Source organism: Camelus bactrianus, chromosome 6 (genome assembly GCF_048773025.1).
Source record: "Camelus bactrianus isolate YW-2024 breed Bactrian camel chromosome 6, ASM4877302v1, whole genome shotgun sequence".
Classification (NCBI taxonomy): domain Eukaryota; kingdom Metazoa; phylum Chordata; class Mammalia; order Artiodactyla; family Camelidae; genus Camelus; species Camelus bactrianus.
The window spans coordinates 40,813,699-40,885,787 of record NC_133544.1 but is presented as its reverse complement, the minus strand read 5'-3'; the positions used below and the strand labels follow the sequence as shown (position 1 = coordinate 40,885,787).

Below are 72,089 nucleotides of genomic sequence, written 5' to 3'. Positions count from 1 at the left end.
AACTTTCCCCAAACCACAATGATGAGGGCTGGCTAGGTGTTCTAAGTTGGAAGGCAAGGGATGAACAACTGAGCAGGAATCACGAGTTCAGCCTGGCAGTGGGCAGAGAAAGTACCAAGTGATAACAAAGGGCACCGTGTTGGGATCAAGGAGGTACACAGGTTAGAAGACACAGTCAGTGAGCCGGACTGTTACTGACAACCCGTGAAGGAAGCTCCGGCCCCAGGGTTGGTAAGCAGTGTAATTTGATAGGTGGGAGGGACTGAAGCGATAGGAAAATGCATTCTAAGGTGGTTGTATCTCTTTGTCTGGAACCAAGTTTGTGACATTACCTAGAGTTAATTCACGAGAGAAGAAATAGTGCGCAGGAGGAGGGGAGATCTGTGGGATGAAGATGGAAAATTAGAAGCCCCCTGTGATTTGCTTAGAAGCCAGTAACGTGGTTCACCTCTCTTGAGGTAAACAGTACCTACAGTTTGACCTTTAGGTACTTGGCTGATCATTTGAAATCACCAATATTCGACTATATTTAGCTCCACAAATTGTAGTAGTTCAATCAATTTATTTGTCGACTGTTTTCCCCTCACTAGAATGTAAATATCATTTTCCTCAACACTGCATCATGGTACCCAGGACAGTGTCTAGCACAGAGCAGGTTCTCAGTACAAGTTTTGGAAAATTAAGAAGCAAATTACTTAGCTCCAAATATTTTTTTGGCCATCATTTACTGTATTCCTTAGGACTCCTTTAATAATAAATTCCAGAATCCTAATTTATATTATTTAAACAAAGAAGGGAATTTATTGGCTCACACAGTTGGAAATTCAAAGGATTTCAGGCATTGGTTTCAGGAACAGCTAGATCCAGGGGCTTGAATAATGTCATAAAAATTTGGTCTCTTGCCTTTGCTCAAGTCTGATTTTCCTCTGTGTTGGCTTTATTCTCAGGCAGGATCCCTTAACTGATGATTCCTAGTAGCCATGGGTTTACAGTCATTAGCTTAGCAAACTCCAGTGAAAATAAAAGTACCTCTTTCCCAATAGCTCAAATCAAAACTCCTAACCTTGAATTTCACAGAATCTCCTTGGGCAGGGCAATATCTGAGGAGGTAGTGAAGGGGATCTCAGGTCCATGTCAGTCATATGGACTGAGAATGGGAGAGATGGTGGTTTCCTGAAGGAGAATCATGGCACGATTACCAAAATAATAATTAAAATAATAGCTAACACGTATTGAGTACTTATCTTCCTTCAACAGCCCTCTAAGGGAAGCACTATTGTTACCTCTACTTTATACCTGAGTGAACTGAAGTATAGAAAGTTTAGGTCACTTGCTCAAAATCACACAGCTGGGAAGATAGGGCCAGGGTTGGAAACATGAACAGTTCAGTTCCCAGCCCATTCCCTTTACCACTACATTCTGCTCCTGAAAAGGACTTTAGGGATAAGGGAAAACATGGATGTCTACGCTACTTTGCTTATTAAGTTACAGAGCCAGTGGTTGGGTAGCATCTAATTTACAATGGCAAATGGAGCATTACTGGATGTTCACTTGTCAGAACGTTGCCAGGGTGACAGTTTTCACTAAGGCGGTCCTAGAAATTGTTCTTGAGCTGCTAAGAAAGTGATTCCCGACCATCACAAAAGCTCTCTTTTTTGATTTCCTCCATATCATTTCCTCCAGCTTGCTGACTTCCACCAACGCAATTTGATTCTGTTTGAAACATATTTAGAGTATCTTCAATGTACTCAAGCAAGAAGGCTCTGTGATTGTTAAAAATATTATCAAATTATATATCTGAGTTACATTATGCTTAGACCCTTTGTAGCTTTGACTTCCAGTACCATCAGGAGATGTCATCATCCACACTCTAGTTGACCCTTTGGGTGCAGGAATTGACTCCCCAGTAAATGTCCCAATGTCCTGTGTCCCTCCATTCCCTACCCATCTCCTTGAGAGTAATTATCGAAGCTTATTTCTAATGAGTAAAGAGTGGCAGAGGCACAGAATGTTCTGTTTTCCCTTAAAAATGGCACATGGTGCTTGGCTGAAACGAGCTCTGGAGAACTGGAGGAAACAGAGGAATGTAAGTGTGTCCACTTAACCCGGGGTGGTGCTTGTCTTTGAGGCAGAATGTCTGATCAACTTTATTTCCTATACAGTGGGAGGGGAGTCAGGAGAAGAATTTAGGTCCAGGTTCTTCCCAGTAAGGCTTCGGCTTGGCTGATGCGTGTACTCATAGCTGTTGGACTGGTGGTTGTAATCTCTCTTCCTCTTTACAGATCAGGATCTTCTACAATTTCTTAATTTCTGTGTTCTCCTGACATTAGCTCTGTCTGGCCCTGGTGCCACCTCTGGGACTCACCATGTCTCAGTAATTCCATTTCAGTTAGTTCAAAGTCATAAGACTTACTCATTCATCCAAAATTATTGATAAGGTCAGTGTTAGATCAATGAATTTCCCTCATCCTACAAACTGTGGCCAGAGGGCTCCTGGATTCTGTGATACTGATGTGGACCTCAGACCAATCCCGCACTAGGGGTGATGGGGAGAGTGCAGTTCAAGGCTGAGTATATGTGTGCAGGAGTTGGGGTGGGATAAAGAAGCACATTAATTATGTCCTCTACATTATCCCAAATTGTTCCTCATTATAAGACAAAGTGATTTCTTAACTGATAAAGCCCCAGGAAAAATACAATGAGAGCTAGTTTTCATGACAACAACCGGTAGATCACACTTAATCCTGAGGCGACATCTGAATTCTCAAAGATAAACTATGGTCATGGAGGGGTTTTCACAACTACAGGTAGTTCATTTTTCACTTCTTTGAAAATGGTAATCCGATGATGCCATACAGACAGCTCTCTGCTATTCAGGACATTGCATCATTCCCAACACCAACCCAAACTGCACAAGAGACTTTCCTGCATTAGGTCATTCAATATAATTTCACAAAATAGAAAAATATAACACAAAAATAATGATTTAAACTGCCAAATCAAAAGCCCTGTTAGTAATGAGGAGGGAGCCATGATTGACAACAATGAAAAAGTCACAGCAAACCAAGTGCTAGTGACTGGCTGTGAGCATTCTCCTGTATCACAGGTGGGCATATGGACCAGTGCCAGCGTTCCGGAGAGCAGTACATGCATATGTGGTGAATATAAGCGTGCGTCTCCCCCGTGGCTCTGTTGTCTATCTCAGATAGAGTCCCCAAGAGAAATTCTCTGCTGTCTAAAAGGGACATATGAGAATATTCAGTGCAACATTACTTATGGTAGCTGGGACTGGTGGCAACCCAGATATCCATTACTAGAAGCAATGGATAAGTAAAAGGTTATGATGCATTCACCTTCATAATATGCAGCAGTTTGCAGTAATAAGCTAGATTTATAGACATTGATAGATCTTAATAAGAGAAGAGAAGAAAAGGTAACAAATTGAAGGAGAGTTGAGTGCAGTATTACTTATGTAAATTAAAACCAGGTACCGCACAAAGGAACACTAAATTCTTCAAGGACACATGGATATCCAAGGACATATAGTAAACAGAGGGGCTGTTAGAGGGGCTGCCTAGGGGAGGGAGAACAGTGGGAAGCAGGACGAGGACAAAGAGGGAAAATAATCAAATTTTAAAGGGGAGGGGTTTGCATGGCCAGATGGTGATCACCACCAACTGAGGAACAAGATAATTCCCCATACTGTACACCTGAGGTCCAAAGAAGAAATTAAGAAACGCAGAAGGGGGAACCCTTAGCTAGGTTAGTAAGGAAACCCACTTCTAACTGGGGGGAGAGCTAGAAGCCAGTGGTCTCCGGCTCTAAGTTCCCCTTTCTCCTGCCCGCAGCACTGACTCTGGGGCTGAGGCTCTCTGGCCCTTGTTCCCCCACCTTTTAGCTGTCTGACACAGAGCGGAGGGAAAGTGGAGGCCACCGACCAGGTTGAGCGACACCTGGCACGGTGATCATGAGACTTGGGGGAAAGGCGAGGAAGTCCTGAGCTGCAACCAGCACTGCATGCAGACAAAGCCCAGCAGGAAGGGGCTCCAATTCTGCCACCTGTGACTATTTCAGACCTTGGTTTCCTCTCTGGAAAAATGAAATGGTCTAATCTCAGCTCTCCCTTCCAGCCCTGGTAGTCCAAGAGTCTCCCTCTCACAAGCTCATCGGTGATGAAAGTGTCGTGCGGAGAGGTGATGCTCAGAACGTGTGCCCCTCTCTTCACTCGGAGCCTAAGGAAGCAGCTCGCTGCCCTCCATGACCCAGTGGCCAAGCGCACACGGGAGCTCGTCCCAGCCGCCTTCCTGTTAGATAGGAGTCGGGCAAACACGTTTGCTCTGATTCTTTAAAATTTTTTCCTTGGAATTCCTCTAAGGAAATGTGATATGCAGAGATAATAGATAAAATTGGCACATTTAAAGATGTCATTCTGAGGGCTGTTTTGTCATTCCTTTGGGTAATTAACTGTGCAGGATCATCTGAAGAATAGGAAATAAGGTACAATTACATTTTGTATAGAAACCATGTAAAAGTAAGCTCCTGTTTTAAAAGGCTCATACTACAAAAAGCAGGAATGTTCTAAAATAAAGTCCTCAATGACTTTTTTATTAGGAAAAAAAGGAACTTCTTTCCCTTTTATTCCTTTCGAATATTTCCATTTTCTCCCCAGGACTTTCACACCTCTGGACTAAGCAGACATGGGCATTTATTATAGAAGCCAAAGCTATTAGGCTGATTAAAATCAGTATTAATATGCATCACCTCCTTTTCTGATGGCCTCAGCTCTAAGCTGCTCCCCTAAAAGGTCAGTGTCCACCTTCACCATTCACAGTGATGGGTTTCACGAGAGGAAGACTGTGGAGGGCTTATACTCAATACACAGTGTGACTGTTGCCCCAGTAGGGAACAAAAATGCATTTCAAACCCCGATGCTGAATTGTATATTTGCATTCTGCCTCATGAAGAAAGACCCACATTCATTTTTCTGAAGGTCTGGGAGCATTTCTTGCAGAATGACAGCACTGTCCACCCCCATGGAATCAGCATTCTATGGTGTGTTGCAGGCTTGCGGTGGTCAGATGGCCTGCTCTTACCCCGAGGAGGATCCACCTCTCTATTGGTGATTACTGCAAAGGACCAGATGTTTTCCTTTAACCTCCTATTGGTTCTAATCTCTCTCAATCTTTGATCCCAGCCCCACTTGAAAGTAACCCCTCATTTAGCTCTTCTTGGGTGGTCCTCAGTGGAGATTTAGTTAATTCTAACTTCTTGTACAGTCCCCTCCTCATGTGCTGCATAGTAAAATTCTACCTTTCTAATTGCTAAGAGGAAAATTGTTAATCCTTTTGATTCAGGGAGCAGTGTAATAGCCTTAAAATGGGCAACTTAATTGAAAAACTCAGAAATTGCTGACTCCTTGTGGTTGTTCTTTAATAGCATCTCCTTCCCCATTCTTCATTTTTTTTTCAAAATAAAACAAAAATCAAATTTGTTATTTAAAATGTGCTGACAGAAGACGTTCTTCTTGTTATCTCTCTATTCCAAGGTTCTGTCTGGATTTCCTGCATGGTCTCAGGTATTTTATTGGTTGTTACAGATCACCTTAATGGGTTATTATAGAAAATGCTCACCAGAACACAGAAGGGACATGTGACACTGGCTAATGGGAAATAGAAATTCTTCCCATGCCTCCTTTCCCATTATGTAAGAATAAACAACTTAAATTGCTACTCTTAGATTCCAAGGGTTGTCTAGGCTACATATGTCAAGTATCAGTGTGAGTTTTGGAGATTAGGTTATTCTGCACTGCGACTGGTATATGTTAGTATTTTCTTGACTCCATTATCAAAAGCTAACCAAGCAAGTTAATTTTTTGAAAGAGATTTCCAATTTTGCTTTAGGTTCATAAAAGCAAATTCCTTTGAAAAATTCTGGGACTAGAAAGGTTTCTGGGTTCTTGGCATACATCATTGATCTTACTTATGAATAGCGAAAAGGTCAAGGATTTTGCTTATTTGTTTTCCATAGGCACTCTAAATTTTAAAAGATTTGGAGACTTTTAAGGGACTTTTAAGAGACACTTAATTTGTTACAGATGCATTAACATATTGAATTTATGTGAAAGAGTGAAGGCCGGGCAAAGGATACTGGGTTCATTATTTATTAGTGGAGCTAGTCATAACTTCCCTGTTTTAACCAAGTAGTGGTTTGGCCCCTATTCAAGAAGCCATCTCTTAATATTGCTGTCCCCAGCAATTACTGTACGCTGGGAGGGTGGGTGTGCTTTTACTGTACTCAGCTCTGCTGGACTCTAGACTGCGCAGGTCTCATCGTACCTCTGTCTGGGCTGGACGTGATGCCCCTGGCTAATTATCGCAAAGGATGCACTACTCTTGCTTTCTACTCGAAATGAAATCCTAAGTGAAGCCTCCAAATAGTGCGGAGTCTGAGCTCCTTTCCCCATCACATCTCATTTTCCATCATCTCCCCCATGCTTTCTCCATTCCTGGCACGCTGGCCCTTTCTCAGTGCCTCTTGCCATGTTCCCATCCTGCATGGAAAACTATTCCCTCATGGTCACGTGGTTTGCTTGTGTCCTGCTCGGTTTCTGTCTCTCATGACAGACTTCCCTTCCCAACTGTGCCATATACGGTTATAATAGGCTCTCATATTACTATGTTCTTTGTATCACAGTATTAATGTTATATTTATGTCTAATTTGATTGTCTTTCTGCTCCACTATTTTGAGAGCCCCATGAGGGCAGAGATGGGGTTGAGTGTTGTTCTCTCTTATTTCTCCAGTGCTTAGGAACTTGCCTGATAGTAAATGTTCAGTAAGGATCTGTAGAATGAATGAGAGAATGAGTGAATGAATGAATGGCATTAAAGATCATTGACCTGCACCTGACAATTTCACATAGGTCAATGTTTCCATTCTGAAGCTCATACTTTTGGGTGTCTCTGCATCTCCTCTAATGTACTGTTGAAATTCTAGAGGGTGAAGACTGGCTTTCCTTCTCTGTGACAACTTTCTCTTGCTCAGTCCAATCCCAGACAGTGGTGGGGTTGGAGGAAACAGGACCACCCCTACGGGACTGTAGAACAGAGAACCCAATAACACATGCCCTTCTTCCTGTACAGAGAGATGTATTTAAATTAAACAAGTGGAGAAGAAACAGAAAAGGTGAAGGCAGCCTGAGAGATATGTGGGGGGCTATGTGAGTATGTGCACCTTGGTTCACAACTCATCGGAATCTCAAGGCTAAGTTAGTCCATAAAAAGCCTTGGTTTTTTCTGAGCACCAGCCTGCAGTGGACACCTTCCTGCTTTATCCCCAGAGGGAAGAGCATATGCCCTGCCTTCACTGGAATCTTAACATAACTGTCAGAATCATATGGCATTAGCCATGCAAACCATAAGTGCTTTATCTGGGAATGATATAACCCACAATGGAAAAACTCAACTTGACCATGCCATGTTTCAGTTGCCTGTCCTTCCTTTTATCCTCAGACTTGGTCTCAGGGAGCTTCTGCCGCTTTATAGCTTTTTTGAATTACGTCCCAATTCTGAGGCCCTCTTTGTGGTCCTTGGGGGCCCGGACCACATTGGCTGCACCCAAAGGACAGGTGCTGCTAAGCCACTTGCATTTAAATAATTTTTCATCATGCTGGGATTTCCTATCAGATTATCTCTAGCAGAATCCAAAGTCTGTCTTTCAAATTAGTCTTTACTCTAGGAAAAGAAGCTAGAATTCAGCATTAAAACTAGTTTTATAAAGTTTTCCTACTTATTTTTCTCTTATTTTGTGTGTTCAAATTTTTTCTTTAAAATTGTGTTCCTGAGTGATTTAAAGCAAGAATCCAGTTTTACTATGTCTTCTACTCACAGTTGTCTGCACAGAATTTATGCTGCTGCACTGAATAAGACAAACTTTGCCATTTTTAATGAGAAAAGTTCATCTTTCTGCTGGTGACTATCAAGGGCAATGTAATTTTATCAAGTTATTTCTTCTCTATCCGTTGCTTGTCAAATTTAGAAACAAAAATTGGAAAATCACACACTTTCCAAATGAGTCCCTTTGGTAAATAGAACCTTAGCTCTGTTTTACCACACTGCATATGACAGAGCTTTTAGAAAGCATTTAAACATAGGTATTAATGTATCTCAAAGACTGGAACTATTGATTTATAAAGTTAGGTGTGAATAAAATTTAAAGATAAATAGTGTATCATTAAACAGTGAAATAATATTATTTTGATTCATACTTGACAATTTTTGAAAGAATGTTAAGCTCTTGTATAAATATATGGCCTCCCCAGCTGTTCAAATAGTATGATTAATTAAATGGATTCTGTCTGAAAACCAACACTGGCTCTTGTTCTCAAGTTGCAAATATATCCAATGTAAAAGGAAATGGAAACGTATTTCTCTGGTATCTACTGCATTTGAGGTAAAGAATTAATATTGTTGAAATTCCAAAGTATTCCTTAGCATGTATGTATGTATGTGTTTGTGGTGTGTGCATGTGGGTGTGTATTGTATGTTTTTTTAATGGCAGGAAACTTCACCTATAAGGAACTCGGCTATTTGACAATCTCATCAATCCAGAATAAAGCCAAGAATCTGTTAAAAGCCAACCAAAGAGACTTCTTAGAAGCCCAGACAGAGGTGATCAAAGTCCATTCACTACCTGTCATGCAAAAGTCATAGACGTTTAGTTAGAATATTACCATTTAGAATTTTAGCACAAGTTAAATAACTAGCCTGGAGGGTACAAAGCCGGAAGGAGTTGCTGAAGCAGACTGCAGAGGTGGACTGGGACAGGAGAGTGGAAGGACTTAATTCAGTACACATTGGGTAGCCAACGAGAGTTAATGAGTAGGAAGGAGACATTAGCAGACATGTTCTGTAGGAAAAATAATCTAAGTGTGCAGAGTATATTTCAGAGGCTGGAAATCAAAGGCAGTTATACTATTTCATTAGTCCAGAGACCAAAGCATTAAGCCCAGATGAGCCAGGGTATGGAGAGAAAAGTAAAGTCTTAAGAAATATTACAAAGTAGAGTAAAGAGGACTTGGGAATAGTTTTGGTTGAGAGAAAAATCAAAAAAGGTGACTTGAACAACTTGAGTCTATGATAGTAAAACGGTGCTACTGGCAGCATGAAGAAACACAGGAGGAAGAACAGGTTTGGGTGGCAGTGAAGGAAGGTGGTAAATTCAAGTCTGTAACTTGAAGTATAAGCAGAATAGCCAAGAGGAGATGTCTCACAGGAGCTGCAAATGCAGAGCTGGACTGTCTCTAAGACAAGGCACAAAAGCAAAAACTGTAATAGCTAATGGTTACTGAGCACTTATGTAGGCATAAGACACTCTCCTACACAATTTCATGTGTTTAATATTCACAACTCTCCCCTGAGGTCAATACTATTTTTAATTCATTTAAAAATGTACTTTTTATAAATTACAAATATAAAAGTAATAATATAATAGTTGTAAAAAAATTCAAACCAGAAATAGACAAGAAAAGTCAAAAGAAAGACTAAAAGACTACAAGTTTTTAAGTTTTTTTTCTCTAAATAATGTTGATAGCAAATTAGAAACAATTTTTAAAAAGTCACATACTTTAACAGGAAATTAATGGCTGCATCGAAAAGGAAAAACAAGAAGTAGAAAAAGAACCAAAACAAATAAACATGACACTACCAACAACAACGACAAAACGCAGAAAACTTACACCAATCTTGGGCATTTTAGGAGAGAAACAGTCTTTCTCCCTTTACTAAGTTCTTGGGTTCCAACTCTGTAATAGCCCAGTAGATAACTGATTTTAACATGATACCAAGAAAAAAGTTAAAAGATAGTTCAGGTAATCATTTAGGAAGGCAGAAAAAATTAGCTCCTATTATAGTTAAAATAATAAAAGATCTTTTGCACAACAGATTGAATTGTAATATAATCAATAAAGCCAGCAAGACCACATGAATCATTCGATGATGGTTCCATGCTGTTGAGTTCCATTTATGTTTGCAACAAGCTAGGTGGCAAATCTTCCTTCCCAGGCAAGCAGGGACTGGACCCAGGTTGAAATTTTGCTAGCAGGGACTGGTATTGCAGTGGGTGTGGTTTTTCTGCACTTTGAGGGCTCTAATTAAAGGGGAATTAGAATCAAAGTTGAGGTGAGGGCTGAAGTGAGCCCAGGAAGTATGAGAAGTTCCAAAACATCTGGTCCAACGGTAATGGATGAAGACACTAAAAACATACTTAAAGCCATGGATCATATCAGAGAGCTGCAGACAAGATGGACTAATGAGGTTTGAGAGCAAGGACTAGAAAGATTCCCAGAAGCAATGGGATGTGAAGGTGCAAGACTTTTTGGGGGTAACTAGGGTCAAGCATAAGGGTAAAGAAGGAACAATGGGGGGCTCAACTCTTTAAGCAACTCAATGAAAGTCCTGTAAGAAAATGAAAGAATCCAAGGAGCTTACAAAGAATGTGGAGAAACATCTGGAAGGCAAGAAAAGTAGGATGATAACTATCTATCTATTTCACATATATATCTCATGTGTAATATACTATAAACATATATGTTATAAATGTACAGATATGTATATACATGTGTACGTCTGTGTATATATACAAAATAGAAGATGAAGGCTAGCCACTGTTCAGTGTTTACTTCCACTAGTGATAAACAGAAAGGAAAAAGGAGCTTAATTTTTAATGAGAGAAATTTTGTTAGCTTTTGAACTGTTCAACCATATGCAGTCTGCCCTTTGCACGTGAAGATACCTCTCTAGAATTATAAGCTATAGTTTTGCACATTCATTCATTTATTCTTTTTAAAACTTAATTCCTTCACTCATTCAGCAACACTTTTTGAGTGCATATTATGTGCCAAGCCCTGTGCTAAACATTCACTTTACACCGGCTAATAATTCAAGGACACAAACAAATAAACTAATTATAAGTTGACCAAAGTTTGTGAAGGAAAGCATGTGGGATAATCAGATTAATAGGTAAGATCTAGTTCAGATTCAACAATTAGAGAAAGTTTCTCTGAGGAACTAACACTTAAACTGGAAACTGAAGGGCAAATAGGATCAAGATGAGTGAAGAATGAGAAGAATTGTTGTTATCTATTATTGCCTAATAGACGACTCCCAGATTTAGTGGCTTAAAACTATAACCAGGCCCCTGTTATGGCACTACCATAGCGTACAATAAAAAATCATGGACAAAATACGTAGAACAATGATCAGGAGACCATGAAAGCAAGCAGCACTCAAGAAACAACCCAGCAATGAGTTTTTCTATTTTTTGTTTTGGTTTTTCCTCCTATACATGCAGGCTGAATGTTGCAAGAGGGAAAAAAATAACTTCAAGAAAACAGAACAGGAAGCAGTTACTTCTCAATGCAGTTTATGAGCCCATCACTACCTCGATACCAAATCTTGACAAAACTAGTACAAGAAAGAAAACTACAGTAAGATATCTTTTATGAATAAAAATACAAAAGTTCTCAAAATATTAGCAAATTGAATCCAGCAATTTATAAGAATTAATTATGTACCATTACAAAGAAGGATTTATCCCAGAAATTTAGACTGGTTCAATATTCAAAAAAATCAATCAATAAACAGCATGGTATTGGTACAAAAACAGACATATGGACCAACAGAACAGAATAGAGAGCCCAGAAATGAACCCATTAACTTTTGGTCAACTAATCTTTGACAAAGGAGGAAAGAATATACAATAGAATAAAGACAGTTTCTTCAGCAAATGGTGTTGGGAAAACTGGACAGCAGCAGGTAAATTAATGAAGCTAGAACACTCCCTTACACCATACACAAAAATAAACTCAAATGGATCAAAGACTTAAACATAAGACAAGATACAATAAACCTCCCAGAAGAAAATAGCGGCAAAACATTATCTGACATACATCTCAAAAATGTTCTCCTAGAACAGTCTACCCAAGCAATAGAAATAAAAGCAAGAATAAACAAATGGGACCTAATGAAACTTACAAGCTTCTGCACAACAAAGGAACCCACAAGTAAAACAAAACGACAGCCTACGGAATGGGAGAAAATTTTTGCAAATGAAACCGACAAAGGCTTGATCTCCAGAATATATAAGCAGCTCATGTGACTTAATAAGAAAAAAACAAACAACCCAACCTAAAAATGGGCAGAAGACCTAAACAAGCAATTCTCCAAGGAAGAAGTGCAAATGATCAATAGGCACATGAAAAAATGCTCAATATCACTAATTATCAGAGAAATGCAAATCAAAACTACAATGAGGTATCACCTCAAACCAGTCAGAATAGCCATCATTCAAAAGTCCACAAATGACGAATGCTGGAGAGGCTGTGGAGAAAAGGGAATCCTCCTACACTGCTGGTGGGAATGCAGTTTGGTGCAGCCACTGTGGAAAACAGTATGGGATTCCTCAAAAGACTAGGAATAGACTTACCATATGACCCAGGAATCCTGCTCCTGGGCATATATCCAGAAGGAACCCTACTTCAGAAAGACACCAGCACCCCAATGTTCATAGCAGCACTATTTCAATAGTTAAGACGTGGAAACAGCCTAAATGTCCATCAACAGATGACTGGATAAAGAAGCTGTGGTATATTTATACAATGGAATACTATTCAGCCATAAAAACCAACAACATAACGCCATTTGCAGCAACATGGATGTTCCTGGAGAATGTCATTCTAAGTGAAGTAAGCCAGAAAAAGAAAGGAAAATACCATATGAGATCGCTTATATGTGGAATCTAAAAAACAAAAACAAAAACAAAAATCATAAATACAAAACAGAAACAGACTCAGACATAGAATACAAACTTGTGGTTGCCAAGGGGGTGGGGGGTGGGAAGGTACAGACTGCAATTTCAAAATTGCAGAATAGATAAACAAGATTATACTGTATAGCACAGGGAAATATATACAAGATCTTGTGGTAGCTCACAGTGAAAAAAAATGTGACAATGAATATATGTATGTTCATGTATAACTGAAAAATTGTGCTCTACACTGGAATTTGATGCAACATTGTAAAATGATTATAACTCAATAAAAAATGTTAAGAAAAAGAAGACAGAAAAAAATCAATCAATGTAATTCACTAGATTAACGGGAAAAAAAGCAAGGAAAAAACATGTGGTTCTATCAATAGATGAAGAAAAAATATTTGGCAAAACTCAATAACTATTCATAATTAAAAACTCAGTAAGCTAAAAATAGAAGGGTGCTAACAAAGCCCCACGCTAATATGATGCCTAATAGGAGAAGTTCAGATGCTTTCTCCTTAAGATCATGAAGATGATTAGATGGCAAGATGATTACTGTCACCACTCCTCTTCAATATCATATTAGAACTCCTAGAAAATGTAGTAAGTCAAGAAAAATAAATAAAAGGTATTCAGATAAGAAAGGAAGAAGAAAAACTATGCTTATTCATAGATGACATTATTGTACATAAAAAATCCTAAGGAATATACAAAAAAGCTCCTAGAACTAATGAGTTTAAGCAAGGTCACAGGTTACAAGGTCAATATCTAAAAATCAATTGCCTTTCTATTCCAACAAAGAACAATTAGAAGCTGAGATTTTTTAAAAAGGTAACATTTATAATAGCTTAAAAGATTGAAACATTTAGGTATAAATGGAATAAAATATATTCAGGACCTCAACACATACCTCACACTTTATGCAAAAATTCACTCAAAAAAGATCTAAATATACAATGTAGAACTATAAAATATTTGGGAAAAAATTAAAAGAGAAAAATCTCCTTGACCTTGGATTAGGCAAAGAATTCTTAGTTACTATACCAAAAGCACAATCTAAGAACAAAAAGATAAATTGCACATCATCAAAACTTAAATTTTGCTCTTCAAAGGATATCACCAAGAAAATGAAAAGAAAAGCAGCAAATTGGGAAAGAATATTTGCAAATCACATATTTGACAAAAGATTTGTATCCAAAAAATGTAAAGTTACAAAACTCTACAATAAGAAAACAAATAACTCAATAAAAGCATCGACAAATGACCTAAGCTAACATTTTGCCAAAAAGGATATGCAGACAACAAATAAGTAAATGAAAAGATGGACAACATTAATAGTGATTAGGAAAATGCAAACTAAAACCACAATGAATTACCATTACATACCTATTAGAATGACTAAAATAAAAATCCTGAAAATAGCAAATGCTGACAAGGATATTGTACAACAAAAATTCTTGCATATTGTTAGTGTGAAAGCAACATCCAGCAGTTTCTTATAAGTTAAACATACACTCAGCATATGACCCAGCATCACACTATAGTTATTTACCCCAAAGAAAAAAACAGTTATTTTCAAATAGAAACCTGTACATGAATGCTTTTTAACAGCATTGTTCAAAATCACCAAAACTGGAAACAACCCCAAAATACTTCAGTGGATAGTAAATCCATACAGTGAAATACTACTCAGCAACAATACAAAAAAAACTACTAATACATAACGTGAAAGAATCTCAAATGTATTATGCTACTTGAAAGAAACCAGTCTCAAAATGTTGAATGCTGTATGATTCCCATGTATGTGACACTGACAAAAGTGGAACTATAGGTTCAGAGAACAGATCAATGATTGCTAGTGTTTGACAGGCATGGAGTTACAACTACTGAGGAGCAGTACAAGAAAATATTTTTGGATGTTAGAATTTTCTGAGTTCATTTGTGGTGCTGGCTTCAAGAATCTATGCATGAGTTGAAAGAAGATACATTTAAAGTGGCAATAACCATTTTATTGCTTACAACTTTGTGGGTCAGGAATTTGGCAGGGTTCAGCTAGGATGGCTCTTCTGCTCTATATGGTGTCAACTCAAATGGAGCTGGAAAATCCAAGATGGCCTCATTTATGTTTCTGGGTCTTGATGTTGGCTATTAGCAAAAACATCTTGGTTCTTTTTCAGACGGCATCGCTTTCTATGTGGTCTATTATTGTTCAGAATCAATCTCTGCATGCCCTCTCTCTTCGGCAGGATAGTTTGAATATTTTTACTTAGCAGTTGAGTTCTCGGAACAAAAGTGGAAGATAAAGGCCACTTAAGACCAGGTTTCAAAAGTTCCAGAATGTTAACTTCCATTGCACTCTATTAGTTAGAAGTCCAGTCCAGATTAAGAAGAGAGGGAAAGAGGCCTTTATCACTTGATGGGAGAAGCAGCAAAGTCTCATTGCAAAGAGGTGCGGATGCAAAGAGACATGATTTATTGTGTGCGGGAGTAAGTAAGGAGGAGCACAATGAATATTCCCAGCATGTGTAAAGGCTTTGAAAAAGCTGAAATAAGAGGAAACTCAAAGAAGGTCTTTGTGGCTGACGATGAATGAAAAGAAGTTTCACAAGGGATAAGGTAGAAGGAGAAATTAGAGCAAGATCATGTGGGACCTGAAAGCTACTGTTGTGAGTTTGATTTTATTCTGAGTGCAGTGGGGAGCCACTGAAAGATTTCAAGCAGAGAAGATCTGATGTGATTTTGCTATTTACAACATGACTGCTTGCTAAAGGTAGATAAAATTCAACTAGAAGTTAAGTAAAGAAGAAAATCAATCGGTGTCTCTTCTCCCCTACAAATATCATCAGCACCTTCAGGGTGAAAAATACAGACATTTTCTTATTTTTTGTGCCTCTTGTCTCACACTTTCCAGCTTTCTCTTGTAACCACAATAGGGTTTGTGATGAAGTATGTTTCAAATATATTTTGAATTTTTTTCAATGACTTTGATGTTCTCTTGGTTATCCTATTGTGTATATTTGTACCTGCTTCTACTACAGCTACTATGGTCCTGGTGCTAGATTTAGGTTTGCAAATGTCTTTTCCATACCTGTGAATAAAGGCAAGGAGATGTAATTCACCTACTAAAAAATACTTAATTATATTAACTGTGTTCTTGGATCAGTATAAGGAAGCGGGCAAATTTAATGAATATAAGACAGATATGACCCTTGCCCTTATAGATCTTACAGTCTAATGAGGAAGACAAAGTACAAGTAATTATGACTATGATGAGTGTAACAAAAACAAAGTGCTAAGGCATGTTCAACAGAAGGAGCTGACCTAGAACTGATCATGACCTGAGGACAATGAGAAGACCAGTCATACTGCAGTGGAGGCCCATCGTATAGTAAGAATTTGGCTAGACTTTGGACTCTAGCAAGTAACTTCTAAATCCTTGGGATTTCCTGAGTGATGAGTGTATTTGTTATTCAGGGTAGAACCCAGAACTATGCCAGAGTTTATGCTAAAGAGGTGACTCAGGATAAGGCTAGCTACTCTAGAAGGACCAACCATGTGATTAGAGCACTAGCACTTGACCCATGTGCTATCAGCCTGATCTGCAGGGAGGGGAAGGTTGCTGGAGATTCAGTTCAATCCTGTGGCCAATGATTCAATCAACTGTACCTAAGCAATGAAACCCCAATAAAAACTATGGACACCTGTGGCTCAGGTGAGCTTCCTGGTTAGTGATACACACTGGTGTGCTGGGAGGGTGATGGGTCCTGAGGACAGCAGAAGCTCTGCATTGGAACCCTCCCAGATCGGGCCATATGTGTCTCTTCATTTGACTGGTCCTGATTTATAGCTTTTATATATAACTGTAACCATAAATACAGTTCTTCTTGAGTTTTCTGGGTCCTTCTAGTAAATTATGGAAGCTGAGGTGGTAGTGGGAACCTCTGAATTTATAGTCATTTGGTCAGAAGTGCAAGTGGCCTGAAAACTCCAGAGCTTGTGGCTGGAGTCTGAAGTTTGAGGAGTCCTGTGGAGGACTGCACCTTTGACTTGTGAATTCTGACCTAACTCTGGGTAGCTAGTGTCAGAATTGCCTTGCAAGGCCAATAATGGGAAATACAGTTGGACTGACAAAATTGTGCCAGATTATGGAAGATTTAGACATCAGGCATTAGGCTTGGAAAGAGAGCATGGTACAGAATAATAAAATAACAGAAGCTTAAATTTAGTAAGTGCTTACAATGTGTCAAAGACACTTTCAGGTATTTTCAGGTTTCTTAGGTATCTTCTCCTTATATTTTATCTTCTTCTATTGTAGGAAGCATTAGTAATTATTTTACAGATGAGCACTAAAAAAACAAAGCCAAACCAAAATAATAACAACAGACACTGGACCCTTCACTAGTCTGAGATTTGCCAATCATGTGCTGCTTATCTTGGAAAGACTGTAACTTTTATGACCTCATCAGCCCTTCCATCCCTAAGAGTCTATGATTTTACATGGTGAAAATCATGGGGCACTCTAAAAAGTCAGTTTATTAAAGTAGTCTCTAAGAGCACATTTAACTTTGGACATCCATTTGTATTTTCAACAAATATTTATTGAACATCCACCATGTGCTATACACCAGGCTACGCTTTGCAGACACAGAGGTAAGCAGGATTGGCATGGTTCCTTCCCTCTCAGACCTAATAGTCATTCCCCAATACCTGTATTATTGGGTAAATTCCCTGTTTATTTCAAATGAGATTCCATTTAAATGAGCAACCCAGAAAGTGGGTAGATTACAAAAAGGCAGCAGACTGCATGGGGGTGGAGAAGGCTGGGGACGAGTTTTGCCTTGCTATTAGGACAATGGAAGATTGAATGGAGGTGAAATACTGAGACCAGACTGTGGGCATGTGAGAGTCAGGTGGTTTCCAGCATTAGGTAGTGATCTTGTAGAGCAAACTGCAACAGTAGTAGGTGTGTGGATTTTGTATATGAGTAACAGGGAGGCAGGGCAATAATCCCTCTACATATTTGCTCTCACCTGACTATACAAGGAACACCACACACGTTTCACAGTCTAGAAAAAGAAGACATCTTCAGATCTGCAGTTTAGAATTCAAGTGGAGGAATAAATGAGATTGGCTGGCCAGGGTGACATTAAACATGCACAAAGACTTGAGCAATGTTTCAAAGCTTGGTAGATATCCAGAACCATTCGGGGAGTACTTCATGAACATAGAGATTCCACACTACACTGTTAAAATCAGACTTTCTAGAAGAAGGGATTTAAGTAGGGCTTCCAAGATGATTCTGATGCTCTGCTGGGTTTGAGAACCACTGGTTTACCCGATTGGCACCAAAGGATGGTGCAAAAAAACTCAAAGAGAGCTGTCATCAAGAATGGCCACTTTGCTTTACTCTCAAGACATTCATCCTCCCAATGGGTCAGTTTAGTTACTAAAGCTGTTGGCATCTGAAAACTTGGGAGTTAACGAGTGATGTTTTGCATTTATCTGGGGATAGAGGGATCATTTCTGCCTTGTACAGTGGACATAGATTGGGTGCTTTTGGTGAAAATCTCAAGGATGAGGTGGAAAATAGATTTTAACCATCAAAATCATTTGAACTAACCAAATCAACAATAAATCACAAACTCCAGATTTTTGTTTAAAGGGGAGGAGACCAAGGCACTGGATGTGCAAATTAGCCAGGCCATGACTTGCTGGCTCTGGTTCATTTTGTAAACAAAAGCAGGCCTGAATTCAATCAAACATTACTTGTTAAAGTAAACTAGCAAAAAGCTGGTGAAAATTAAAGTAGAACAGAAGATGTTTTCAATAATTTCATTCTCCAGCTTTTAGCTTAAAAAAAAATCTACCCACCATTCCATTCTGTGGGCCATGTCCTTCTTCTCAAGATATTTTCATGGAAATTAAGGAGCATTTTAGTCATGCACATATTGAAAAATGCCACCTGTAGTATTGGGTAAATTACCTTGAGAATAAAATTCTGAATACTATCATTTGAAGCTTTGACAATATTTTTGTAGGCTTTTAGAGACTTTTTAAGTGAGAGAAATGGGACCCAAAGGTTGGCTGGCTGAGAGACTAAATTGTTTGATAAATACCATGTGTCTGGTATGCTCTACTTGCTTGAAGTGACACTGAGAGATTAGTTGTTTCTAGACATTTTTTCGTTCAGTATTTAATCTATACAGAGCTGTTGAGTTTCCTTTCAAAACTGAACAAAGCCTGAGAGGTTCTGCTCTATGGGGCTAGACGCAAGTGGAACACTGCTTTTGCCTGAGGTGAAGTTTTCCTCTGAGGTGACAGGTCTGAACTTTCTCAAAGGTGGATGGCAGGAATACCATCAGAACCCCTGGATGAAGGGAAGTGCTAATTATTAAGCCTCGCTTCAAAGTTCCAGTTGGAATTTTCTCCTCCACATAAGAACTGTCACTTTGGGGGCTGTGTGGGGGCAGAGATCCAGACGGTCATGTCTAAGAGTTTTGGGACTAGGTGTAGCTGCCCAGCTGTCCACCTAGGCCAAAAGCAAGCCTGAGTCATTGCCTGAAATTGCCTCCACCTGTGAGCTTGCATTACGTTCCAGCAACTGAAAGAGGTGTTGATTCATTTCAGGCCTAGTTTGTCTATGATGAAGTTCAACCCACCACAGAGGGACTCAGGGGAATGCACTGTGGGCTCTAGGTCTGTGATTTATGTTTTGCCTGTGCTTTTCTCTGCATTGTCGATAGTGAGGTAGACATCAGATGTGTTTAGCTCAAGAGAGGACGCACAGCACCTCACAGCAGTGCAGAACGAGGGTAGGCAAGAAGATGCTGCAGGTACAAACCGACCACTGAGGATAAAACCACCAGCAAAGTAAAACTACTACTACTACTGCTATTACAACTACACTCCTCTTCTGTGAAGTCAGATCCAGGAGGCAGACATCTGCAGTGGCCGCTCACCAGCATCTAAGCATGGTGCAGAAGAACTTGGGCTTCTTCCTATTCAGGTACATCAGCTGACTGTCGAACACTCAGCTTGGAGTGGATGCAGATAAGCACCCTCCCTGCCCTACTCATCAGAGCTCTTATGGCGAGGATTCATTTCATGCTAAATGATGATTTGGATATATAATAAGGACCAATCAATCTTCTTTAAATGCTTTTATTGTAGGTCCTCTTAGAGATAATGCACGGATTGAAATGACCTCTTGTAATCCTATCTTATCCTATGGTCTCATGATGATTTGTTTCAATGACATCACAGGGTGGAAACCATCTTCCCCTGACACTTTAAATATCAGCTATGGGAGGAGCTTTCTGTATTTCAGGGTTGTGGCTTTGCTCTGGGAGTTGATGGTTCTATTTTGAGAGATACTAAATTATTATCTTCCATCTGGGTACCCATCTATGGCACTGACCCGACAACCAGTTACAAAAGTAATTGGGCTTGCAAAAGGTCCTTGGGGGAAAATGTCCTGGCTTATATTCTAATGGTCCAAGGAAACCAGAACTGCTTCCCGCACCCCAATCTTGATGCCTGCCCTCCTGGGGTGATCAGGAATGATGTTTGCACCGTCTTCGAACTCCACTTTTATTCCTTTGTGTTTATTCCATTGCTGAAAGACTCTGAACATCACTTTCCTAGCACACATTGTTTGTCTGAAAATACACCTGGAGAGCTGCCCAATTTGGAAATGACTTAAATTACAAAAAAAGCACAGCTGTCTTTAACAGTTCTAGGAGTTCATGCAATGAGCCTACAATTTATTGAGTCGGATTAGATGCTTATTGCCTATGACACTTTAAATACCATTACATTGAAGTTTATACAAGAAAGTCCAAGTTTAAAACTGGAATCTTAGCAATAACAGCTGGGCCATTTGTTTATGTGATAGGCAGGAAAGAATGACTTCTGTAATCTTCGTATTTGGCTTCAAGATTCTGCTTAGAGGGAAAAAAAGATGAGGAGGGGGGAGAAAGAAGCTAATTTCAGATTGTCAAACTGAGCTGAACACTGCTGGCTAATTTGTCCCTCATGTTGAGACCTCTGCCAAGGTTCCTCTTGTATCCTCTTGCTCTCTCACACCTGACAAACCAGTGCCTGAAATACTGTAGCCCACCTCTCTGACAGCAAGGGGTACGTCGCTCCCAGCTCCCAGCTCTCTCCCCTAGGCGGTTCAAATTCCGCATTTTGTTTCTAGCATGAAAGACTTTGTTTTAAATCATAATAGCAACCAGGCTGTAATCACATTAGAGCGCACATGGAGAACTTGCAAAAAGTCATGTGTTTTGGATTTGACATTCTGATTTATGGTTGTGTGCTCCAGTGACACAGCTGCAATCTCATTTTCCGACAAAGATGTTTTCTATTTTTCTATTACTTTGCTTCACCCTGTCTTTATGTTGGGGAAAATGAAAGCCACCAGGTGAAGTCATAACATAAGTACAAATGTTTTCGTGTTTGGGTTGGAGAGTGGAATAAATGGGGTATACCGGCATTTCAAACACAGCTTGTTATTTTTGAAGAAAAGTGTAAAGGGAATTGCTTTACTTAAGGTAATCGCAAATGAAAGGGGTACATGGAAATTTGTTTGTAAAACCCAGGATTGTCCTACAAACCTTCTATCTCCATCATCTGATATCAATTTCCTATGAGGGAAATGGATGGCAATGTTCCATTTCAGATATTTAGGTAAATGGAGCCCCCGACTTAGTATGTTCATTTCACAAAATTCTAATAAGTCCAGCATTGGAAACTCATAAAGATAATCTCTGCCAACCTGGACACAGTGCCCATAAGGAAGGTGAAACCCAGAACTGTAAAGTGACTTGCTCAAGGTCAAACAGCTGGTTAGTAACAGAGCTTCGACTAGAACTCAAATTTCTTTCTCCCCACTCCAATGCTCCATTTAAAAGCATGTTAAACAGCCTTTTTTTTTTTAATGATAAACTGACCATCATCACAAACAATATTCCAAATAAGTCTTCTGTTGACATATGAAAAATAAAATTCTTACTTTTTGGGTTTTTTTTCTTCAAGCTAAACATTTTGTTGTTGTTGTTAAGTGTGATGAAACTTCAGACCCATACCTGGTTCACCAGTACACAAGGGCACAATATTCTATTCTCAGTCTCAGATTTGGGGTACATTATTGGCAACAAATGTAATAATCTTTAACTCAGACATGTTAAGATTTAACACATTTCAATCCTTCACAGCGTTTGAACAATTCCAAAGATAGCTGTTTTTGGCAATTCAATAAAGTCTTGATTAAATTATAGAAAGTATTTGTATAAGAAAAATTAAAAAATACATAGGATAGAGGTATGCCTGGGTACAGTCTGACTGACATAGAAATCTCTATAAAGAATGGAAAGACCGTCAACTCTCCAACCTTTGGATCATCATTTTGGTGCCCATTTTCCTCTCACACAGATTCAGTCTTTGCCTTACGGGAGGATTTTGGGTTCTGGTCCTTAGGTTACCATAGTTCTCTTATAGAGAAGAAAACCCATATACATAGTAACTAAATATAATATTTCTTATTAGGATTTTCTAAATTGCACATAAATATTCAATTATTTCCCTCTTATTTAGGAAGTGGAGAGGGAGTGAGGGGCCAACAGTTTTATTTGCTATTTTTAGCTGAATGTACATGAACAGATTGCTATATCAAAGATTTAGATTCTCTCACCTAGACAGGAATAATACTTAGCAGGTGTAGTAGGCACATGTTTAGTGTTGATACCGCTCTCCCCCGGCCTCTGTTCTTCTCTTTTCCTGCCAAGTGCACCAAGATTTTCCTTTTGATGAAGTTACTCCTGCCTTGTTCTCATCTGTGAGATGAGCATCATATCATCTTACCCTGAGTTCAAAGGGTGAGCTGATCCCTTAAGCCAAGCTTCCCAACATTGTGTAAGCCCCAGGTCTCACAAAAACACAGGATATCTAAACTTGATGTTTCTTTCCAGAGGTAGGAGGAAAGGGGGAGCAGAGTCCATTTTACTTGAACCCCCAATCATGGTGACTTTTCCAGGAAAAGGGAGTTTAAAATTCTCTCTCTGGGGAGCAGAGGACATAGTGCCTAGAAGCAGCACCTAATTTAGCTCATGTTAGTGAGCATGAGCTGCAGTGCTGTGTAGCCACTCCCGGTAAATATGCAAAGCTGTGGGCTCCTCTGTGTGGTGAATTTTGTGTGTCCGCTTGACTAGGGTAAAGGATACCCGCAGAGCTGATAAAACATTGTTTCTCCGTGTGTCTGTGAGGGTGTTTCTGGATGAGATTCACACCTGAATCTGTAGCCTGGGTTAAAGGAGAGCACCCTAGCCAATGCAAGTGGGTATCATCCAATCCACAGAGGGCCTGAATGGAACCAAAAGGTGCAACATGGGAGAATTTGCTCTCTGCTTGAGTGAGGACAACCATCTTCTTCTGCCCACAGACATGGATGCTTCTGGTTCCCGGGCCTTCAGACTCAGCCCAGGACTTCCACCATTGGCTCCCCTGGTTCTCAGGCCTTTGCGTTTGGACTGAAACTACACCGGCCTTCCTGGGCCTCCAGCTTGCTGACGGCAAGTGTTGGGGCTTCTCAGCTTTCCTAACGATGTGAGCCAACTCCTCCTACTAAATCTCTTTCTGTATGTCTGTATATAGGCTCTTGGTTTGTTTCTCTGGAGGACTCGGACGAGTCCATAAGCAGCTGTAGAGAGTAAGGGCTTCTGTGATTTGTCATCAGTCCAGGGAGAGGAGAATGATAACACAGGGCAAGTGTCGCATGCAGGCATGAGGACACTGAGAAGAGGACCCATGGAAACAGGAAGAGAGTGAGTGTAACCAGACAAAACAGAGATTTCTGTTTTCAACAGGCTACTTAAGTGTCGGTGTCAGCCTTTTGTGGAAGGAAATTGGCAATTAGCATCAGAATCTCTGCACATCCTATGGAAACTGCAGCTTTAAGCTAACTACATAGCATCTATATAGTAAGATAATCATATAACAGAGTATCCTACTGTACCAAATATGTGCTAGAATGTATTTGTCATTTTCTAGCACAAGTCACGTACGTAAAACATTTCCATAATGCTAGTCATATATGGATACAAGCTCATTCAAAATACACTCAGACAATACAAATAAAGAAGAGTCCACTCTTGGCTGTCCCCTCCCCCAACATCCACTGTGCTCATTCCACTCATCTCCTTAGGAGGGGTAACTCATGTCATCAGTTTAGGTTATATTTTTCTACATCTTTTAATGCATAAGTTTACCTCTGAACTGCAGTTCAATGTAAATATTATCTTATTGAACTTTCAGTATCAACTTAAAGAAGTATAGAGTATTGTACAATATAGGTGCTACAACTTTTGTTTTAAACTCAACAAAAGTTTTCCGTATCAGTATATGTAGATGTCTCTTTTAATTAACTGCTGCATAATATCCAAGAGCGTGACCACATGTATTTATTTGCATATCCCTTTATAGATAGATCTTTTACAGTCAATGCTGCAATGAATATTTTTGTGTATTCATGTGTGAATTTCTCCAGGGATGTTTACAAAACAATAGAATTACTAGGTCAGTGAGTCCCTACATTTTGTCTCTTAATAGAAGCTATCAGATTGTTCTCCAGAACTGCTGTTCTAGCTTACACACCCACCGTATATGACGGTGTTCAGCTCCCCCACCCATCTCCTTAGTAATATATGATGTTATCAATCCTTTTAGTAGTTTGCTCATTTGATAAGTCCAAAGGGTTTTATTACTATTGGATTATTTAATTTCCAAGTAAACATTCTGGCATCCTTATAAGTTCCTCATTAAAGAACAATCCTAACCAGTCTTTAATATTTAGATACTTGTATTTATAGCCTATTACGGGAGAAATTCCGGAGCCCAGAGTTGCCCAAACAGGGTAAACGGCCCTTTCAAAATGCAGAATAGCAATATATATTTTTGGCTAGCTGGGCTGTGTATTATTATATCTACATCAGAGATGGTCTCTACCTCAATATTCTAAAGAAAGACAGGAGAGATACTTAACTAACTTTAACTATATCTAATAGAAATAATTAAAGTAAGTTTCATTTTACAAACATTTATTCAGCAATGATTATGTTCACAGCTATGTTCTCTTCTGGGACTAAGAAGATAAATTAGGTATGATACCCCCAAGTATTTCACAGTTTACTAATGAACACTGATTGGCTGAAAAATCAATGTAATGCAAGAAACATTCCAGTAAGGGTTAAATGATGTATAAACTGCTTCTTCAGAAACTTCAAGGGAAGAATTCTAAGTGGGATATCAGGACAGGCTTTAGAACTGGTGTCTGGGCAAGACCTTGAAAACATCCAGATTCCCTGTGGCAGGGGGAACGGAGAGGGACAGTCGAGGCTGAGAGGACAGGGAGGAGAGCCCACACGCGGGAACTGTATCATCCTCTGTGGCCCATTGTGTGGGTGTGTGCGTGCATGTGCGTGAGCGTGCACGCACACATTTAGGCTGGGACTTGGTAGTTACTGTGGGGAATAATCCTGGAAAGTTAGTTGGGTTCTGGATAGACATTATACTGTAGCACAGGGTTTCTCAAAAGGCAGATCACCAACATCTGTAAACCAGTTAGGTTGCTTATTTAAAATACACATCCCTGGCCTCACCCCACTGGATTAAAATATCTGGGACATGAGACCTAGGGATCTTCATTTTTAAGAATATCCCCCAAAGGTTTGGGTTTTGTTTGTTTGTTGTTTTAAGGTGTATTAAATTTGAAAATCCTTCAGACAAGGGTGAGCCTTTGAAAACTTTGATCTTTTGTGGGGAGGAGTCTAAGGAAATCATTTAGGGAACATCCTGCAGGTAGTTGAGGGAAAAGGAAAGGAAGTGATCCTGAAAAAAAACCCCTACCATCCAGGTGCCCTTGGGACACACTGTCCTTAGGATTGCTCTAATATCAGGATGTATGATGGTCAGAGCAGCCCAGGTCAAAAGCAGAGATGCATTTAGGACCATTTAGAACCAATATTAGCCTTAATGCTCTTTGAAAGAGGCATAATTAGGAATGTAAAAGTCAGGTTACCTCTGATTAGCGAGGAACAGAGTGAAGGGTGAATCCATTAGAAGCTACTTGTAAGAAATTCACACTTCAAGAACATTGCTTTGATGGCTCTGAAGGGGCTGGAGTGAGGGAGAAAGGCAGCAGAACCTGTTCCTACTTCAAAGACCTATTATAGTGTTTACCTTTCTAGGGCAATACTCTTAAGTGTTTTGAAGAGTAAAAGAGTAAAAGGTTCTTTTAATTTGAATATGACTGATATGGCCATTTAAAGGTATAAATTTGCATTAACCAGAAGAGTAACTCCATACTTTAAACCAACTAACATTTTTGAAATTGTTTGAATTTGCCTGTATGTTTTTATATTTTTATTTGCATAATTTGTATCTTTTATGCATTTTCAAATATGTTAAAGATTCTAGCCCTTGCTATCAAAAGATAATTAGGCTAGGTATCTTAATTCCCTATTTGGAAATGAGACAAAAGTTAAGTGGTTTCCTTCACTGAATTATAGAACCTAGTTTTTCCAATTCCTAGTTCAGGATTCTTCACTCTAAACTCCTTGAAGACAATTAAAATATGGTGGGGATGCACTATGGTGGATAAGGAAATTGGTCTCTGTTCTCTGCAGATACAAGCACTTAGAGAAATACTGCAATTTGAGAAATGGAGGAGAACCACACACAAAGGATTTTTTTTTTTTTTTTGAGACTTAGTTGTGAGGAAGTGGATATGGTTAAACAGGAAGATGCGAACTGCTGGACAACCTTAGGATTCTCCCTGCAGATAGATGTTTGAGTTGGATTTTTGGCTGCTGTAGCTGAAACAGAAGATGCTTCACCAAAATATCCTTCCATAGGGGAATCATCTTGGGGAAAAGATGCTACAGGAATTATAGAAAGGAACAACTGAATGAAAGTGGGGAATGAGCTTAGGGAGGTTTTAGGAGAGGAATTCTTACATTAGGCTGTGGTGCAGTGAAATGAACCAAGAGTTTAACGACATACACGGTGTGCCTACCAAGTACTGGGCACTCTGTTATTTACATACTTGGGAACTGGAAGAACAGATAGGATCCAACAGATGTAAACTTACAAAAGCTGTCTCATTGAAGGTGCTGCCAGAGTTTCCATTAGCAAACAGCTTTAAACAGCTTTCTAAAATAAGATAGGGATATTAGATGTAGGAGCATGGGACAGACAGTTACTAGAAATGGCGAACGTGGCCAGAGCAATATATAAGGTTCATGATGGTGTTGATTTCAGCACTCCAGCCCTAGAAGCCTATTTTTCTTTATTGCCTTGATATATTAAAAATATTCATGGCTCTTCCTTTAATCCCTTCTCTGAATATTCATATAGACATCACTTAGGACTGTGAGTTCATAAATGAAATAGGGTCCATGCCTTGATGAAACTGCCTGGGAGGCATCCAAGAAAAATCTGCTGTAGGAAATCATTTGGTGATTCAACATGCTGGCACTCTTTCTTCTGAACCAGGCCTGTGCCAGCCTTGGTGTCAGGGGCCACTGCTGGAAGGGCTGGCTGTCTACTGAAATACAACATGGAGTTTTTATCTTCCCTGGTCAGTAGAGATCCAGCAGCTTTTTCTACCCATTTAGGCAGCTTAACTTCAGTAATTTGGCCAAAATCCAACTTGAGCAATCTACCAACCCAGAATTCTCCAGCAATTTCACCTGGATAAGACACTGCATTTTTTGTTCTCTTTGCCCCCCCAAACTTGCATCATGTTACATGCTGTTAAACATGTTTCACGACCAAGCTGGCTGAGGTAGCAGGTGTCACGATAATTGTGCTTTGCACTTACCAACTCCCTTCAGAAGACAAGCTTATAAACCACCTGCCTCTTTGGCAAGAATGCAAAAGGAGGATCTTTCGTTCCATCCTTCCTCATTTCCTACCTTTGAATTGCATTCGTCCTAAAGATATCCACGGATAATAAATGGGTTTACACGGAAGATACTTTATAACATCTTGATTTTTCCAGTTAAAATTTTTAAAAAATTTGTGTTTTTGTTGCTGGATCAGGGGAATTGAGGCTGCATATTTAGATCAGCTATTGTTTGCTTCTTAGATGTATCTGTCTAGGAAACATGTCTTGAAAATCAGTAATATTACTCTCTAAACTACTCTTCCTGGAGTAAACATTTTTGACTTGTTTGCTTTCTTTTTAACACAATTAAATCCATATTTATGGTTAGCATTTTAGTCCCCAGCACCATCCTGGGCTTTGTTGATGACAGTCTGAAGAAGTCCATGGTCCTGTTCTTGCCCCTAAAGGAACCACGCTCTCACTAGGGAGACTAAACACACATAAAATGGTGACACAGTACATGGAACATGCTAGAACGCTGTAGAGAGATGTGGTGTAGAAATCCCAATGACTGGATTTGAGTCCTTATTTTACCACTTATTAGTTGTGTGATTCTGGGCAAGCTACTTAACTGCTCGATGCCTCCTTTTCCCATCTATAAAATGGGAATCATAATGATTAATTAACACATCTAATGTTCTTAGGATAGTAGGGCAATAATTATTTGCTCTTAAAAAAAAGATGCATGTAAACGAAGTGTGAATTTTTGAAGAGAGATTTCTTTGAGTTAGAATACTTAGGGGTGTTTTCCATGGAAGCTTAATAGATCAGGTTGAATTTGACCTTTGAAGTTCAGAACAACTAGAAATATTACTGATTTTGCTCTACTGACTCCCTTCTGAAGCCAAGCTGATATCCCAAGGACCTATCTGACAAGAATGTATCAGTAGTACGTCTTTTATTTCATAATCAGAACTTTAAAAAATTATAAAATAATTTTTATTATGAACATTTAGAAAATATACAAGTACAAGGAAGAAAATACAGTTCTTTATTCCCCGTTGACATATTCTTGTATTTCCTTCTTGTCTTTTTTTTCTATGCATGGTTTTAACCAAAATTTGGTGATGGTATATATTACTGTTTTATATTCTACTTTTTCACTTAACTCTATGGGATGACATTTTTCCATTCCCATCGATTATTCTTTAAAAACACTGCTTTTAATATTGACATCATATTCCATCATATGGAATCCCTTGGTCATTTATTGTTATAACTTAGATTATTTATAATTTTCCTCCATTATATAAAAATGACGATGAGTATTTTTTCACATGAGTCTTTATGAGGTTCTTTAATTATTTTCTTAGAAATGAATGTATTGGATTAAAGATTAAGGGTGTTTATAAAACTTCTAATGTTTAGGTTAAAATGATTTCAGAAAAGTTAAATTAATTTAACACTGTTGCCAGCAATGTTTAAGAGTTTTATACACCTCACTTTATACTCACTAAAATTAGTATTATCATTTTTTAGTCAGTTTAACAGCTGAAGCACAGCATTTTCCTTTAATTTGTAATTATTTGCTTACTAGTGAGGCTGAACTTTTTTCACATGTTTCTTTGCTTTGAATTTCTCCATTTGTGATAGCCTGTACCCCTTGTTCAGTTTTGTTTGTTTTTTTTGTTTGTTTTTTGTGCGGGGATGTTTTTGTTATTTCTATCTCCTCAGATGAGCTCTTCACACAGTTGTGACAGTAACTCTTGGTCACATTTGTGCCGAATTATTCCTGTTTGTTTTTTTTTTAATATTTTTTTATTGAAGAATAGTCAGTTTACAATATTGTGTCAATTTCTGGTGTACAGAACGATACTTCACCTATTTGTTTTTGATGTACACATGTCTTCCATTCTTATAAAGTCGGTTTAAAAATTTTTTCCACTTTTTATTTCTTTCACTGTTTTTCAATTTATAAAGTCTGAAATTTTGTTTGCCTTAAAAATCAGTATAAGAAACTAAATTTTTACCAAGGAGAGGTAAAAGAGATACTTCTTCATCATTATTTCTTTTCTCCTGCTCTTTCTCCTTCTACTTCAAAAGAATCTATGTCCATCAAAGGCAATTCATGGTCAATTTTTGGAAAATACATTTTTGTCAATTCCAAAGTTTCTACTCTTGGTTCACATCAGTTTCTGGCAGTGTGTCATATATCCAGTAACCATGTTAAGTAGAGAATATCTTCCCATGAACTGGTCAAAGAATCACAGGGCATTACTTGACAGAGATTCAAACTTTGGAAAAGCGGCTAAAAAAATCTTATTTCGTTCTTAACTCAGTTTTCCTGTGACTCTAAAGAATCCAATCCTCTTTGTTGGATTTGCTGTTGTTGCTGTTGATTAAGCCCTGCTCTGGGGAGAAGTCTAAAACGCACGTTGTCTCATCATTTGCTTTCCTGGGAAGACTGATTTCTGCACTCTATGTTGCTTCTCGGCAGGTCTGCCATCAGTGGGGAAGAACTGGGGAGAGCTTACACAATCATATCTAACAGGAGGTTTGATGTAAAAGATTAAATCTTAGCATTGTTTCCCAAATTATTTTAAATGTCAGCTTAAAAAGCTTTTAAGGTTTTTAAAATTTTGAACGGAAGTATTAACTGGAACTGCCAGGGGCAGTTAGTTTGAGAAAAAGCAATACTGTGCATCTTAAATTGGGTAGAAATTTTTATGACTCAAATTCTTCATTTATTATACCCAGATGGTGGGAGCAGGCTGCTGTCTCTGATGCCCTGGTGGAAACAAACCATCAGAGGGGATCCTTTTCTAAGATGGAAGCCTCACTGACAAGTTGAAACATGGGGCCAGCATGCAATGCCTTATCTTTAACATCATGCCTAGTGCTTCATATTGGAGCATCCTTAACTTAAATGCAATTCATTGAATTCCCTGAGGTTTACAGTTTTTCCTGAAAATGGCAGTTGCCTATATGTGCATCCATGAAGAAATTAACTGAAAGTTCACCAGAAAACTATTCATCTGAAAAGAGGAAGTCAACATTTGTTCATTCAACAAATTATTTGTTCATTACTCATTAAGTACAAGATATCCTAATGGAGCTAGGAGAAGAGGTTGCTGTAGAAAAGTTAAGTATGACAACTGAAGAAAATGTTTTAAAGTATAATTTATAAGTCATATCTTCATGGAAAATTCATTTTGAGAAAACCTTTATTTTAAAATTCAGTGTACCTGTGTAACATAGCACTGATATTCTTTTTACACGTATAGTCCTTTATTATTATCAAGGATATTTTCATATGATTTCTTATTTAATTTACACAACTTTTTTTGGTGGTAGGTAGGAAAGACATTCCCACCTTCATTTTATGTGTCGATGAACTGATAGCTAAAGTTACAGGGCCAGTAAGAGACTGAGCCAAGATTCAAAAGTAAGTCTTCTGAGTATTAAGCTGATCTCATTCCTTCTCTACTATAATGCTGAAAGAGAGGAAAATAATCAATAGCTACATTTGCATGTGTGACACTTTAAGGGTTAGGGCAGCATTTTAGTGGTAATCACTGTCAATAGTTTTTCTTTTTAAAAATGAATGTGAATTAGGGTATTGCTAAGCTTTTCTCTCTTAGTAAAAATAGAAGAGTAGCTGTGGTTTAAATACAGTTAAGACTATCAAGAAATTTCATAATATTTCAAGTTTAAGCATGGAACACATATGGCAATTTTTTTAGGAGAGAGAAACTCCAGGTTATGTTTTATCTGAGCATTGCATCAGGATTTCCTTCGTTTTTGTTTTTATTTGTTTTTTGTTTTTTTCTATTTCAGCTGATACTGAAGTTTATCAAGGGATGAAAAGCTGAACTGGCAAATGATTGCAGCCACAATCACCTAATTGTGCTGTTCCTTAGGAGGGAGGGTTTCCTGTCTGAGGGCGGCGTGGGTAGACAACGCCAGGCTGGGTTGTCTGCTGCTGAAACCACTGTTGTGTGTTGAAGAATGAGCAACAGACCCAGAATTTTGGTCGTTTGACGTACGGATTTCGGCTGAACCCAAAGCTTGAGAAAAATTTTAGTCATGGTAGCCTTGTTCAGTAGAAAACAGATGGGAAGAAGACTGTCATCATTTATACTTGGGATACTGTGCAGAGTGAATGCAGCCTTGGATAATAATTGTTTAAAGGTCATAAAACCAAAGGACTAGAATATAATCAGTTCTTTTCAACAAATGTTCATCAAGTGCCTCCTCTGGGTCAGGCACAGAGCCGGGACCTAGGGTGACAGTAGAAAATAAGTGAAATAGCGCCTCTGCAGTCATGGAACCGTAGGCTAGGAGAGATACTGATATTAAACACGGGATTAATTACCAGAATGAAGAGTGTCATGAACAAGAAAGCACAGGGGACTACAGGAATGAAGAGTAAGGGGACTGGATCTAGTCTAAGGATTGAGGGAAGACTTTAATCTTTTAATCTTTAAAAAAATTCTTAGAGACAAAAGCAGAAGGATTTAGGAAAACCAAGGTGTGATGGCTAATTTTATGTGTCAACTCGACTGGGCAATGGGGTCAAACTTTATTGGTCAAACATTATTCTGGGTGTGTCTGTGACGTTAGATTAACATTCTGGATGAGATTAACACTGAGACTGAGGAGAGCAGATTGTCCTTCCTAACGTGGGTGGCCCTCATCCAATTATTTAATGAATTTAAAGAATGTGTTTTAAATGCTTCTGTATTCTACAAGTTTTCTTTTTCCTCATGTAATTGGGTCATGCCTTAGAATTAATATGATTTGTCAAAGGCATGAAGTCACTTAACATTAAGCTAATAATTTATTAAAAAGCTAAAACAATTACTGAAGTTTAACAACGTTGGTTTTATATTGTCACTCAGTTGGCAAGTAAGGTTAAAGAATGTGCTAGTGTCTTTGTTCAGGATGGATCCTGTGGGCAGATAGGAGGGAGACACCCTTTCCTAATTTGACATGCTGAGGAGATCCAACAGTGACAAAAAATAAATAGAGCAAAATACTACTCTTGGATATTCAGTCCTATCCAAATGTCTGAATGAGGAAAGGGATTGTAAATAGTGGGGAGAAGGAGTCCAGATATCAGAAATCCCCTAAGAGTTGATTTGAAAACAAGAACAGCAACACTGTAAATCAACTAAACTCCAATTAAAAAAAAAAAAAACCAACAGTAATAACAATGAATACAACTCCCATTTATTGTGCTTTTTCATATGTGCTCACTAAGCACTTATCATGTTTGATCTCATTTAATTTGTGCAATCATTTTATGTGGTAAGTATATTTTAAATCTCCATTTGCAGTTAGAAAATAACGCTCAAAGACACAGTTAACTTCCCAAACATTAAGCACTAAGAAGTGGCAGAGGCAAGATACAGGTTTAGATCTGATTAACTCTAAAATCTTTGTGCTTTACCACTAGTCACTCCAAATCATTTCTGGACTCTAGAAACATCAGGAGGACCATGGATTTAGAATCTGGACATGGTTCTGAGCACTCCATCTATACCAAACTTCTAGATCCATGTGGGGCCCCACTGCAGTGGAAGGAACTGCTTAGGGATAAAGGATACATGAGAAAGCTGGATATAAGACTAGGGAAGTAACTGAAGCCTTGCCCCACCCTCACCCCAGTACTGCCACAATACCTGTATTAACTCTCTATGCATTGATCACTGTCTTAGTTTCATTTTCTGAATCTCTAGGGTAAGAAAGATTCTTTGACCAGATAGCTCTCCCCAACCAACCCGTATGCCTCCCATGAAGTGGTAGCACTGGGATTTGAACCTGAGTCTGGTAGAATGCCAATGTGCATGAGTCTCCCCAGACATCACCTAGTGCTCTGTGAGGCTGGCGGAGGTTGCAGAGGAGAAGGATGAGGACTGCAGAGCTTGAACAGCTTTTAGCTTGAAGAGCCAGGAGACAGTGGTTTCCATGGAGGATTGTGACCAGAAGCTAGAAAGTATAGAGCCATACTCCATGGGCCACAGACAGTAAATTACCTCCACTCCTTCCTCTTATACAGAAATCCAGCTGATGGTATAAATCACAGGAATGTCAATAATGACTGTTTTGGGGCCTCAGTAATTTCATTAACAGCCATGCATCAAAGTAGAGGATGGTAATTACGGGAGAGAAGATGGGTTTTACTGAATATAACTCAATTCAATGTTGCATCTTAACAAATCTTGAGTTTCAAACTAATTCCACTCATTGAGGAATTTAAGTTTTCATATCTTTGCAACACTCAGCTTCCTGCCACCACTACGCAAAAAAGACTTTAGAAGACTTATAAAGCTTCATAGACTTCAAATAAGTTTTACTAAACAATATGTTCACGTGTTAAGTGTAAATGAGTCAGAAACATCAGGATTAAATTTCCCTTAAAATACACAGGGGTTTGAAAATGAAGGGAAAAATGCTGAGGGCAAAACATGTTTTGGATTTTGGCAAACCTAAAACATTTGAAAAAAAGAATGGTTTGATGTTTGATGAACCCTAAATACAGCTGAGTTTGCTCATCTCTCATTGTAATGAAGACCAATAGACCATTTTTTGGTGTGAAAACACAGAATCCCACTGGAGCTGCCTCTGGACCCCTTACTACTGTAGAACTTAGACTGATTTTCATTTCACTAATTCACAAACTTCCTTGCTCCAATGATGGTTGGTGGTCTCCCCAACCCAAGTTCTCAGCAAAGACATAATTAGAGAATACTGGAGAAGGCGTCTGGGATTACTAAGTCTTATACAGTGTACTTCAGGGCATAACCTCTGTACAGTAAAACATTAGCATAAATCATTATAAATGGAATCATGCCTTGTCGAGATAAATAAAAGGAGTGCGTTTTATGTGGCATTGTCCTTATTTCTTTAAATTGGTTCACTCACTTGCTAATTTGCAAAACTGAACAATCAGACCTTCTGTGGTATGAATTAAGGCAATGAGATTCCTCCATTCATAGATTTTCCATCAATATTCTTGATTTCCATTGAAGTTTCTACACTCATAAAGCTAGGAATGGTCTGATGGATGCTTTAGGGACTGTGGCAGTAGTAGGAAGCGGGAAAAAATGACAATATGCTTTTTCCTCCTGAAGGGTGCCTGTGTGATATCTGAGTTGGAAAAGTCACTTTGCCCCTTCAGTCTGGGATCTCTGGTGGGCAAAGAGTGACTCCCCAGTTAAAACCGTTCTCTCTGTTGTTACTTGTGTTGGTCTTTGATTTGAACTGAAATTACCCTTCTAGTGCTCTGGTAGTCAGATTTGTGTGACTTTTATGACTCTTTCACAAAGTGTTTCAAGAAATGTTTCAAAGACAGGTTGCTGTAAAAATAACAAGAAGTGTCATGGATTGAGCGAGCGCTATGTGCCAGCCCCTGTGCCCAGCTCACTGCTCACACTTCGCTACACTGTAGACTGTCCCATGAGGGAAGTGTGACCATCTCCATTCTGCAGATGAAGAAACAGAGGCTCAGTGAATTGAGTCATGGTGGCAGAGTGGATATTTCTACCATTCATTTATTTAATAAACACTTGTTAAACAACTGATTTGTGCCACGCATAGTTCTAGGTGCTGAGAATATAAAAATGAACAAGATGTAGCCCCTGCCCTCACAGAGTTTCTATTCTAGATGGAAGAATACCTTCTTCCTGAGTGCCTTGTTCTTGTCTGCTGTACACATTTCAGATGGTTTTTAAGTACAGAGGGACAGGAATGAAACTCTGTCTTGATTTCTTTGGGATTTGGCTCATATGAGAGTGTGTAGTTATAGGAGCAAGGCTGTTTGTGGGATATTGTTTTTCAGATAGAAAGAAGTTGCCAAAGAAGAAAAGAAAATCTTAGGAAGAAGTTACCCTTCTCCATTTTGCAAATAAGATTACTCTGAATTTAAAACCATTTCTAAATACACTGATATGGACTTGGACTTTGAGTTTTAATAATTGATTTTAAGAACTATGGGTCCAGAGAATGTTTTCTCCTGCCTTACATGTCTAGTTGAAAAAGCACTTTGCTTTATATCTGTTAGCAAGTAATGTTGGCATCTTTGTGATTTTTCTACCTTACTGATTTGAAATTTTATTCAAGGGTAAACTGTTGGTGAAAATTTTTTTAACCCAGAAAGCTTCAGACTGAACGCTTGAGCTGCTAGTTTTTAATTTTTCAGGGTATAAAAACTGGAGTTGGAAAAGGGCCTAGACCAACCCTCTCACTTTAAAGAAACTGGGACCTGAGGTTAGAGATTTGAAATATACACAGCTCTCAGGAGAGCAGGCCTGGTCTGAATCTCATAGGAAATAAGCAATGCTAATTTTTCTTAGACTAAATTTTACTGATTACTCACATCTTCTCTGGAGTTACTCTTACCGTTAAGATTGAGACAACATTATCTAGAAACTCCATCCATGTTTGTGGGGAGTAGAGCACCTTTCCCAAGCTTTCTGCAAATTTCCAGGGGCTCACATTCCCATGCCCTCCTCTGGCCCCACGTTCCCATGTTAGTTCTGTTTGTGGATGGTCACATCATCCTACACATTATATTCCTGTTCCACAATGTGTTGACAGACACTTGGTACTTGGACCTTTTACTCAACTCCACCTCTTACACACAGAAAAATACTCAAACAAACAAATAAGCAAACAAACCTTTCATATGAAGTCTTTATGTATTTATCAGACCTCACTGGGGTTTTGGTAACATAGAGAGGATTTAATATTGCAACATCTTAACACTGACTATTGGACATCCTTCATCTTACAATTATCCCTGCCCCTTTCAACAAGTAAGGCTCAGTCTCCAGCCATGTTACCCCAAGAACTCTTCCTTTCTCTTCCTGCTTCTGCTTCCTTTTCTATCTCCTTCCTCTCAGGAACCAAAGCCATGTTCTTCTGTTTTCTAACTGAGATACAATTTACAAACCATAAACTTCACCATTTTAAAGAGAATAGTTCTATGTAGTTTTTTGGGGCATACTCACGAAGTTGTGCAATGATCACACCTCGTTCCAGAATATTTTCATGACCCCAAAAGGAAACCCCATACTCATTAGCAATTCTCATTTCTCCAACCTCCCAGCCCCTGGCTAACATTAATCTCCTTTCTGTCTTTATGGATTATCTATTCTGGACATTTCATATAAATGGAATCATACAGTATATAGTCTTTTGGGTCTGGCTACTTTCACTTAGCGTAATGTTTTTAAGGGTCATCCATGTTGTAGTATGTATCAGTACTTCTTTCCTTTTTGTGATTAAATAACATTTCATTGTATGGCTATACCTTATTTGTTTATCCATTCACCAGTTGATGAGAGGATATTTTTGCTATTATAGCCGTTATAGCCACACATAGTACATGTGTGGTGGTATCTGTGGTTTTGATTTTCATTTTCCTAGTGGCTATTGATGTACAGTATATTTTCGTGTGCATACTGGCATTTATATCTTCTTTGAAGAGATGTCTAATCAAACCTTTTGCTCATTTAAAAAAATCGAGTTATTTGTCTTCTATTATTGCCCAGTTGTAGCACTTCTTATATGTTCTGAATGTTAGGCCCGTATCAGAAATATGATTTGAAAACACTTCTTTCCATCTTATGGGCTGTCATTTCACCTTCTTGATAGGGTCCTTTGAGGCCCCCCAAGTTTTTAATTTTGTTGAAGCCCAATTTATCTATTTTTTCTTTGGTTGGTTTGCTTTTGATGTCATATCTAAGGAACCACTACCTAATCCAAGTTTACAAAGACTTACATCTATGTTTTCTTCTAAGAATTTTATAGTTCTAGCTCTTTTATTTAAGTCTTTGACTATTTTGAGTTAACTTTTGTATATAGTCTGAGGTAGGGGGTCTAACTTTATTTTTTTGCATGTGAGTATTCAGGTGTCCCAGCACCATTAATTGAAAAAATGATTCTTTTCCCATTGAATTGTCTTAGTACCCTTGCTGAAGAACCAACTGACTATTAAATGTATGGGTTTACCTCTATGTTCTTAAGCAGAGCAATTCTACAATTTTCAGCCCTCAACTCCAAATTTAGCTCTGGATATTCCATTCTACAGCCAAGGATTTAGCTGAAGTGTGAAAATATGGAGCTGAAGTATGAACATTAGCTCAGCTTTTAGTTCCACCACAAGGACTGAGTGAGTAAGAACATGGCTTCTCTGTCCTCTAGTGAACAGGACCCAATGTCCTGAATCTGATCGAATCAGCCCTCCTCTGGGGGAAGTGGTCCTGGGGGATCAGACATGTTCCCTATCCCACAGTTCTCTGCTCTCACAGTATGTTATTCACCTTTGTCTCACTCTTGCCCTTTGCCTCATCCTAGCCTAGGTCTAACCTGCCTCTGCATGTTCATATTTTTTTTAAAAAAGAAAAAAACCCTTCTGATTAAGGTCTTAAATGGGAATTAAACTCTAGCATAGTGGGACTGAGGAGCAAAGAGGAAGGATGGCTTGTCCTTCTGATTACACAAGGATTAGCAATATTGTATAGTAGACAAGAGGATGGTCACATAGCTGCATCAGCTGTCTGACTTGGGGCAATACCTTATCTTCTTTGAGTGTTTATTTTCTGCAGTATATTTCTCATAGCAGTATTTCCATTTGGGAATTCCTTCCCAGAATTTCTCAGGAAATATTTATTTTCCTGAATCTTGTATTCCATTAAAAAAAAACCAATAAAACAGGACAAACTCTTATAATTCTCCTCTGAGAATTAAAACTTAACAATCAACATAGGAATGTTATTAGCTTTAAAACAGTCACTGATGTCACATGAAAGCAAGAGCAAGAACAGCTGACACTCAGAGGGAAAGTTAAGGTAGACGTTTCCAGAACTGGATCAGGACCTTACTGAAGAAAAGCAGCCACAATCTAATATTGCTCACTCCAGTACAGCATGTGTGGTTACTGAGAACTTGCAATGAGGCTAGTCTGAATTGAGAGGTACTATAACTGTAACTCTATCAGATTTTAAAGACTTAGGATGGAGAAAAAGAAGGTAAAACATCTCATTGATAATTCTTACACTGATTGCAGATTGAAATGGTAATATTTTGGATATACTGGATTAAATAAAATATATTATTTAATTAATTTTGACTGTGGGTATACAGTGAACATATCTTAACATAATAAAAGCCATTTATGACAAACTCACAGCCAATATAATACTCAATGATGAAAAGCTGAGAGCCTTTCTGCTAAATTCAGGAACGAGACAAGGATGCCCACTCTAACCACTTCTATTCAACATAGGGTTGGAAGTCCTAGCCACAGCAATCAGGCAAGAAAAATAAATAAAAGATATCCAAATTGGAAAGGAAGAGGTAAAACTGTCATTATTTGAAAATGACATGATACTCTATATAGAGAACCCTGAAGACTCCCACACAAAAGCTATTAGAACTAATAAATGCATTCAGCAAGGCAGCAGAATGCAAGACTAATATACAGAAATATGTTGCATTTCTTTACACTAACAATGAAATATCAGTAAGAGAAAGCAAAAAAAATTCGATTTAAAATCATGTCAAAAAAAATACCTAGGAATAAACTTAACTAAGGAGGTGAAGGACTTACATGCTGAAAACTATTAAATACTGATAAAGAAAACTGAAGGTGATTCAAAGAAATGGAAAGATATCCCATCCTCTTGAATTGGATGGATTAATATTATTAAAATGGCCATCCTACCCAAAGCAATCTACAAATTTAATGAGATCAAAATGCCCATGACATTTTTTATAGAACTAGAATAATCCCAAAATTTATATGGAAGCACAAAAGACCCAGAATTGCCAAAGCACTACTGAGCAAAGAGGACAAAGCTAGAGGCGTAATCTTCCCAGACTTCAGATGATACTACAAAGCTACAGTAATCAAGAAAGCATGATATTGATACAAAAACAAACACATAGATTAATGGAACAGAATACAGAGCCCAGAAATAAACCGACATACCTGTGGTCAATTCATTTACGACAAAGGAGGTAAGAATATACAATGGAGAAAAGACAGACTCTTCAGCCAGTGGTGTTGGAAAAGCTGGACAGCTGCATGTAAATCAATGAAATTAGAGCACTTCCTCACAGCATGTATAAAAATAAACTAAAAATGACTTAAAGAGCTAAACTTAAGACATGACACCATAAAACTCCTAGAAGAGAACATAGGCAAAACCTTTTCCAACATAAATTGTAGCAATATTTTCTCAGATCAGTCTCCCAAGGCAAAAAAAACCCAAACAAACAAACAAACAAAAATGGAGCCTAATCAAACTTAAAAGCTTTTGCACAGCAAAGGAAACCATCAACAAAACTAAAAGACAACCTACAGAATGGAAGAAGATATTTGCAAATGATGCAACCAACAGAGGGTTAATATCCAAAATATACAAACAGCTCATACAACTCACTAGCAAAAAAACAAACAACTCTCAAAAAATGAGCATAAGAGTTAAATAGACACTTCTCCAAAAAAGACATACGGATGGCCAATGCGTACATGAAAAAATGCTCAACATTGCTAATTATTAGAGAAATGCAAATCAAAAGCACAATTAGGTATCACCTCACATCAGTCAGAATGGAAATCATTTAAAAGTCCACAAACGATAAATACTGGAGAGGGTGTGGAGAAAAGGGAGCCCTCCTACACTCTTGGTGGGAGTGTAAATTGGTGCAGCTGCTATAGAACAGTATGGATGTTCCTTAAAAAAGTAAAAACAGAGCTACTGTATGATCGAGAAAGACAAGTATTATATACCACTTATATGTGGAATCTAAAAAATAATACAAATGAATCTATATACAAAACAAAAACACTCATAGGTATAGAAAACAAATTTAAGGTTACCAAAGGGGAAAGGGAGTTGGGGGAGGGATAAATTAGGAGATTGGGATTAACAGATACAAACTACTATACATAAAACAGATAAGCAACAAGGATTTACTGTGTAACACAGGGAACTATATTCAATATCTTACTATAAACTATGATGGAAAACAATCTGAAATATATATATATATGTACATACACATATATATATAAAAACTGAATCACTTTGCTGTACATCTTAAATTAACACAATATGGTAAATTAACTGTATGTCAACTAAAAAATTAATTAATTAATTTTACCTGGTTCCTTTTTCATTTTTAATGTGCCTCATAGAAAATTTAAATTACACAAGTGGCCAGCTTATATAGCTTGTGGCTATTGTCATGTGTGGTAGGCAAAATTCTAATGTGGCCCCCAAGTTTCCAGACCTCTGGTGTACACACCCTTTCTCCCAATTATTAAATCAAACACTAATCTAGGTGCTGTTGTGAAGGGATTTTTGGAGATATAATTCAGGCCTCAAATGTGTTGATTTTAAGACAAGGAGATTATCCAAGTGGGCCTTACCTGATCACATGAGTGCTTTAAATACAGAGACTTTTCTCTGGCTGGTCACAAAAGTGGAGGGCAGAGAGACGCTCCAGCTGGCCTGGAGGGGGAAAAATAAATCCAGGTTGTGAACTGCCTGTGGGGGCTACCTGAAAGGGGTCCCCAGCCAACAGCTAGCAGGAAACTGGGGACTTCAGTCCTAAAACCAGAAGAAAATAAATTCTTCCAACCACCAGTGAGCTTGGGGAGGACCCTGGAGCTCAGCCCTGCCAACCCCCCAACCAACCCCACCATGAGAACTGTGGCTTCGGTGGACACTTAGATTTTGACCCAGTGGACCTGACCCAAACAACTAAGAGATGATAAATGTGTGCTGTTTTAAGCTATTCAATGTATGGTACTTTGTTACACAGCAATAGAAATTTAATGAACCATGTTACAAGAGCTTACTTGTGGCCGCCTCTGTGACTAATGCTGAGCCATTCTTGTGAATAAAATAAATATCAAGTTTGTATACACAGGATACTTCATATAAATCTGTAAGTTGTATTTTAAGAAATAACACCCTTGGAAGCAAAATAAGCCCTTAAATTAGTGATTTTGACATATGATTCTGTGTAATGCTGTTAATCTAGCTACGATACCCAAATGTTAGGTTTTTCTAGCATCATCCAGTAATTTTTGCTGGCATGTTTTCCAATTTCTGAATATTCACTATAGAGTATATAGGTCTTTGTAAATATGCACTACTAAAATACTAAAAAACCAAACCAAAACAACACAAAAACCACTACTAAAATACTTTTCCTTGGTAAATACTACCAAAATAAAGAATAACTTATGAGTTCAGAAATTCATAAGAGTTCCTGGGAATTCTAATTTCTTGTTTCCTATAAATTCATATCTATTGGGAGTTTGGAAACACTGTTGAGTGTTGCTAGAAGGATTAAATGAATTATCCGGATGTAAAGGGCTTAGGCCAGGGCCTGGAGTGTGGAAACTGCCTGCCACGTGGTATTCATGACTAGTCTCTGGTCTTAGATGTAAATAACAGGAACGTCAGATTGCCTATTTGGGCACTTATGGATTTAGCTGACTGCGTTTTAATCTGAATTTACATATCATGGATGAGAAGAGAGTAAAGGAATTTTAAGCAATTGGTTAAGAAGAAATCCAAAGGGTTTTGTCTTGAAGGTGGATCAGCCACCTGAAGATTCTTTTTTTTTTTTTGCCTTGCGGAGTATTTTGATGCATTAAGAATTTACTGAAAAGAATCATCATCATAGGTAGGGAAGACACTTGCTGGAGCTCAAAGATGAGACAACAAGAAAGCAAATGATAACCTTCCCCCCAAAACTCACAACTGTCTTCTTATATTATAAAAGAGTGTGGATTGAGTTTGAACAGTTTGATCTGATTTTATTTGCTTGTCAATAACAGAAAGATACTTTGCCATACCGAACAAGCAACACAATCTTTATAACTTAACCACAGAAGCAGTATCTACTCTTCTTTTACTTGCAAAGAGGAGGGGATTGGGTTGCAGTTCAAGCTGAGGGAACAGAAGAACAAAGAGATAGAATGGATAGTGCTTCAGGGTTTTTATTTCTACTGGAATATCCTTTCTTCTCCTACCCAACGAGCCATGCTATCCTCTCAACTCTGCCTAAGCCTTCAAGTTTCCCTGGAAAAAGTATCCCTGATTGACTTCACTTGTCTTACTCATTTCCACCCAGCCTTCAGGGACTTTGTCCCTTGGTTGTGTGTTTTCACTTGGGTTTTCATCTTTGAGATCCTATGTGTTCTCTGGTCTGTGGGGTCTATTTCTCCCCATTGGACAGAACAAGTCTTTTGTTTGTTTTTAATTTTTAATTTATAGTGTCCTACACACAGGTGACATTTAATTGAAGGGCTTCTAGTAAATACAAGTGTATCCCAAATAAGGGTTAATGGTACATGGAAAGATGCTAACTTAACAAAGAGGGAACCCTCTTTTTCTGTTAGGTCAACGTCCTTACTCAGTGTAAGGCTCCCACTTTTCTGTGCAATTTCAGGTAAGATATTTTTCTTCTGCAGTCATGAAATCTTTGTTATTCTCAGACTCCAAGCTCTCCCACCACCCATTATATTCCTCATACAAATGAGAGCTTGAAGAGAACATGGATTGATAGATAGGAGATATTTCAACATATTTCAACCTTTGTTTTTAGAAATAACATAGTTGTCATACTTCACTGAACAAGTGATGGGATTCAAGAATCCCAAAAAATCCCTTTTATAACTAAGTCTATTTTTGGAATTTTGGAGTTTTCTATCTCCTGCAGAAATGGAATGAATTTGATGGAGTGTCACCATCTTAGGAGTTTTGGGTTCTAGGAGTTGATTATTCTGTCTTTGCCACTCTTGTGTCCCAAGCTTGAGACATACCGCATACATTTTAGCAGGTGTCGGCAAACCCCCCACCTGTGGTTTCTTTCCTCTACCCTTTATACAAACAAAAAGTATTTCCATTCATATTAATTCAGTCTTGAACTTATTTTAGAAGCAGCTGGGAAAAGCCACATTTATCTTTGTCGTTATGCAACCGGCTGAAAATTAAGGAAATCATGTGGTTAGATGATTGCTGAAAAGACCCAGCTCATTAGAGATGGGCAAACCTTGAAAGGAATGACTTGGTTCTGAGAGGGCCCCTTAAGTTTGGCTACTTCTCTGAAAGGTAATCAAATTAATAACCTGTACAGAGTGGAACAGGATCTCTCAGAAGGTTATTGCCTCATGAGGTTATCATCCTTTCCCATGTAATTGTCCTTCCCAGGCAGGGTTCTGTCATGGGAGAGTTCAGACTAATAGCATTACACTGTGACTTCAGGCAGTCTCCTTTCCCACCCGAACCCCGCCTTTCCTTTCTCAGGAATGACTGGCCCATTGTCCAAGCAGCAGCAGAAAACTTAAAATGACAAAAAGCCCAAAGGGTCCAACCTGTGCGGCTATTTGTGGGGATGGTGCAAGTGAAAGCATGATGATGCTCATGATGACTACTACTCTGGAGAAAACCTTCCAGATGCCTTTTAGAACAAGGAATTAGACATGGTCTCCAAGGAGTGGGCTTTCTAGGCTTATGGCTGGTGATACCTTCAAAGTGAGGTCTGTGCACAGGGGGAGGCATTGAGAACACTGGTGACCAAAGTGTCCTATGACCTCAAATGTTTCTCTTGCTTGCTTTTTCTCTCTCTTTTTCTTTGGAGCCTAACAGCCTCTTGGAAGGCCAATTCCATTAAGGAAGTGCAAGAACCAATGAATTTTCCCGTTACTAAAACACTGTCTTTCAACATTATTTATAGCCATTTGTTTCACTAGAGTAAAATGAGTCCGAAGTGGGAAGCAGCCAAATGTGCCAGAGCCCACCAAGCAAGGCTGCTGGACTTGCCCTTCCTTGTCCAGATCTTTCTGAGGGGTCACTGCCAAATAAAACTGCAGACACTCGTGTACGTTCATAAGTGCCAGTATCACAAATCGAAGAGACTTCCTTTTAGCTCTAATTGACTTTTGGTTTGCTAGTAGGCATTATTTCCAATTTATTTGCTCGAATCTTCAGATGTGTAGTCATTTGGGGCCATGAAACTTCATGTCTGATTACTTTGAAATTTGGTACCCTTTTGTACAAAGGAAACGAAAACAACAATGAAAACATTGTCCAATTCTATTCACAATGAAAATATCCCTCAGTAATTTGATTTGCAGGAAATGAAAAGTATTATCAACAGAATATGCTTTTCAAAAATTTATAATCCTTTAAACAGGCAAATCCTTTCTCCGGGATTAGTAGCGTGGTTTGTGTCCTAGGAGCCAAATCCTATTCTCTGATTCAATCCTCAAATCCTTTCTAACAGTGCCTATATTGATTTCAGACCCAGTTTTGCTTAAGAACCTGAGGACAGAATTTGGTCCTGTGTTTAGAGGTCCTTAATAAGGATTTGTTTAAAAATGGAGTTTATCTAAAACATAGCCTCTAGTTCCAAAAGCTAAACTCTGATGTCTCAATGAATGTAACAGATGTGCTTAATTTCTAGGCCATCCTTCGTTTTCTCTGTGTCTAGCTGAATTTATACTTCCCTGATCTGGAGGAACACCCCAGAAGGCTGATGCTGATCTCCAAACATTACTGGTAACTCTGGGTGTTTCCTTAATCCCAAATAGTAGCCCTGATCAACTATGTGTGTATAGTTCACCTCCCTACTATGTTTTTAGTGTTTTCTGGGGACCTGGCTTTTTTGAACACAATGTACATGTAAACATACATTATACATATTCATATTCACGAAGGTCAGGTGCTCTCTGTAACAAGGAGTGTAAGTGGTGTTCTGCACCTCTACGGAAAGGAAAATAAGCACTCATAATGATGATGCATAGATCTGAACACAGTTAAAATCCTAAGTTGATTTTTTTCTAGAAGTGTTTAACTGAGGTGTAGTTGATTTACAATGATAGTTTCAGGTGTGCAGCAAAGTGATTCAGTTAGACATAGACATACATATATTTTCTTTTCAGATTCTTTTCCATAATATGTTATTACAAGAAATTGAATATAGGTCCCTGTGCTATACAGGAGGTCCTCTAGGTTGACTTTTTGAATTACTAAAGAGAGTTTACATTACGAGGAACACAGTTTTAGTAAATGTGTTCTATTACATGTTAATTCTTTGAAAAATGATTATCTGTGCATGATACAAAGCAGAATATTTGTTTAATCAAAATCTATCATTCCCTATCTAGAGGAGGTAACAGAATTTTCTGTCCCTGTCTCACAAACTTTTGCCTGAGAAAAAAACACGTGTATACAGAAGTTCTCAAGAATGTGATATGGGCTACATTAATTCAAGAGATCAGGGAGTGGAGAGGTAGCAAGAGGACCGTCAAAACATGGCTATATTATGAATACCTAGGAAGAAGAGAATCTTAAAAAGGAAAGGAACAGATTATAGTACAGTTAACCATAGTATATATGCAGTAAGCATAATAAAAAACATTTTTGAATGGGTATGTGAGCCCAGCACAGGAAAAATATTTCTAGGAATTATGTTAGTTAATTCTCAGAACAACCCTATGAAGTATGACCATTTTATATCTAAAGAAAATGAAACTTAGTTAGCATGGAAAAACTTGTCCAAGATCACACAACTAAGTGACTCTGCCTGGATGTGAACTCATTTGTGCCAAACCCCAATCCTAACTCCCCTCTGTGCCTCCTCCCCTGGGCACCCCCCTTCCCAGCCCCAGTCCTTGTCTCTCAGCAACATGATCTGTACATCCCACCTCTCTGCTCTGCCATCAGTTTCTAACAATCTCCTAGTGCACAAATCCAACAATCACTTCGTGGCCTCAGTCCTTGAAATCTCTGTTTTTGTCCTGAAGTGTCATAAAGATAATACCTATGTGAGATACAGCATTTGGAAAACGATCATAATAATATAGAAACTGCTTCAGACATAATGTTCAGGTTTTAAAGTAAAAGAGATTTGCGGTCTAGGCTAGGAGCTCATGCTGTGTGTCCATGGGTGAGTTATGACATGGCTGTCTCACCTCCTGCAGCCGTGAAACATCAGTGACAATCGTACCTGCCTCCTCGGGGCGCTGCAAAAATTCAGTAGGGCAATGCCTATATAACATCGCTCACCTGTGCTTGGCTCAAGACTAGTACTCGACAGTCATTATTCTACGGCATTGCGGACTTGTTAGGATTGTTATGTATAATTATGCTGTGTAAACTCTTCTTCCTCCTTGAAATTCTCTTTCTCTTTGATCTGTAAAACATGACCCTGCGCGGTTTTGCGACCTCTCTGATGATTCTCTCTTCTCTTCCAGCTTCTCTTCTTTCTGTCCCTTTGCACATTTTTTTCAAGGCTTGATTCTTGGCCCCTTTCTCTTTGCCACTTCCAGGCTCTCACACTCCCCAGATACCCTTCTGATACTCATGCCCTGTCTTTCCCCGTCAAGCCTACAAGCCATCTATGTCCCCCCCACACCCTGGAATTCCTAAATCTGCACCTCTTCCCCACCTCTGTCTTCAGTTCATTGTTTCCAGCCTGGGTTGGCAGGGAAAATCCTTCCATGTGAAAATCACTCTACAGACTTGGCTCTTCCAAGTCTCTGTGCTCCATCTTTAATCATTCCAGAAAGCAGATCATTACTGGAGACTGGGCTTGAATTCATCACAAATTCCTGCTATTGCATCTCGGTTGGGTGTCCAGGGTTAATTGGATATCCTCTTATTCATGTCTAGTTAATGTCATATCATATTCACCACAGTAGCAGTTCTAACTTTTTCCATTTTTCTTAAGTCTCCAAAGAGACGTCTATACCTTATACTCCCATCTATTTCTTTACTGGGAAAACCGAGAACCTCTGACCTGAGCTCCCCCACATTCACTTTTCTCCACCTCACACTTGTTCCACCAGTGTTCTTAATCTCTTCCCCCTTTAGCCTCCTCTGGATGCTTCTTATCAGTTAGACTCTCTACTTTTGATACATTTTCAATCTCACCTTCTTTAGGGTCTCCTTATAATCACATGGATTTCCATATTGTAAGGATTTTTTTTTGACCCTGTTCACATCTCCAGGTATCATCCTTCACGTTTCCTTCCCTTTGCCTTCAAATTTCCCCAGAGAAATGCATCCTTCTTAACTTCCCTGAAGGGCATGACCTTGTCACGTATGCCTCTTTTCTGTATTTTTTCTTCTGTTAGCATCCATGGCATCTCATGGTTCTGTCTTCTTAGCGGTTCCCTCTTCTAGTCAGTCTAATTTAATTCAGTCAACATTTAGTCACCATTCACTTCTTTCAGCTGAGGTTGAATTGAAGAAATTCCACCAGTGTGGGGTATGGTTGGTAGCAGCAATGCCACCAAATTATTAATCTTTCCTTTCTCTAAAACAAATTGACTTGGAACAATGAATTATGTCCTCTTCAACTTCAGGACTTAAAGGTTTGGTTGATGGTAATGACATAATCTTGTGAAATAATCTCACAAAAGGTGTCTGTGCATGTGTAACAGACACCGCTGTGCCTGGTGCATCTTACTTTAACAGACACTGCATCCTGCGTGCTATCTGCCAGGTACTATACCCAATGCTTTACAAAAATTAACTCACTGAATGCTCAAGTGGGTTACATTGTCCTCTAGACAAAGAGCAAAGTACCCATTGAAATAAAACACAAAGTCAAATTGCTGCTGTTGTTTTACTAATCTAATATTCTGTTTTTAGTTGGTTGGTCTTTATTACAAAGTATTTGATTTCTGTTTAATGGAAAACTTCTCTTTGGTGGATAAACAGTTTCTCTTTTATTTTGTTCCTTAAATAATCAAAATGAAAAAGAAAAAACCCAGTGAGCATTATGATTAATCCCATTTATGAAGCAGGTTTTATGATTAATTCCATTTTACAGGTGAGGAAGCTTAGGGTAACACTTAACTAACCTAAGGTTATACAGATTATAGCCAGAAAGTGACCCAGCTGGGACCTGAACTCAGGCAGTACGATGCTAGAGAGGTACTCAGTAAATGATTATTGAATGACAAAAGACTTGAAGTTATTTTCTGATTATTTTCAAAAGCTAATTTAAGATTTTTACTCTCATTTAAGCTGTTTATTTCTAATATTTGCCTGTTTCGTTGCTTCCCTTAATCACTTGAGTAAAAAACTGTCCTCAAAATCTGGATGTGGAAATGTGTCAGTGGGACAAGGTAAGTGAATCTCCAGATGACAAAACCATTTCCAAATTTTCTTCTGCATTCCTGTCCTCATTTTATTTTGTTATGCCCAGTAGATATGATTGTAAAACACAATCACAGGATCACTGGTCACTGACAAGTTTCAGGATAGTAAAAAATGATACTGAAGTAGACGTGCAGCTGTTGGGTCTTCTAGAACCTGAGGCTGAAGCTGATGCCAAACATTAGGTTTAGCCTGAATCTGAAGTTTAGTGCATATCTAACATTTATCTTTCTTTTCCTGACCCATTCCTACTTATTCTAGGTCTTGATACCCTTGGTGCCTTCATTCCTAGGTGATCTGTCTCTTTTCTCAGGTCTGGTAGATCTTATGTGAGGCCCCACCCATTCGACATTTAATCATTATACTATTTGTCTGTAACATTTCTGGGTCCAATGTCTTACCTGCCATTTAATTTTTATGTGCAGACTGCTACTATCCCCACTCAGTAATAAGCTCCTTGAGGTTGGGAATGCACATTATTTTCTTTTGATCGCCTACAGCCCTTAGCTCTGTGTGCCTGAGAAAATGTGTACTTTGTGAATGAATAAATGAATGACAGTTCAACCTTTATGGAGTCACCAGAGGGGAAGAGTTGTTGGGTCTGTCTTGTGCAGAGGAAGTTCTAGTGCTGGAGAGATTTCACCAAGCTTACTGTCCCATGAATTAGGGTGGAAGGAGCAAGCTGGCCTAAAGCTGACTCCCCCATGACACACATGCATTCTTAGATCCTGTGGCATGGGAAATCCACAACTGTTGGGTCACACAAGCAACTTGGTAAATTCTGGGTTTGTGCATGTGTAAACACTCTGTTTCAGAGCTCTCTTGATAAAGAACACATATGTGGGTTTGTCTGCCCCAATTAAATAAGTGGAAGTGACAGAGCCAGGATTTGAATTTAAGTGGTCTGGCTCCAAAGTTCCAGTTTTTAATTGCCACACTACCCTGCATCTTCCTGAGGTACTCAGAGAATCAGAGCAGTCAGCATCTAACCCTCACAGTCCTAACAGCTAGAGAGATCAGCTTCCAGCCCTACCCTGCACCCCTGCCAGGGCCCAGAGACTCACTTCCTCAGACGGCCAACACTAGTCCTGGAGGGAGGGTGACGGGCAAACTCTAGCTAAAGTTCTGGAAGAAGTTAAGTTGCCCTCCAGTGTGTGGGGTGGTTCTGAGACTAAAGGATAGCAGAGAGTCAGTCTGCTCCTATCAGTAGGGTGACTATATGATTTACTATCCAGACTAAGGTCCTTTCGAGTATGAAAGGAAACTCTATAATAATTATGCTGAAACTCCAGATACAAACTGAGACTACCCCAGGCAGTCTTTCCTGGCTGAGTCCGCCAAAACCTCCAAGAAAAGAGGAAGAAAAATGTAAGTAAACTTGGTAAATGTGGGAGCCAATTATCTGAAAGAGAATAAAGTTGGGGTAAGAGCATTATACATAGGAACAGAAATCAAACGCAGTTAATAATGTTTAGAAAACAATCGGGCAAGTATGTATGACAGAAAGAGGAAAAAAAAAAAGAAAAAAAAGGTCTTGAGACACACAAAGCAACATGGCAGTTTGTGTGTGAGTGAGAATAAGTCGAGGGAACAAGGGACTCTGAGAGTGAATTTCTGACGACCATTTCAGAGGTGAGGCCCAGAACGATCTAATATCGGGTGGGTACATCAATGCAGTATCTTCTTGGGTTCAGGACTGTTTCCTAATTTTTGTTGGATGATGAGCAGGTATGTTCTCAGTGGGCTGAGTTCTCTGTAACCTCCAATGACCAAAAAATAAATTTAAATAAACGGGAACTTTAGGGAGCCAACTATCTCAAAAAGTATAAGATGGGAACAAAATCAGTGCACCCTCAAACAAAAACCTAATTCAGTCAAGGCTGTTAAGGTAAGAAATTGGGTGATTACACGTGACAAGAGACTCGAGATCCAAATGCAAGTTGAATTTCCAGATCTAAAGTGACAGGAATTTGCTTTCACAAACTGGAAAGAAAACTTTGATTACTCCAAGACTTGCCAAAGGAACTTATGAGAGCAGTTATGCAGTTCTGATTTCTGCATTTTTAAAAGGTGCAAAGAACCAAAGTCCAGAAAAGAATTACCAGATAGACAGATTATAGTGGCAGGAGCATGAAATTCAGTGGAGAGAGAGAGAAAGCTAAGAATTGATTTCACGATTTTCAAGTATCATAAATAATTTGGAGACTCATTTTGCTTCTCCAGAGTAGATTTTAAAGAAGAAATGGGCGGACACTGTAGCAAGAGATATGTTAGCAATGCTTAAAGAAGAATCTTTTGACGAAATTCTGGGGCAAGGAAGTGCTGAAATGTCTGACCCCGTAATCCTTTTATGGTAGGACAGACGATTTGGTCACCAGTCCTGAGTTGTTATGGTATGTGGTATTTGATGCAGTAGGTCCTGAGAGGTGAGTGGAGAAATCTCAGAGTGTGAAGGTGTGTCTTGACAGATCTGGAAGTTCTGAAACTGGTTGGAGGGGAGAAGGAAAAGTCAAAGTCAATTAACCATTAAAAACAATAACGTGAACTCTATCTTTTGGCCATGGGTGTGTTGATTCCTGACACGGGGGTGGTCAGTCCCCACTCTGGAAATCCAGATGGTGACACTCTGACACTGCCCTGTGACTTCACTAGTGTTACTCCTCTTCATTCTATTCTAATCCCAGGTGATTAACCTGGGTGGGGCCCTGCCTCCAGCTGCGAGTTAAGCACCACTCTCCCTTTTGAGCTGGGAAGAGCAGCTTCCACAGCAGTCCCGCCCAGAAACTCCACATGGCTTCCTTAAGCCTCAGAGGCTTTCTCTGGCTGGTCAGAGACCAAAGGCAGATGTTTACTGTGGTCTGGTATGGTACCCTGTTCTTCCATTAGGAGAGACGCAACATCCTTGCATCAGGGCGGCAGCCAGCAACGAATCAGCTTCAGTTAACATTCGGTCAACTGATGTAGCAGGACCCTGGAACCCTTTCTTTCCATGGGCGGAACAAACACCACGTAGAGATCCACATCCAGACTCTCCAAGCCCTCTGGCCACTGGACTTGAACCTCCCTCACTCAGATCCTGAAGTCCAGAATCTGCAGAGCCGTAACTATGCTGCTGTCCTCAGCGGGGAGGGGCTGGTCTCAGGTGGATGTGCTATTTTCTTCTTGTTAGGCAGGCAATATAAATGGAGACGATGTCACTGAAGAGTCATGGTTTGTCGATGAGAAGTAGGTTAGCAGGAGAGAAAGGATGTACAAACTCAACTCTCGAGACATGGGTCTGTGCATAGTAACCCTGACATTTACCCTGAAATCACTAAATTGATTAAGAAAGGGGAAATGTAGCACTAAGCAATCCCTTTACTTCATGATGTGACTTCAGAAAGGAATCCTACTCCTTTTAGATCCAGGCACTGTTTTTGCCTCTATCATCAGCCCTGGACTTGCTGAACTCAGTGGCTACTATGCTCTTAATGTAGGCACTGCAGATAAAAATGATGAAAAAGACAATGTCGCTCTCATAGAGTTTGATACCTAGTGAGAAGAGACAGACTATAAACAAATAAGCAAATAAATAAAGAAGAAAATATCAGATGGCAATAGGTGATAGTAAATTAGGGTGACTGATGGAGAGTTAGTGCTGGGCTAGGGGAACAGCTTAGCTGGAAACATTGGGGACAAGCTGATTAAAAAAGTTAATCAGTTGTGCTCTACCCTGGAATTTGACACAACATTGTAAAATGACTATAACTCAATAAAAAAAAGTTTAAAAAAAAGTTAATCAGTGACTTGAATGACAAAAAAAGAGTCAATCAGGTGATGATGCAGGCAAAGGGCTTCCCAGCAGAGAGAAGTGCTAGTGGAAAGGCCCCAAGATAGGAAGCAGCTTAGGGTTTTGGAACAAATGGAAGAGAGACCCACGGGGCTGTAGCTAAGTGAGCTTGCAACACGCAATGAGGCTGGAAAGTTTGTCAGAGGCCAGATCATGAGGGATCTTGTGGGCTAGGGGAACAGTAAATTCAAAATGGTCCTAGAAGGGGAGAGTACAGCTCAGTGGTAGAGCGCACGCTTAACATGCACAAGGTCCTGGGTTTGAGCCCCAGTACTTCCATTAAAAATAAACAAATAAACCTAAGTTCCTCCCCCTCAAGAAAACCAAACAAAATGGTCCAAGAATTGGATTAGGCCCTAGGATGCATTTAATTGGCCCTTCTTACTTCAGAAATGAGAAAACAGAGCCTGGAGAGGTGAGATTTTGTCACTCTGTCTCCACCAGCCAAGCTTGGTAATGCCATGGAGGGAAGTAAGACCTTCTGACCCGCAGTCTTTGTCACTTCCACCAAAAAGGCAGTACTCCTGAATCCTGTTGAACATTTGAGCACTTAGTCTTTAAAATATGGCACAACTGTACTGTCTCATTGACTTGTATTCCACAACAATGAGAAAATCACAGAGGCAAAGTCAAAGCTGTAGAGTAGGTTTCTATTTTCCATAGAGAGTGGAAGTTTGAACATTTACGTCTCATTAAGAATTAAATTTTATAAGGAAAAAAATTAGTTTTTTCACCAAGAGCTTACATTCAGTGGCCATACTTGCTATGAAGGATTTTCATAGCCAGGATCACACTTCAGACTTCTTGGTAAGCTCAGGTATGGCCTAGGTGAGCATCAGGGGCGGGCAGTGGAGTATGTGGGGGTATGAGGCAAACATGGATGAGGGCTGGTCAGTTATTTAAAACACTGGGCAGTGCTGTACAGTTACTGAGCACATAGAGTGTGTCACTAGACTGCATGGGTCTGAATCCCAGCTCTGCCACTAACCGGCTAATCTCATCTCTGTTCCTTATTTGCTTTACCTATAAAATGGGGTGATAATACATCTTCTTCATAGGGAATTAAACTAATTAATATCTGTAAAAACACTTATATATGTATATATATACACACATATATGCATGACTGGGACATTATGCTGTATACCAGAAATTGACATATTGTAGCTGACTATACTTCAATTAAAAAAACAAAACACTTAGAACAATGCTTGTTGCATAATGCTTCTTACATAATAAACACTATATAAATGTTTCAAAAATTTAAAAAGACATTAAAAATGTGGAATTATCCTTCACCCACCTTGTAAAAAAGAGGGGCTTATAAGCGTCTTTGTAGACCACTTATGCATCGTCCCAATGGTGAGTGTGACTTTGACTTTTCATGTTACAGACCAAATGCTACCCTGTCATTCTAGGGTTGGCACTCATTCCTACCACAGGGAAATGTGGTGTAGCTTCTACATCTAGGAGGAGTTAACATTCTACTTTACACATATTCAGAATCAGAAAATTGTACTGTAAGTTATATAAACAAAGGACATATGTGTGTACATACATCTTGGTTTTTCAAATAGCAGTGACATTGCCTAAGGGAGTAACAGCTTTCACATCTTCCTCTGTGTTGAAGAGAAGGCCTTATTGAAGAGGACACAGAAATGGAGATTCATTTGGGACCAGCTGGTAGCTTCAGTTCTAAAAGGATTTGAGGCTGGCTTGATTAAGTACAAACCCACAGCAAGAGATGTGTTATGGGAATAGAAGATGTTGTCACTGCTTTGGCCCCTCATTTATTCAGGATTTATCACCCAAAGATCTGCCACCAGCCAGGTGCGAAAGGACACTCTCATTCTCTGGCCCGAGTCTCCCCAATATCATGCTTTCTTTCCCTTAGCTAACTGGTAGGTAGGCTCTGACAGATTTTTGTTTTCTCTCTCTTCTATCGTCTCCCCTTTTCTCTCTGTCCTTGAAGGAGAAGGTAATGGAGAAAAGTCCCACTCCTTCCTCCAGGAGATCTTGAAGGGACAGGAAGAGCATCCCGTCTCTGTCCAGGGATGAAAGTATAGATGAGGTGATGGCTTCAAATCTGAGATCACAGGGCTGGAAAGAACTCCAGAGTCCACTGGAAAACTTTCTCACTTTGAGGTTTTTATGGCACAGGTGGAAGGAGTTAATGTCTGTACTATGAACCAAGGTCAATGGAGGAGGTTGCTTATAGCTGAGGTGCCCAGCTGTGCACATCAGTGGCCCTCCTCAGCCACCCTGAGGGATAAGGGAATCTTCAAGAGATCTGTGATCTTAGGCCAACTCTATGCATCAATAGCTGAAGGTGAGGGAAAAGAGCACAGGGAGGACATCTAGAAGGACTAAGATCCAGGTCTGACTGCAAATTGCCTGACGTTGGTCCACATTCTGTTGGCCGGAACTTATCACATGGACACATCTGACTGTAAGGAAGGCTGGAAACTGGGTTGTGCTGTTTCAGGAGGAAAGGATATAGATTTGGTGAACAGTGAGTCAGTCTCTACCATAGAGAGTGTGTGATCCATGGTGCTCCTGGGACAGGGGCAGAGTTGCAACACATTTCTTAACCCAAAGCACAGTGCTCTCCTCCCCAAACCATACTCTGCCATCTCTCTCATAGGTCCCGTACCTTAAAAACACACACACACAGCCCGCAAAAGTAGCACAAAGGGAGCCAAAAAGAAAGTCATTGATCCATTTTCTAAGACAGATTGGTAAGCAAGCTGTGTTACTGCACCTGGTTCATTTTGCCAGACACATAGCAAGCCAAAATGCTGAGACACCAAGGTCTAAAGTAAAGAGAGGGTTTATTTGCAAGGCAGCCAGACAAATGAGGAAGAGACAGGAGAACAAATCTCAAGCCTGCCTCCGCAAAGAGGAAGGGCTCGGGGTATTTATGGGATGACGAATAAGGAAGCGGGGTGATCTGAGGTGTGGGGAGCATAGGGGGCATGAGGAGCGTGGGGCAAGGTGACTGAAAAAGGTGCAGTAATTGTAATACGCACAGGTGTAACTAACTACAGGCCTCCGCACGTTCCAACGTGGAGGCGCTCAGCATCATCTGAGGGTGGGGTTTCCGGCCCCCTGATGTCAAAGGTCACAGAGAGGACACTCATGCACGCCCAGTCAGAGGGTCGGTGGCCTTATTCCATCTTAATCAGCTCAGCTTGAACTAGACACAGCTGACTCCAACTGCCTGGAAAACAACCCTCCTGAACATCTTATTGTTTAGGCTACGTGCTGCTTGGAAGATGTGAAAGCCTTAAAAGGACCAAGATTAGTGAAGGCAGGTAAAATGTATTTGACTTATCATCACACAAGGGTTCAGCATCAGGTATGTTCAGCGTAAGAAGTACAAGAAACAATATTCTCGAGGGCTTAAGGAACCAAAATTGCATCTGATGGCCTCAAGTGTCATGGCTTTAAAGTGAGCCTTATCGATCTGCAGAATGATGGCAGTTGCGTTTAGAAAATTCAAGATAACTACTGAAGATATTAGGGCAAAAACTTCCTGGCCAACTTCCATGGCATGGATCTTACCCATGAATAGATGTGCTCTGTGGTCAATAAATACATAAATAAAGAAGGCAGACCATGATAGAAGCTCATATTGCTGTCAAGATGGTTATTTGCTTTGTCTGTTGTGTTGGTTTTATTAACACAAGAAAAAGCAACAATCAGATTTGGAAGAACTCCTACACTCAGCACCTACCTACAGCTCTGCCAAATCCAGAGAAAGATAATGGAAATCATGACCCAAAAAGTACAGACAAATGACTTGAAAGAAGGGGTCTGTAAATTGATTCTCAGACAGCACTGGGAAGGATCTAGAAAAGGCTTGCCAATCAGAAACACCTCGCCATGATGTGTTCACTAGAACAGTACACACGCCCCAGTTTGAACTGGGAAAACTCATGGAGTGTCACTGTGAAGGCAATAGTTCTGGAAAAGCTCCTTGGGATAAGACAGGTGATGAAGTTGAATGAGGTGATGGATATAAGCCACCAGTCCAAGAATCTGCTTAAAATTCAGACTTTTAATGGTGATGAAGACAAAATCCTATTTCTGGGGAAAGGAAGGAAAGCATAGCCCATTAACTACAATCCTGGTGCAGCATCTGGTCAAATCCTACTCACAGGAAAGGCCAGGTGCAACATGTGGGAATCCCACAAAGAAGGGTCAGCCTTGCCTCCTGATATGACAGAGAATGTCCACTGTACCATGAACCCTTTGTAAGAAAATCAGCCTCCGAATCCTCAGCCTTGCTTTTTCTCACTTTTTTGGACCTTCCCCACTTGGATGCTTCCTGAGGATGCGGGGGGGGGGGGGTTATCCCACGGTTCACTGCCAGCACCTGTCTCTTGGTTTTACCTCAACCTTTGATTCAGATGTTTTCCTTTCCTCCCCTTCTACATTTAGCCCTTTGCTCTCTGTCCCCTGAGCTGACTTTCATCATCCAATTAGAAACAACACCCTCTTCTCGCTACCAGTTTCTCTGGGAACCAGAGGGAGTAACCCCTGAGCCTCCCGCTCTCCCCGTGGGGCCAGCCGGGCTTCAAAGGGGCGGGGTGGCGGCACCACCTCCCGGCTGGGCTGCCTCTCTGTTTGAACAGCTTCCACTGCTCACTGCTGATCGGTAACTCAATGATTCATTAAACACACAAACAATGAGTGAATCTGTTCCATTAGCGAGGCCACCTGTTGATCCGACACTCTCAGCTGAACCCGGCACACATGAACAAGAGAATGCCGCCATCAGGCGAGTGCCCCGTCCGTATTTGATGGCATGTGAGAGCAGGAAAAGCAGATCCTGCTCTGCTGGTGCTTTCATGCCCTTCCTTTCATCTGGTGGCAGGGCTGCAAGAATCTACTGTGAGTATAATGCACCTCTCCACAATCAACAGGAGAACTCCAAGAGTTCGGTCATTATCGCCCCCTGAGACTTGTGGAGTTAGACAAAGAGGAGACCGGGAATATCCTGTATCCTTTTGCCTGCAGATGCCAGGGCGACTGAATTAACCAAGTACTACACAAAAACAAAAACAAAACACCGAAACAAAGCAGAGCCAATTATCTGTAAAAGCAATCCAATTGAGAAGGCTGTCATCCTCTCTCCCCTGTAAACAGTACAGTCTTGGCTACTCAGCCTCCAGTTCCTGCAGCTGCTCCAGGCCTTCAGGAGCTGGTCCACCAGTGTTCACCAGCTCAGTATAAACCAAGACGACTCAAAGTCTTACAAAGCTGAATGAGTTAAGCTCCTCATGAAGGCTTTACCGTCAAGAAAAGTTGGTATCTTATTGTTTTCAAACATAGCATTTTCTCCTATGTATAACTAACTCCTCTTATTACTATAATAAAGAGGGAAACTTTCACAAGGTCAGCGGTGTTTGTTTGGAGCCTGAAAGCTGTATCATGCCAGGAGTAGGGAAACATATAATCTTTTCTCAACTGAGAATTAAATTGCTTCTTTAGGGTGAATTTAGTTTTTGAATGTCATAGTCATTAATTTTGAACTGCATACTTCACAATTGTTAGGTTTAAATTTCTCTATAGTGACACTGATGAAAATATTTGATTGCATAGCTCAGTTTTTATGTTTATGATAGGTTTATTCTAGTGTATCAGTAAGAACTTTGTTGTTCATTGGTTTTCATAAGAAAATGTTAAGATGAAGAAGGAAAATGACTCTTCAAAGCAAATTCCAGTTCCTATTAGTTTATCATGTAATTAAAAAAAACACTTTAATTACCATAACAGATTTCAGAGATTACTATTGCCAGTGGCTGTTTTACTTTCATTTTTGTAGCCCTGGAAATGATGGAACTCCAGGTGAGGAATTCAGTGTGTGCCTCTTTCATGAGTATTATTTTGCTTTTAGAGGATGTGCTTTGAGCTACAAACATTCAGAATAAACAAGGTAAACAGATTAAGGCAGGCAGGTCCCACCACCTGGGTTCCCTAGGCAGGTGTGAGCACATCTCCCTCATCCAGCACATAAAAGGACCATGTGCATTTTCAAAGGGCTTTCTGCAATCCCTGTCTTTTGACAACCACCACTACGATTTGATTGCCAAATGCAGGTGGTTATGCAGAGGCCCGGCTGTGCAATCAAAAGAATGCTCAGATTCTTCTGTGCAGAAAAAGGAACAAGAAGTGAGTTTTAGAAAAGACTAAACAGGTGATAGCCACATACAAACTAACCAGAAGGAAAGCTCATAGCTCTCTCATGTGATTAGACCAGCACCATCCAGTAGAGCTTTCTGCAGCTTTGCAGGTGTGCTGTACCTGTGCTGTCCAATGTGATAGCCACCAGCCACATGTGGCTACTGAGCACTTGAAAGGTGGCTAATGTAACTGCAAAACTTAATTTCAATCTTAGTTAATTTAAATATAAATAGGCACATGTATTCAGTGGTTACTGTGCTGGGCCAAAAAGGATTGTATTGTACATCAGTGAGGAGCGTAGACCAGGCTGGTCTTCATTGCAGTATCCCTAATCCCTGGGATGGTTTCCTACCTTCACTGTAAGCACTCGATAAATATTTTTTGCATTAAAGCCTAAGTCTGATCACGGTCCATCATCCCCTAGTATTCCTTAGTGCTTCCCTAGCTTCTAGCAGGCCCTCCACTCCATCTATATACAATTTTCTCATCCATCCTTTGGCCCTCATTTTCCTGTCTCTCTGTTTTTGTGCAATTCCCTCTGCCTGGAATGCTGTTCTTCCCACTTGCCCACCTCGACAGACCTCTGCTTATCTTTCATGACCAGAAATATAACTTTCTTTGTAAAGTCTTTGCCAACTTCCCCAAACTGAGTTAATCACTCTCTTCTCTGGGTTCCCATAGCGGCATAGTGTAAATATCAAAGCAGGGGTGTCTTAGGGCAGATTCTCAGATCTATGTGCAAATATTTGTAAGGAAATTCCCAAGGGAAACTAGAAAAGTAGTGGGTGGGGGGCAGAGGGCAGGGAGGGGAGGAAGCCCAGTGAGTGTGCAATCACAAAGTCCCACAGAGGGTGGTTTTCACCCGATCTGCAGGCAAACTTATTAACTCTATAAATCAAGCCTCAGAGTTGTCCTGAATGAAGGCCAAGAAACTAAGAGTTTTTCAGACTCTCACATCCATCAGTACTGGTTAAGGACTGCCTGCAGGACTGTGCACTCCCAGGCACTTTGGTCTCTCCATTTGTGTGTGCAAAGAAGATTCAAAGGATATTTCTCCAAGAAAGAGGACAGGTTCTGGATGTGGGAAGTAAAGCCATTAGACATTAGACATTATCCACAGCCAGAACCTGTCCTCTTTCTTGGAGAACTGAAGCTCAGTTTTCGAATCTATCAAATAAAAATAATAATTTCTACCAGAAGGCTGATTTAAAAGGAACTTGAAAGTTGAGGAGCCATATTGGGATAGAACTGAGTCTATCTGGTTGCAAACTCAGATATCTCTTTTCCTAGAGAGGTGACAACTGTTTTCAGTCTCAGTTTCCTCCTCTGTAAAATTTAGAAAATAACTATGTAGTGCTCAGGTTTAAGATGAAGTTTAAATAGGATAATGTGTGCAAAGTATTTAGCATAGTGTAGGGTAACTAGCAAAAGTTTTAAACGTTATAATGCAGCATTTCATTACCATTGCATATCTGACTCCTCCACTATAGCCATGAGATTCTCTAGGGCAGTAATCTGCCTCAGTGGTCTTTAAATCACTTGAACTTAAGCCAATGCCTGACCTTGAGTAGATGTCAAATCAATATTTCTTGAGTAAATAAGTGATACTCACTTCTGAACTTTAATCTCTCTCATCATCTTTGATGATACATTGAAATCCTCAATTCATGTGTATATTTTGCCCAGTAGACCACATGGGTAAGGTTTCCTATTCTTTTTTGATTCCCTGAAATATAGCATAACCTGGTACATGACTGTTGCTAACTCATTGTTGAACTGACATGTTGGGTTAGGGTTCAGAATGCTCTAAGGGTAAGACCATTATAACCTGAAGAGTTGTTTTCTCCACGTCAGAGTTTGTTTGCAGACAGTGATCTCAGGTCACTTATGGTTCAGAACAGGAAAACAGAAACTCCTCTAAGTTTTCCAGCAGAATATGATTTAATAGAGGGAGTTAGGTGATCTAGCAGGCAGAATTTCTAAAATGATCTCCCAAGGTTGTTCCCCAGCTAATTCCAGAAGCTCTGAATATGCTCAGATATCATTCCTGGGATTCTGCTATGTTATATGGCATAGCTTATCTTAAGAGAGATTACCTGAGTGGCATGATCTAATCACAAGAGCCCTTAAAAGCAGGGGGTGTTCGCAGCCAAGAGCAGAAAAGAGAGTCAAAATGTAAGGGCATTCAACATGAAGGATCCTGCCACTGGCTGCAATGTTGTAAGAGAAAGTTGACATTCCGTTGCTAGTTTGCAGTTGGAGGAAGCCACATGAGGAGGAATGTGGGTGGCTTGAAGGAGCAGGAGAGACCTCTGGCTGACAGCCAGCAGGGCTCTGGGGACTTCAGTCTTAAAACCACAGATATGAATTCTACCAGCATACTGAATGAGCTTGGGAGTAGATTCTTTCCAGAGCCTCCAGATAAGATCCCAACCTGGCTAACATCTTGGGTTCAGCCTTGTGAGACCCTGAGCATAGAACCCAGTACAGCCTGGACTTGGGGCGGCCAGAACTGTGAGGTGATAAAGGGGTGTTGTTTTAAGCTGCTAAGTTTGGGGTAGCCTGCTGCTCCGTAACAGAAGATGAATGCGGTGCTTACTAGATTGTGGAAAAGCCTGGGGTCAAGAAAGTCAGGTGGTCTACTCCCAGCTTTCAGGTGACACCAGCACAGGCTGCCACCTGAGATCAGGAATCTGCAGGAAATGCCACCTGACCCATAGCCCTGAAGCTGGGGCCTGGCAGTGAAGGAGACCAGCCAACTGCCTTACTGGTCACACCCGCTGGAGCTCACGCTCAGTCCCCCCACCCCCCGCCACTGCTGACAGAGGAAGAGGGACCACTTGCTCTCTCCCACCTTACAAACATCCCACAAATGAATTTATTGTTAAACATGTCCTATCCAGAAACCTGCTGGGAAGGAAATCTGGGATACATAGTTCCCAAGTATCTAGCACCTGAGAGAAAGGGGAACTTACAGGAAGGGCGTGGGCACAATGCTAACTGAAATGAATGGTACCCAATATGGCTCCTCAACTTTCAAGTTCCTTTTAAATCTGCCTTCTGGTAGAAATTATTATTTTTATTTGATAGATTCAAAAACTGAGCTTCAGTTGGGTTAAATATCTTGCCTAAAAATCTCTTAAGTAGGAAGTAGCAAAACCAAGATTAGAACCCAGATCTGTTTCTTCCCAACCAACCCTATATTCTTCAGCTTCCGCAGCTGATGCAGGCCTTGAGATGGAATTTGTATGACTGTCTGACAGCTGGGCCCTCTGGGTTCAACTAAGGTGGCAGAGAAGTGGTAGCAATTTCATCTTCTTAAAAAGACTTCCCTTGGATCCCGGGAAGGGGCTGCTGTGAGTCTCCTGTTGGAGGCCTCTCCTCTCCCCTTCTCTTATCCATGCTTCCTCCTTGGCCCGCAGGCTCTGACTTTGGACACAGCCCTTGCAATGTGTGCTCTGATTTCTGGGTTTATTTGGGGGCATTCCCTGCTGTCCTTCTATCTTGTGAGTGCACAGAGTCTCTCTGCCTTTCCCCCACTGGGGGCTTGAGCTGGACTGAGGAGCAGTGTCAGGAGGAACGTCCCCCGAAGAGAAGGGTCACGGAGCATTTCCCCCAGACAGCTCTATCTTCACTGCATACCAATCCAATTACAAACCAATTGGCCCACAGGCTCAAGCGTGAGAGCAATCTGGCCTTCTCTCTTCTCTTCTCTTGCTGACAGTTTTAAGCCTGCTTTCTTTAAAAACCCAGCTCTGCAAGATTTTAGCACCCAAACCCAGGAGAGGTGGGATGCAATTATCCCAAATCCTGGGGTGCAGGGATGCTCAGAGGAGAAGCTCTGCATAGTATTTTTCAGGAAAAAAAATGAAAGAAAGAAACAGGTTCTCTCTGATTTCTGGTGACTGCGGGTTCGAGGCTGGGGGCTGGTCTTTCCAGATCTGACCCCACCAGCTCCCTGGGTTTCCTCCCCTCGCTGGTTGCCCTTTTCTCTCCTGGACTTTTCCTCAATGGTGAGGAATTCACTCCTAGGTTTCCGGAGGAAAGAAGGAATGCTTCAACCGTCTTAAGCATGCCTTAAAAAGACATATTTTTCTAAACATATGCTCATAGTTGGTTACAGCTAAACTCAAATAAAGCAGGGCATCTGTGTCAGAGGTAAGTGCACAGCCCACCTATTTAGAAAGTCGAGGATCAGCCAGGCTCTCTTCACTCAGGGATCCCCGGGGAAACTGTCAGGCAAGAAACACGTGAAAAATGTGCTCCTTCTGTCTGGTTAAAAGCCTGTTTAAAAACACTTTAAGTTGAAAACCCAACTTCACTGGAAAGAAAAGCATATGTAAAGTAAGGGTGTACACATAGTTGGTTTTTTTGATGAAAAGGTCCTGAAATGGTACTATTCTGGGTCACATAATGATGTTGCTTGAATAAAGGTTGCTCCATTTGCTTCTTCCATTCCCTTGTCTCTTTGGGAAGGATCACTCGTCACTTTCTATCATTACACCACTCTCTTCTCACATGAGGACTGCATGGTATTTCTGGGAAAAATCCCGTTCCCTTGAGCTGAGGTGCCCAGCTGGCAGGGAGCCAGAGACAATGCCCCCATCGCTCCCATCAGGGGAGTCTCTTCCACACCACTCTTCTTCTCACAAAGAAGTCTCAGGTGATTTCCAGGGTGATCCAGAGGATCTTACTGGGATGCTTAAAAAGACATGAGTTGAAGGATGCATCTAGAGATGAGCCTGTTCTCTGCCAGGCGCTGGGGGGATACATAGGCAAACTGGGTAGGCACATTCTCTGTTCCCGTGGGGGAAACAAACAAGTACAGGGGATAACCAGTGAGAGCGGTGCTGTTATGGGGAAAGGGACATCATGAGAGGACAGAAAAGGGGTACGGAACCCTGACATGGCAGGAAGACTTCACAGATGAGACGGCAATTGGGCCAAAGAACGTTAATGACATTGCAGAGTTCCTGTGATGTGGTCTCAGAAACAGACTTGCATAGGGACTAGAGGTGTGTGTTACTGAGGGACACTGGTTGGGGGAGTACCTCTATTAGATCCACTTGGCTGGACTGCAACAGGACCCTGGCTGGGCCGATGGATTCTGCAGCTGTACTTTGATGGCTTTTGATTTCTCCATCACTAAGTCAGTCAACGAGCCAGAGCTCCTCCTTCTGTATTTCCTGACTCTCTTAAACAACAGCTGTGTAACTCCATGCCTCTTGAAGGGGAAATGTTGAAAAGCAGATAGGAATCCCAAGAGAAACGGGTAGAGGGGAGTCGGAGGCAAGGCTGACTCTTCCCTCGGCTCTGTTATATATGGCACCTGCCTCACCTCATCTGAGCTCTTGGCCCTCAGGTCACGATGAAAAGGAAGATGCTGGGATCATCCTGTCAAACTGTCAAATTTGGGGGTGAATGAAATATCCACGAGGGATTCTCCAAGAAGCCAGAATACTCATATTTACTTTCGACCAGGGAGAATTTGAACCTATGTCTCCAGATTTGAAAGTCTAGGATATTAATTCTTTGTGACATCTGGTCCTTCTCTTTGATATTTTAAAAATAGGCTAGAAACAGAATTGTGAATCCATGCTTTAAAGTGCTACTCTTAGATTCTGGGAAAGAATGCAACTCTGAGTTTATCTTGTTTATCCAACTAGTCTCTAGTCACTTGTGTAACATGATATTTCATCCACTGGATGCTCTAAGCCAATTTCCAGCACAAGGTTTCCATTTTGCTATAATCATCCATGAAAGAAAAGAATGTGGGAATGTCTGTCTTGCCATTTTCAAGGACTGTGGTGGCACCAGTAGCTGGCTGCTTCTAGTCTTTGCTGCAGCCATTTGAGAATGTAAGATTCTCTAAGAATCCTAGAATTTTGGAACTAGAAAGAAAAATCAGCAGTATGTAACACGAACCATAAAAATGTTCATACCCTTTGTTCCGGTCAATCCACTCCAATGAATTTCAAAGAAATGTCACTCAACCAACCCACAAATATACATTAACAAAGATGTTCACTGTAGTATTTTTTTTTTTTTTTTGGTAAGAGTAAAAAAAAAAAGAGAAACCACCAATATGTCAAACGTTATGCATCATGTTTTGAAAGCTGGGATACATTAACTTGAAGGAATATTATGCAGTCCTAAAATAATCATGAAATCTATAATTATGAAAGCTATCATTCACAAATGTTGATGGAATGCCTACCACACGCCTCTACCCTGATACAATAAAGGAATACGACTTCAAATTTATGCACCCTCTGATGTTAGTTATGTGAAAGATGCATGCCTATGGAAGCAAATTTGCAGAAACATTATTAGTTGGCAGGGTAATGCATAATTTATAAGCATTTGGAAAAACATTGTTACTTTGTCTTGTGTCAATTAATATATGTGAAAATTGTGATAGGACTACAGAAGAAGGTACTGCTAGCTCTGGGGAAGACTTCTGAGAATACAAGAGTGACCATCCACTCATTCTTGGTTCATATATTTACTGAACAACTACTACATGCTAAAAAAATACAGCAGTGCTAAGACAGAGACAATCTTCACAATTGTTAGATCTGTGTTTTAATTTTCTATTTAATGAATATTTGAGTTTAAAAAGTCACCTTTCTATTCTATCTATGCTATTCTAATTTCCCTCTTTCCTATCTTCTTCCTCCAAAAACAATTTCTAACTGAAATTGTAGCTTGTTAGAGGTACAATTTCAGTTAGAGAGACAGTAATTTGCCTGATGTCACACAGCTTACTTGTAGCAAACCTGGTATTTGAATCCGACTCTCAGTTTACCTGCAGCCTCATATTTTCTCATGATCCTCTCATCTCTTTTAGAAATAAGTTGTTAGAACAACAGTGGAGGATCAGACAAGCCCTACTCAGAGCCACATTTTAATGATATTGGACAGGAAGTGAGAATGAGTGCTTCTCAAGCTCTACTGTACATGGAAATCACCCGAGGGTCTTGTCTAAGTGCAGATGTTGATTCTGGAGTCTGGAGTGGCCTTGAGAGGCTCCATTTCTCACCAGCTCCCAGGTGAGTTCTTGAGTAGCAAGGATCTAAAGGATGGAAGCTGTCTAAGTAAGAAGAGATTCAAGTTTAATGTGTAGCCAGTGCTCTTTCTAGTTTTACCACCAGGGAAGTAAAGATGTCAATTATTTACAGAGTCTCCTTTTCCATCACTTAGAGCTGATGCGCTTTCCCTTCCCCTCTTAGCTCACAATATGACCACAGAAGGCAGGGAAATACTCTAGGACTGTACCCTTAGGAGATAATGGAATGAAAGTGTGCACCTGGTTCATCTGATCCCCAAGCCCTTGCTCTGAAAGGACACTATGCTGCGCAGCCCCCACCCTGTGCGTCCTGCCCTGTTTCAAGGGATACACGGCCAGATTTTTGGAGTCAAGACCAAGTCTGGGCTAAAACTCAACTAAGCACTTAATACTAGGGGCAAGTTACCTCAACTGTTTGCATTTCTATTTCTTCATCTATAAATGTGGATAATAATAACATAAATCTCATTGGATAGTTGTATAGATTAAATGAGAGAATGTACACAAGTCACCTCAGTGTCTTTCTTGCAGCAAGTGCTCAATAAAAGTAGATATGATTATTGTGGTTAGTCGAGTGTGAATCTCATTCTGCATTCCTATCCTAGAGGAGTTCACGTGAGCCTGGTGCTTCAGGCAGGCAGACAGCTTATTAAATAATTGTATTTCTTTTAAATTTCATATTTAATTGAACATGCCCTAAATGTAAATAATGAACAGAATGCTAAAGAAACAACAAAATATAAAAATAAATATGTACATAGATGGATATATGCATATTTGTATGAACATATAGATACATGCAAATAATATTTTAATCATTGATTAAAATATTCACACAATAACTGTATATGGACAAATTATAAATCAGAGAAATAAGCATATAAAGTTTAAATAAAATAAAGCTATAGTGAAAATGTTAACATATTTAAATGTAAATATGTAATTTTGTAATCACATACAAATATGTAATTTACATATTTAAATGTAAATATGTAAATAATTTAAAATGTAAATATTTAAATAATATATTAATCTCATTTAAATAAATATTATATATCATTTGTATAGGTCCTATACATATACATATAGGAATGGAACAATTGATAATGCGCAAATGTTTTTGAATACTATGAGAATACAGAAGATGGAATAGCTCTTTCTGGAATGATGGAAGAGAACTTCCCCCTCCATGAATACTTTATTGGAGTACTTATTTATTGAAATTGTATATAAGTTTATCTCCCCTCACTAGACTGTAAGATCCTTAAAGGTGAAAAAAATTCCTTTTGTCCAAATCTTAAGCATTTAGCACAAGTGACACAAAAATATTTGGTTTATTAGTGAATGAGTGAAATCTGAAAGACTATATGGTGACATGTCCTCTCCCCAAGGAAATAACGGAGTAATGGAGATGAAATTAGCTCTCTGTTTACTATTTCATGAAAGCCTCTTTTAATAATTAGTATATAAACTCTATATGAATGTGGTACATAGTATCTCTATAGCTGATTACATTTTAATCTATTTTTTTAATTGAAGTATAGTAAGTTAGAATATGTCAGTCTCTGGTGTACAGCATAATGTCCCAGCCATACATATACATACATATATTCATTTTCATATTCTTTTTCATTAAAGGTTATTATAAGATACTGAATGTAGTTCCCTGTGCTATACAGAAGAAACTTTTTTTTTACCTATTTGTACATAGTAGTTAATATATGCAAATCTTGAACTCCCAAATTTATTCCTTCCCACTGCTCTTCCCCTGCCAGTAACCATAAGATTGTTTACTATGTCTGTGAGTCTGTTTCTGTTTTGTAGATAAGTTCATTGATGTCTTGTCTTTTCTTTTTTTAGATTCCACATATGAGTGATATCATATGGTATTTTTCTTTCTCTTTCTGGCTTACTTCACTTAGAATAACGACCTCCAGGTCCATCCGTGTAGCTGCAAATGGCATTATTTTATTCTTTTTCATGGCTGAGTAGTATTCCATTGTATAAATATACCACAGCTTCTTTATCCAGTCCTCTGTTGATGGACATTTAGGTTGTTTCCATGTCTTGGCTATTGTAAATAGTGCTGCTATGAACACTGGGGTGCATCTATCTTTTTGATTTAAAGTTTCCTCTGGATACATGCCCAGGAGTGGGACTGCTGGATCATATAGTGAGTCTATTTTTGTTTTTTTGAGGAATCTCCATGCTGTTTTCTGTAATAATTGCACCAAGAGAGAACTTCTGAGCTGAATTTTTAAGGATTTGTTTGGGGTTGGGAAACAACATTTGGGACTGAGGGTTTGGGGTGAAGAGGGCAGTAGGCAAAAGGCTATAATAAAGATTGGTGCTTCTGTAAAGAGCCCCTAAATCATGCCCTTTATCAGTGGGAAGGTAGTTCTGAGGATACCAGGCATGTGATGACGTGTATTTCAGCATGTTAGTCTGTAGGGTGGACACCTTGGTTAGAACTCCTTGGGTCCGCTTTCTGCTTCCTTCAGAAGTCTAAGCATCATCAAACCTTGCAGTGGTCTTTCAAAACGACCCCAGCCACTGAAAAGGAAAGGGGGAAGCAATTTTTCTTTCTAATATTTTCTAATCAGCATGGCCGTGCATACTAAAATTTCACATTCAGTGGTAAGGTTTGAGGCATTTTCCCTGAAGAGGAAAGAAAAATTATTGATGCAGAAAGGTACAAAAGGGAGAAAAAAAATCAAAGATGGAAAAACAAAGAGGCGAACAGAAAGAAATGCCTTACTCATGTTTCTATTCTTAAGTACTAATTTCTTATCCTTAGAGACCATTCTCCTTATCCTGACCTTGAAAAGAATAAACTCTGAACATCTCAGGAGTGTTTATGGTTGAGGTCAAGACTGAAGGTAGAATGCTGTGATGATGGAGGGAAATTTTAATTCTCTTCCTTCTTCACTGGCTAAATCATGCAGCTAGAGAAGGAAAGGAAACACTTCCTTAAAAAGGAAACAGTCTAAAATTAGAATCTGATAAAATCCCTCATATCATTTCCAAAGGGTATCACTTTATAAGGTGTTTGTCGGCAATCAGATACATAGATCAGCATATCTTTATTGGCCTTTGTCACAGCAATAGCATCTTAAAGTCTTGTTTCATAACAAACCATACAAACATAAGCGATAATTATCCTTGACAGTTCCTTTCATCTAAGGATCTTAACCTTCGAAACATTAATTAATAAAGACTCATAACATTCTATGAGGTAGGTAAATATTATTGTGCTATTTTATGGATGAGGAAGATGATTAATAAGAGGATTAAGTAATTTGCGTGCAAATTAGATATGGTAGATATTAGTAGATATGGGGGTCAAATTTCCACCCTCTGAGACAAACACAGTAACCACTAAACAAAGATAAAAGCCTTTACTCATTCTCTTAAAGTGATTGTACAAAATTGAATCACGGCTTTTCATTCCCAAATTACCCAAGAATCTAGAGATCATCCGAAATAAAAAACTATCATACATTTTTCAGAAAGGGAGAGCCTCACATTTACAGTGTATGGATCTGTTTCCTCACCGGTTAACAGAATCTCAGGCTGTAGAGCTTTGTTGCTTAACCAATTTGTAGCTGTAATCACAATCTTTTCAGTGAAAGCATGAAGTTTGTTATCTGGAAAACTCGTCTTCTAAATCTGTGTTGTGTTTGGATCTACGTTTGGGAGGAGGCACCTCACACAGCACTTTGCTGCTTCAGACGAGAACAATTTGATGCCACTTACGAGGCTGTAGAAGGCTGGTGCATTTTCTCCAATACCAGCTATACTTTGTCAAGCACTTATTATGTGACTCACACTTTGCTGAAGTCTCAACATAATTCACATTTATTCTGTAAACACTGTGAAGAAGGTACATCCTCATCTGACAGATGAGAAGCCTGAAGCTTCAATAGGTTAGAAAAGTTAGTCAGGATAGCATCACGAAGAAGTGGTAAGGCCTGGAATCTCCCAAGATGGTCTGACCCTAAAACTCAGCTGTTCTGAATATCAGATTGTAAGCAGAAACATCAGATCACTAGAATTCCTTCCTAAAGAAATTTAATACATCTCTTTTTCTGTGCTTTAGCTTTCGTTAAAATGAGGTTAAACATTTGACATACATTTTTCACCTGATCAAAATGGCAGTGGAAATTTGTAAGGTGGCTTCTGCTACAGGCCCAGATATAGAACTTGTAGGAGGGTTGGAAACAACTATAGAAAAACATTAATCTTTAGATAAAGCTTCTCCCATCCCTGGAGTTCTCATTTTTCTTCACAGAATGGGGTATTCTACTGTTCACTGGTACCTTTTGTCTCCCCAACCATACCCAGTGTCTCCCTCAAGATATGTACTTGTTAGTAGTTGTCAAAAGTTGGTTTAGCTGTTTCACAGGCTTTTTCTGTTGGAAATTCAATTTCAGCCCCTTTGCTTTTCTTGACTTCTCCATAAAAAAGTTGGCAATATCTGAAGCTCCATTGTCTCCCGATCATGATGACAATCCAACTCTACCTCATCAGTTCCATAGAGAACTTTTCTAAAGGTGGTTTGTTTTACTGAAGGACTGGTAAATGATGTGTTTCAGAAGTGACATTTTGACTTGTAGGGACCAGGCAATCTGGATATGGAGAGAATTTCTATAAATCCCACATGTTTTTCTGTATTTCAATGCTGTCATCTTAAATGCAGCATCTGTAGCATAAAACTGCCAGAGGGTCATATTTTTATTTTTACCAATAATTCTAGGCAACCTGCTTTTGCCCAAATCCAACAACTTAGATTATTTACTGACTTTTCTCTTAAACTGGGTCGTTTTTTCTGAACACTAAAGATTGGCTGTAGTACAAAATATCTCTTTGGCACTGCCACATAAAAGTGTATACACATGCTACTTCCAGAAAACAGTCTTCCTGAAGAACAAGAAGAAAATTTAACAGCAGCTTTAATTTTAACTTAAGACACTTACAATATTACACTAGCAAAAAAGAATTCACCAACAGCTGCATGTCTGAGAAACCAAGGGACTGATTAAATCTGTCACATGAACAGCATCTAACTCTTTGAATGGGAGGTGTGCACTGCAGCTTGCAGTAAGTCTGTTACCAGATGAGCCAACTTCAAAGATAGTGGTAGGCGGCGCAGGCAATAGTAGGAGGTAGGGAAGCATCAAAGCATCAAAGAAAAGTTGAGATTAGTTTTTTTTTAAAAAATAATTTAAATTCACTGAACACAAAGATATTTTGAGGTATGCTGATAATGACCTGACACTGATTTTCAATTTTTGTGACATTAGTATGCAAAGACAGATTAAATAAATAATGCAAATTAATTGCATTTATTTTAAACAGAAGAGTACTTCAAATGCAAATAGGAGACATCCTGTCTACAAGGATATTTAGCCAATTTCTTGATGCATGTGGTTGTGAAGAGTATTGAGTATAGTCCAAGAGGCACAGATGGGATGATTTAGGCACAAACAACTTTTATTTTGTTACTTCTGTGTACACTCTTGGACATACCTGCCTTTATAAAAATTATATTCTTGATGTCCATATGAAAAGCCTTAAATATACATCAAGAAATTATATAGAGAGCAGTTTCTTGGCTAATATGTAGGGTTATTAAACTTTAATATATTACAGATCCATATTCTTTACAGATTTGTTATAATTTAGGAGCTAAATGTTGACAGTTCCTAGTTACAGAACTTTTATTTAAGATTTCTATTAAAATAACATTTCCCACCTGATTTGAAGCAGCAATTTCTGGAATTGTTTCTTTTTTTATGCATACATATTGTGAACGCACTAAATGATACCATCAGCTTAAAGTACCTGTACTACTAGGACACTCTTTATGCATGAGATGTTTTAGAAACTTCTTCCTGAGCCCCCTAAGTGCCCACTGAAGTATCTGCTTCTTCTAGTTGGAAACTAAGAAGCTTAGAGCCATGTCTGTGCCCACCCCAATAATATACAGGGTTTCATGTCATGCATGTTTGTATACTAGTTTCACTCCTGGTTTGAATTTGTTTTCCTACTCCTGTTTTTTTTTTAATTTTCTTTAAAATTTTATTAATATTATATCTTATAATTTTAAA

General features: G+C 39.4%; 1 pseudogene; it reads left to right on the top strand.

Moving 5' to 3' along the window:
* Positions 1-54,905: 54,905 nt before the first annotated feature.
* LOC105074732 (small ribosomal subunit protein eS1 pseudogene) lies at positions 54,906-56,770 on the top strand (annotated as a pseudogene).
* Positions 56,771-72,089: the final 15,319 nt, after the last annotated feature.